The sequence below is a fragment of the Hibiscus syriacus genome, unplaced genomic scaffold (assembly GCF_006381635.1).
Source record: "Hibiscus syriacus cultivar Baekdansim isolate YM2019G1 unplaced genomic scaffold, ASM638163v2 tig00110946_pilon, whole genome shotgun sequence".
Taxonomy (NCBI): domain Eukaryota; kingdom Viridiplantae; phylum Streptophyta; class Magnoliopsida; order Malvales; family Malvaceae; genus Hibiscus; species Hibiscus syriacus.
In genome coordinates, this window is record NW_024062927.1 from 466,624 (window position 1) to 538,712 (window position 72,089).

The 72,089-nt window shown below is 35.2% G+C and overlaps 4 protein-coding genes and 1 long non-coding RNA gene across 6 annotated transcripts; 3 read left to right on the forward strand and 2 right to left on the reverse strand.

Annotated features, from left to right (window-relative positions):
- Positions 1-4,216: 4,216 nt before the first annotated feature.
- LOC120148083 lies at positions 4,217-14,322 on the forward strand. The gene is made up of 6 exons (XR_005518339.1): positions 4,217-4,360; positions 12,987-13,007; positions 13,525-13,620; positions 13,698-13,818; positions 13,931-14,065; positions 14,230-14,322. It is a non-coding gene; the product is annotated as an uncharacterized LOC120148083 (long non-coding RNA).
- A 6,354-nt stretch (positions 14,323-20,676) lies between these two features.
- Positions 20,677-46,914, forward strand: LOC120148082. Of its 2 annotated transcripts, XM_039161274.1 has the most exons (8): positions 20,677-20,738; positions 33,746-33,987; positions 34,070-34,216; positions 35,572-35,767; positions 44,898-45,023; positions 46,117-46,260; positions 46,507-46,569; positions 46,649-46,914. In XM_039161274.1, the coding sequence occupies exons 2-8, from the start codon at positions 33,872-33,874 to the stop codon at positions 46,829-46,831; spliced, it is 975 nt and encodes a 324-aa protein (XP_039017205.1). In that variant the 5' UTR covers positions 20,677-20,738; positions 33,746-33,871; the 3' UTR covers positions 46,832-46,914. The 2 variants fall into 2 exon arrangements, with proteins under 2 accessions (XP_039017205.1, XP_039017204.1); XM_039161273.1 differs by lacking the exon at positions 20,677-20,738 and having other exon boundaries at positions 33,660-33,987; positions 35,572-35,766; positions 44,897-45,023; positions 46,649-46,913.
- LOC120148053 lies at positions 27,550-32,747 on the forward strand. The gene is made up of 3 exons (XM_039161247.1): positions 27,550-27,593; positions 28,304-28,400; positions 32,397-32,747. Exons 1-3 carry the CDS (start codon positions 27,550-27,552, stop codon positions 32,745-32,747), a joined length of 492 nt encoding a protein of 163 aa, XP_039017178.1.
- A 3,512-nt stretch (positions 46,915-50,426) lies between the features above and the next one.
- On the reverse strand, positions 50,427-51,868 carry LOC120148065 (probable pectate lyase 18). The gene is made up of 3 exons (XM_039161256.1): positions 51,752-51,868; positions 50,933-51,673; positions 50,427-50,863 (listed from the first exon to the last, which is right to left on the reverse strand). The coding sequence occupies exons 1-3, from the start codon at positions 51,850-51,852 to the stop codon at positions 50,503-50,505; spliced, it is 1,203 nt and encodes a 400-aa protein (XP_039017187.1). The 5' UTR covers positions 51,853-51,868; the 3' UTR covers positions 50,427-50,502.
- A 3,396-nt stretch (positions 51,869-55,264) lies between these two features.
- LOC120148054 lies at positions 55,265-55,684 on the reverse strand. Its single transcript, XM_039161248.1, has one exon. The coding sequence runs from the start codon at positions 55,682-55,684 to the stop codon at positions 55,265-55,267; it is 420 nt and encodes a 139-aa protein (XP_039017179.1).
- Between the last annotated feature and the right edge of the window lie 16,405 nt (positions 55,685-72,089).

Consider the following 72,089-nt stretch of genomic DNA (forward strand, 5'->3'; position numbering starts at 1 on the left):
CATAGAATCAATTAATTTAATGTCTTTAAGTCTACCCAATAACTCTACCAACTGAACCACTTCCCAATCACAGAGATTCCTCCTCGTTTTAATATTCCACTTCCATCCATTAGAATCAAAGCTCCCAAAATCAGCAACATTGCCCCATTGTATTGGTGAAAGTGCAAAAATCCTAGGAAAAATAACTTTCAATTGAAAATCCCCTAACCAAGTATCATTCCAAAAGGAGATCGATTTGTCATTCCCTACATGTAATTTCGCATGGGCTCTAAGGCAACCTCCAATAAAATCATTTTTGATGAAGTTATTAACAATTTCCCTCCAAATCCAAGATTCCTTGTGAAAAAAGATTTTGGTAATATCCATGAAATTATAACTAACATCGTGTTTGCTACATATGAAACTCTTCCACATGGAATTTTTCTCATTAGCAAACTTCCACACCCACTTTCCCAACAAAGCTCTATTAGTAGATTTCAAGTCAGCAACTCCCAGACCTCCATAACTCAATGGTTTGCAAATCTTATGCCAACTTACCCAATGCATTTTTTCTTCTCAACCCCTCCACCCCATAAAAATACCGCCATGAAAGAATTTAACTTGTGACATATACTTGATGACATCTTGAACAAAGATAGATAGAAGACATGTAAGGATGATAATACTGACTTAATAAGCACCAATCTGCCTGCCATTGACAAAGAGGAAGCTTTTCATCCCGCTAATTTCTTATTGAAGTTGTCAATAACCGGCTCCCATAATTTCTTTTGCCCCTAACGAAAGGCCTAAATATACAGGCGGAAATGAACCAATAGTACATCCAATAGCCGAAGCCCAATCCTCCAGGATATTCTCCTCCACATTAATGCCAAAAAGTTTGCTTTTAGCTAAATTAAGATGAAGCCCCGGTCATTAAGCTAAAAATCCTCAAAACTCTTCTAACATTCTTAATCTGAGTAATGGAAGCTCCACAGAAAATAATTAAGTCATCTGCGAACTGAAGATATGACAAAGTGAAGTTGTTTTGGTTCTTGCCAAATGAAAACCCTTGAAATAGGCCAGTTTCCACAACTTTCATTAACATCATATGAAGTAATTAACCAACCATATTAAACAAAAGAAGAGAAAGATTGCATCCTTGTCTCAAGCCTTTAGCAATTGGAAACTCCTCTGTTGGTGACCCATTAACTAAAACTGAAATTGAAGCAGTGGAAATACACTGGGAAATCCAAGAACACCACCTGTCACCGAAACCCATGTCTTTCATTATCTTTAGAAGAATCTTCCAGTCCACTGTGTCATATGCTCTGCTGAAATCGAATTTAAAAACAACTCCTCTAAGCCCTTGTTTCCTCCAAAAGTTGATGCCTTCGTTAGCTAAACATGCGTAATCCAACAATTGCCTCCCCGGAATAAAAACAAACTGAGTTGGGCTTACAATATCATTAACACATGATGAAAGTCTCTTTGAAAGAACTTTTGAGAGAATCTTATATAAGCTCTTCGGACTGGGTTTGGGATGTGCAATTTCGAAGGAATTTAAATGACTGGGAATTAGAGTAGTGGGCTAATTTGATGGCTGTCATTTCCTCTATTTTATTATCAATGGAGATTTCTGATGAGATGATTTAGAAAGGTACTGGGATGGGGTATACACTGTAAATTCTGGTATGAAGTTATTTTCATCAGATTCTTTGGGTTCGGAGGACGTCCACTTTTGGAAGAAGATTATTTGGAGGGGTGACTTGTCGCCAAGAGTGGAGTCTTTTATGTGGCAGGTTGTTTATGGTAAGCTGGCTGTTAAGACAAAACTTGTTAAAAGAGGTGTTTAAGGTATTGAAGACGTGGTATATCCTCTTTGTAAGTTGGAGGACGAGTCTTCCTAACATTTGTTTTTCTCGTGTTCGGTGGTTTGGGTTATTTGGAACAAAATTTTGAATTTATGGAGGAAAAAGACTGTTTTTCATGATAATGCGGAAATCTTTCTTCTTGCTTGGGCTGCTTTGAAGACTAACTCTCCAATTTGGTCTTTAATTCCAGGGGTCGTCCTTTGGACAACTTGGAAAATAAGGAATCTAATTGTGTTTGAGGGGGAAGTTAGATATGGCTGAATATTTCTTTTTAGCAAGGTTTAGGCTTGCTTCTTGGTTCCTAGCAAAGCACAAAGAGGTTTCTATCCCTAAAGATTCTCTTATTTCAGATCCTTCTTTAGGGGACTCGTGTTCTTTTAATGCCAAACAGATTGTTTCTGTTTCTCCTTGGTTCCCTCCTCCTAAAGGTTTTGTAAAACTTAATGTTGACGCAGCTACTATTAGAGATTGAAAGAAAAGTGGGATAAGAGGAGTTTTAAAGGATTCCACAGGGTTGACCTTAGGCTTTTTCAAGGAAACTACTGGTCCGGGGCCTTCGACCTATATAGAATTAAAAGCTATTCAGAAGGGGTTGGTGTTCTATGCTGATTTTCGAGAGAGCTTCAAGGACCGTTTGATTATTGAAAGTGACAACAAGGTGGCAGTAGATTGGATTAAGGAGGTGGAATTATTTCCTGATGTTTATGCTTTTATGGTTAAAGATATTGTTCATAGGCTTGATGTATTACATGGTGTTGTTAAATGGGTAAATAGAACAACCAATTTAGAGGCTGACGCCTTAGCTAAAGAAGGATTTGGCTGATTTAGTGTTGTTCACTATGGGTGTTTATTGTATTTATGTTTTTCATGGGGGTGTTTAGTAGGTTGTATCTTATGTAATTTCTTTTGTTCAATAATATCGTAAGGCACTCTTTTCCTCCTTCCGCTGATTAAGGAGCTTCTCTACAAGCTTCTTTAATAAAGAAGGGGGTTTTTAACGAGGCCTGGAATTCTTATAAAAAATATATTCTCTGGATTACCTTTCTTAGGAATCAAGGTAATAAATGCATAATTTACCCCATGAACCTACTCCTTTCCTTTATAGAAATATGGAAAAAAAAACTCCATGATTTGCTCCTTCAAATTCATCCAGTATTTCTTGTAAAAGCCCATGGTAAAACCATTCGGGCCAGGAGCTTTAGAACTTACAGAGGAAGCAATTGCTTGCTAAACTTCTTGCTCCGAAAATTCTTCTTCAAGACAATCCCTTTGAACTACTGCCAGTTGCTTAAAATCAAAATGTAAGCCGACAACTTCCAAAGTTGATTTAGCGTTATATGCATTCTTGAAGAAGTTGAACACACTTGTTTTTATCTGTTCTGGATCTAAAATTACTCCCCCTTCAGACTTCAATGAATGAATGGTATTAATTCTGTTTCTCTTCAAAGTAGTAAGGTGAAAAAATCTTGTATTTCTATCTCCATCTTTAATCCATATAGTTTTGGACTTCTGAAACCAGATCCTCTCCTCAATTCTCAGCAGCCTCCATAACTCTTTTTTAAATTCAATCAGCCGATCCCACTCCCCTGAAGACAAACTTCCACCATGTGATTTTCTATCCAAATCATTGATTTTAAATTCCAGCAGTGAGATGGAATTTGCAAGCCCTCTGTGACTGCTTCCAGCCCAATTTTTGATTTTATTTTTGGCAGCCTGTAGCATCCTGAAAATTCCCCCTCTACTTTTCTTCTTTTTCTCCACTGCCATTGATTCTTTAACCAATTCATCAAATCCTTGTTCTTCTAAAAGAAAATTAAAGAACCTAAAAGGTTTAGGTCCCCAATTTATAGAAATATCCTCCAATAAAATTGGATTGTGGTCTGAAAGTGATTTCGGTAGAAGACATTGTACAATATTAGGAAAACTGTTAAGAAATCTAGCACAAATTAGGAACCGATCTAGTCTAACCCATATTGAAGATTCTCTATTGTTACACCATGTGAAAGTTCCTCCTGACAAAGGCAAATCAATAAGATTAGCTTGTTGCACAAATGATCTAAGGATATCGATGGAATTCCAGTTTTGTGATTTCCCTTGCTTTACATCTGTATCAAGATACGTATTGAAATCTCCCCCAATACATACTGGTAAATTCTAAGAAATTACATATTGCAGCAACTCCCCATAAAATTCTTCCTTTTCAGATTCGATAGAAGGCCCGTAAACATTAATAAAAACAAACTCCATTTGACCATTCATCAATTTCCCCACTAAGTCCAGAAACCTACTGTGAACATGCTGGCGTATGACTTGAACCACACTTTCATTCAACAGAGTTTAACACTATTTTAAAAAATAATTATGTTGTAGTTTTGGTATCATTTGACCTTGGAACTTCTTTTCTGTTCATTGTAGGATTTCATTTTCCGATCATGTTGCTGTTAGGCATTCTTTGGAGATCATCTCTGAATTGGCCATAAGAGACCCTTAGGCAATAGCAATGGCTTTAGGTGAGGTCTTTAAATTCTTAAAGATTTCAAGTATGAGAAGGAAATTAATGGTACAACTATTAAAGATTTTATAATGCTTTTTTATTGTATTACTATGTTTTATTGGTGTGATTGCTATTTATGCTATGGGTCCTTTGGGTTATATTTGGTATTGGTATTTGATGGCTGTTATCTCTGATTTTTCTATTTCTGTTGATGCTGTTGATGGACTGTTTTGGAAGGGGACTGGAGAAGGGGTTTTCACTGTTAAATCATGTGGCAATCTATATTATTCGGGTACTTCCGATTCGGATGAAGCTAAATTTTGGAAGTTTATTGTTTGGAGGGGCCTGTTGCCTCCAAGAGTAGAGACTTTTCTTTGGCAAGTTATCTTAAAGAAGTTGGTAGTGAAGACAGCACTGGTTAAGAGAGGTGTTCAGGGCATAGATGATACTTTGTGTTCTTTTTGTAATCTAGAAGAAGAGCCTTCATCTCATCTATTTTTTTCATGTTCGGTTGTTTGGCCAACATGGACTAAATTCATGGGCTATTGGAATTTTCAGTCTCTTTTTCATGAAGATGCTAAAATATTCCTATTAGCATGGAATGACTTGAAGACCAACTCTCTTATTTGGTCATTTATCCCTGGAGTAGTTTTATGGACAATTTGGAAGACCATGAATTTTATAGTGTTCGAAAGAGGAAAGCTTGATCGAGCAGAAATTTTCTTTCTAGCAAGGTGCAGGCTTGCTTCATGGTTTCTAGCTAAGGAAACTCAGATTTCTATCTCCAAGGATGATCTTATTGCTGACCCTTCCTTAGTGGATTCCTACTCGTCCCATTATAATCGGATTTCAACTAAGTTTCTTTGGTCCCTCATCCAAAGGGTTTTATTAAACTTAATGTGGATGCGGCTACTTCGAGTGATTGGAAGAGGAGTGGTTTAGGTGGTATTCTGAAAGACATGTCTGGTTCGATTCTTAGCTCTTTCAAAGAGCCTGCTGGTCCGGGGCCTCCAAATTTGATGGAATTGAAGGCTATCCTAATGGGTTTAGATTTTTATGAATCTATTCGTCATAGGTTTAAAGATAGATTGATTATTGAGAGTGATAGTAAGGTGGCAATTGGCTGGGTTAAGGATGTTGTTTCATGTCCTGTCGTTTATGTTCAAATTGTTAAAGACATTATTCAAAAGCTTAGTGTTTATGAAGGTCTTATTAGATGGGTTAGAAGGACATCCAATATAGAGGCGGATGCCCTAGCTAAGGCTGGTATTGGTTGATAATTATGTTCTGTTAATGGTTGTTTCTTTCTAGTTTTGTATCTCTTGAGGGAGATTAGTTTGTATTACTTTGTAATTATTTGAGGTTAATAAAATCCTAGGGCACTATTTTCCTCCTTTCGCTGATGAAGGAACTATTTTCAAGTTCCGTTGATCATGAAGGGGGGTTTTTAATGAGGCCTACTATTCCTATCAAAAAAAGGTTTTAAGTTTAGGTTGTTAATGACAATATAATTTAAGTTTCAAGTAGCTTTTTTGGTGATTGTGATGTGAAGAAATTCCAAGAGAAATTGTTATGATGGTGTGTTTGGGAATTATATCCGTCGGAGGGAGACTGAAACCTTTTAACCCATCAAAGGGAGAGTGAACTTTAGGACTTGTTAAAGAGAACCAAATCTATTGGGGTTTATGATATAAATTCTGCTTATGGTTTTATTTAGTCATATGCCCCTTTAGATAAAGACTAGTCTTATTGCATAAATAGAAGATGGAGAAGGAGCTTGTCCTGAATCTTGAAGAGAAATAAATCAATTGAAAAAAAATATAACAAAACTTAAATGAAAGAAATAAAAGGATAATCTAAAACTTAATTAAAGAACTCAAATTAATGACCTTTCCTAACATAGGTTGGGTCCTTAACATTATTCTCATCCTGGAGAAAGAGCTTGTCCTCAAGCTTGAAGTCATGATAAACTTGGTGAAAGCTCCCTTCCATTACTAATGATCAAAATTGGTGGGAGTCTTGAACCTTCCAACCAAGCCTTAAAGGCCTGAACAAATGAATAACAAAGATGGAACTCTAGAAAACTTAAGGTTCTAGAAATCCTCTAGTTTCCATTGTTAATTCTACAAAATATGAAGTAGTAGCTGTAAATGTTTTACAGCTTATTTGTACTAGGTTACGAATAAATTTTTAATCCTAGCCATAGATTTAAGCTCTAAAAGTAACTAATAATACTAGTCCTAGCCGTCTATCATTTGTTAATAACTGATAAATAAAATAACATGAATCACATGATAGTTATAATATAAACTTCCTGTATGCCGGTCATATATACATAAAAAGTAAACTTTAACTAGAAAGAAAATGCACTTAAAATATCTCCTATGATAAAGAATCAAATATCTGTACATAATCCTCTAATTTAGCCTATCAAATCCCAAGATTCTTGGAATAAGAGAGATTTCCACATGCTGCAATAATGAATTTGTGATTCTGATAATTTTTTTATAGAAGTTGGAGGTCTCATTAAAAACCCCGTTTGTAATTGACCCTTTCGAAAAGGAAAGGTTCAAACAGTGGAAGGAGGAAAAGAGTACCTCGTTTCATTAATAACAAAAAGATACATTAAAAAACCTTTACAAAACAGCCTGTTCTCATCCAATCCCTGCCTTAGCTAACTTATCGGCTTCCCAATTACAACTCCTAGGAATTAACTTCAGTATCCCCTGGACATAACATAAGACTCAATTTTGTTAATTAAATTTCTAAAAAACACTGGAGAGATACTGGGCAACTGAACCCAATCCGCTGCATTCTTGCAATCCGTTTCCAGAATTAATCTGCCCTTAGAAGCCCAAATAGATGAATAGAAAATGCCAACAACTTTTCTAATAGCCTTCAACTCTGCTAATGGGGGAGGACCTGGACCTAATCTCTCTGAAAACGTCTCTAGAACGAAACCATTAGGATTTTTGAGGATACCCCCAATGCCACCTATCAACCCATCCTTTCTAACAGCACCATCGACGTTAAATTTAAAAAAAATCAACAGGTGGTGTGAGCCATTTATGAACAGTCTTGCTTGTAGTCTGTAGACCCTTATAACCATCCGCTAAAGTGGGATCAGCTATTAGCGAGTCCACCGGAATCTGCACTTGATGAAACTTAGCCAGAAACCATTTGACTAACCTGACCTTGATGATGAAGAAAAGTGAAGATATGTCCAAAACCATATTTTTAAAAACAATAGAATTCTATAATTCCATATCGACCAAAGAACCACTGCTGGAACAAAATTCCAGATCATTGAATTAGCCACCAAATCAGACCAGGAACTAATAAGGGAGCAAATATCCCCAGGAAAAATTGTGCTAACGTTCCACAGATTGAGAACATTAGTCCAGACCTCGTGAGCCACTGGGCATACAATAAATAAATGTTCAACCGTTTCTGCACTTAACAAACACAACGGACAAAGCTCTCCATTAGCTAACTGGACCCCCTGTTTTTCAACTGAGATTTAACTGCCAATTTTTGGTGTGAAACTTGCCAAAGAAAGGATTCTATTCTAGGAAGAACCAAACCTGTCCAAACACAATTCTTCCAAAAAGGATTCACCACTTGGTCAATCCCTATAATCCTTCTACAAGAGCTCACAGTGAACATACCATCTCCCTTCCCTGTCCACGATAAAAAGTCGTCCACTTCCTCTGTTAGCTGAAAATTGTTCAATTTGATAATTAATTGCAGCCATTGCTCTAACTCCCAATCACATATGTTTCTTCTTGTACGAATATCCCAAATCCAGCCATTCGAGACATAATTACCAAACTCTCTAACCCTTTCCAATTTATTCGTGGACAATACAAAGATTCACGGAAACTGAAATTTCAGCGGAGTACAATCAGCCCATACATCATTCCAAAAACAAATAGATTTGCCATTCCCCACTTGGATTCTAGAATGAGATCTTAGCCTCTCACCAATTACATCATTCTTCAGGAAACTACTAACAATTCCCTTCCAAATCCAAGAGTCTTGTGAAGAATACACACTATTAACCGACATAGTCGAACTATCCAAATTGTGTTTACAACAAATAAAATTCTTCCACAAAGTGTCATTCTCATTAGCAAATTTCCAAATCCATTTCCCTAGCAGAGCCCGATTAGAGATATTTAAATCTAAGACCCATAAGCCTCCTTCATCTTTCGAACGACACACCGTTTTCCAATTCACCCAATGGATATGCTTCTTCTCTGAACCTTCTCCCCATAAAAAACTAGCCATCAACGAATTCAATTTCTGACTGACTTTACACGGCAATTTAAAAATAGATAAGAAAAAAATCGACAGAGATGATAAGACCAATTTCAGTAAGACCAACCTACCAGCCATGGATAAAGTCGAAGCTTTCCAACCTGCCAATTTATTGTTAAAACTGGTTCCCACAAAACCTCTGAATTCTTCTTTTCCCCTAACGGCAAACCTAGATATACTGTTGGGAATGAACCCACAGAGCACCCAATGGAGGATGCCCAATCTATTAGGGTAGCTTCTTCAATATTGATCCCATATAAATGATTTTCCGATAAATTTAGGTCTAGCCCAGCCATCAAACTAAACATACTCAAAATTCGTTTAACATTTCTGATTTGCACAATGGAAACAGTGCATAAATTTATTAAATCGTCTGCAAACTGAAGGTGTGACAACTGGCAAGAATAGGCAGACCCTCCAACTGTAAAGCCATTAAAAAGACCCATATTTACCGCTTTAGTCAACATTAAATTAAGTAACTCCCCAACCAAATTGAACAAGATTGGAGAAAGGCTGCAACCTTGTCTTAAGCCTTTAGACATCGGAATCTCCTTTGTGGGTGTACCATTCAACAAAACAGAAACCGACGTAGTAGAAAGGCAATACGAGATCCACAAACACCATCTTTCACCAAAACCCATCTCCTTCATGATTGTGAGTAGAATTGGCCATTCAATCATATCATATGCTTTGCGAAAATCTGCTTTAAAAACAACACCTTTCAGACCTTTTTTCCTCCAATAATCTATAATTTCATTAGTGATAAAAGCACAATCTAGCAACTGTCATCCAGGAATGAAGGCGAATTGCGAGGAGCTGACAATGCCTTCAACACACGATGTGAGTCTTTTGTATAAAACTTTAGACATGATTTTATACATGATTCCAACGAGACTAATCGGTCTATAATCTTCCAAACATATTGGATTTAGTTTCTTCGGAATTAAGATTATGAAAGAGTGATTGATACCATGCTCCCAATTCCTATTCTGATAAAAATCAGCAAAGAACTTCATCACCGAATCCTTCAGAAAATGCCAACACCTCTTCATAAATCCCATTGTTTGCCCATCCGGACCAGGCACCTTATTACTGTCTGAACTCGAGATCGCTTCCCAAACTTCTTGTTCTAAAAACTGCACCTCTATTCGCTCCCTTTGATCAATAGATAATTTGGAAAATCCAAGATTCAAATCTTCCACCTCCAAAGTTGTAACACAGTTGAAAGCCATTGTGAAAAAATATGTTACATGGTTTTTAATTTGATCGAATTCGAAATCTCCTGTCCATCAATTATCAAAGAAGAGATAGAGTTCAATTTTTTCCCTGCTCGAGGCACACAGATGAAAAAACCTCGTATTCTTGTCTCCCTCCTTAATCCATTTAGCCCTTGACTTTTGAAACCAAATCCTCTCATATATCCTGTACAACCTCCAAAGCTCACTCTTTAAGAGCGATAACTGCCTCCAATCTTAGGGCGAAAAACTATTGTTCTGTAAGTTTAACTCCATATCTATAATTTTGTTATCTAGCATCGAAGTAGAGTCTGAAATCATTGTATGCCTACTGCCCGACCAGATTTTAATCGCCTTTTTTGTACCTTGCAGAATACTAAAAATGCCTCTACGATTATTTTCCCTGTTAAAGTTAAAAATTGTAGAACTGACCAACTCTTCAAAACCCTCTTCCTCTAGTAAGTAATTGAAGAATCTGAAAGGTTTAAGGCCCCAACTCAAACGATTCTCTTGAAGCAAGACCGGATTATGATCCGAGAGAGACTTTGGAAGAAGACTTTGAACTATGTTCGGGAAAGAAATCAAAAAATCTCCATTAATAAGAAAACGATCCAATCTAACCCACGTTGGACACTCCCTATTGCTGCACCAAGTGTACCTTCCACCCACTAATGGAAGGTCCATTAATTCAGTTTGTTGAACAAAGTTCCTGAATAGCTCAATCGTGTGCCAATTTTGAAACGCCCCCAACTTCTCATCCGTCTGTAGATAGGCGTTAAACTCTCCTCCAATACACACTGGGACATTTAGGTCTACTACAAACTCCTTTAACACATTGAAAAAAGCCTCCTTATCCTCCTCAATAGAAGGGCCATACACATTCAAAACTGCACACTCCACCATTGACGATTTAAAAGAACCCACGATTACTATGAATCTGCTGAAAGAAAAAAATTGTTTAACGACAAACTCATCCTCATTCCACATGCACAATAATCCTCCAGCAGCACCCACTGATGGAGAAAAATTAAACCCTTTAAGCCAAGGCCCCCTATTCTTCTTCTTAAGGCAAGCTGAAACTGATCACGCTTGGTCTCCTGTAACAACAAGATAATTGGTATGCTCTTCTTTACAAGTCTGGCTACTGCACTGACTTTTTCTTGTCTACCTAGACCCCTAATATTCCATGATAACAAGCTTATATTCGACATAACAGAAACTAAAAACAGAAAACACAACCTAGCAGAACAAAGAATAAGCCTAAAACTTCTTCAACCCCCCTTCAACTCCAACTCCTCGATTTTATCCTCTAAAATCTGTTGTCCCCCTTTAAAGGAGATTCCCAACAAGTCACAAACCTCCCTAGTAGCTACAACTTCGATTCTAGATTCAACAGAAGCTTGAGAAGACTGAGAGGTCGCCCTGAATTGTTCCAAAGACTCTCTGACCATACTGTTGATCACCCTTCTATAAACTCTATCAAAAAAAACTTATAGACACTTCACCCACGGAGCTCGCACTTCTCGAAAGACATGGAGCAATTCTAAGCTTTCTATGGTTAGTTAAACATTTTGACCGAGACAAATTTTCTAAAGCTGGAAAATTCTCCTCAGCCAAAAATTTACCATCCAAAAAACTTCCTGAAGAAATTCCATCACGATTAACATTTCTTCTGTCTCTAACACTCATATTAGAGAAACTGCCCTCTTCAAAACTGACCATATTATTCTCCATAACCATCTTCAATTTCTTTGAATCGACCTTATTAGCAGCAGAAAAGTTATTCCTCTCTAAGCCCATATGTAACTGTGAACCCAAATCAAGAATCCCATGAGGACTCCTCTGACCATCCGAGAGCTCCTTAGCCATTTCGCCAACCTACTCCCCAATTCCCATTTTCTTCTCCCCTCCTGTAATCATTCTCGACTGCCTAAAAATGTCATCTTCCGCGACTAACAAGGAGTTGGCTTAAATATGATTTGGATTAAGTGAAGAAATACCTCCTGTCCTTTTAAAATTATAATCTGGCCCATAAGTGCAAGATGATTTAGTCGATGAAGAAGAGCCCATGTTATCCTCAGATTGGGTCTTATCATTCGGGTCAGCATTTCTCAAACCCAGACCCACGTGACACCCATTATCATTCTTTTGTCCTATCGACTTTGGATTAAAAGCAGGCCCAGAAAGAAAAATTTTCATAATTGGAGAAACAACTGCCCCATTATCATCTGAAATGACAATATTGTCTGAGACCATTATATCCCTCAATCCCAGACCCACGTGATCCTGCTTCTGATTTATATCTGACAACCCACAGTCACTAACTTCTTCAGTTGACTTACTCGATGAAACTTGTTCCCCACTAACTCCATTCACACCCCCATTTTGACTACTTTTCAGTAAAGATGCTACTTTTTGTCTGGACTCCTCTGAACCATCTCGATTATTAGCTGCTGCCAGATCTGAAAACTGCCCATCCCCCTCTACTGACAAGACAAAATCACTATTCAGATTATTTGAAATTTTTACTCCCATCTTCCCCCCATTATTTCTGGATTAGAAAACACAGACCCCAGGGATATCTTCACTTTGAAAGTTCTTCCATAAGAATCTATTTTGATCAATTCAGGGATGTCAAAAGGACTCTCAACCCTGAGCAATACTTTTGCCGACGAAAGATCTAATCTGCTCTTAGATTTGTCATTAAGACAAATATATTCTCCCCATCTCCCAGTAAGTTCTTGTAAGAATGCCTCATTCCAGCGCAGTAAAGGCAAGCCTAAAAACTAAATCTGACAAAAGGCCATTGGAACTCCTTCATCGTTCAAAACTGGAGCTAACCAATCGAAGCATAAGCACAACTCTTTTTTCTTATTTCTCCATGCAAATGATAGCTCATCTACTGTATTAAAAGTAATGTTGCAGGCCTTCCATGCAAAACCCCAACTCGATATCTCAACTGACACTCCTTCGAGATCCAAAGCTTCCTTTATCACAACCAGCTCCAAATAAGGTTTCATGGTTTAAGTGTTCTCATATGACTTGCAGCCTTTATGAGTGCCTAATACCTGTTTCATTTTTATGCAGGAAAGCTTGTTGCTCCAGGAGGTACTTCATTTCAATCATTCTTCTCCATATTGTCATTGTTTGTCTTTTCTCACTATAATGATTGTTTTGTCCTATGCTATTTTGAAAGTTCTGATATTTATGGATTTTCAGTCTATTCAGAGCAGCCAAAAGGGTAAACATTGGTTAAAATTATTGTGCCTAAAATAATTAGAAAAAAATTCATTCTTCTGGTCATAAGAAATAGTATTTGATAATGGCGTAAAATGACAATTGATAAAGTTATTTATGTCATGTAAAGTTTGTAGTAGGGATGTAAATGAGACGTTTTCGCAAGCTACTTGAGTTTGACTCAATTCTTTTTGAACTCGATTCGATATTTATGGAGCTGAGCTTGAGCAACTCAAGTTCTCGAGTTAGCTGAATTTGAGCATATTAATACTCAAGTTGAGCAGCTCACCACCTAGCCAAGCTTTTCATTTTTAATATATATATTTTTTAAAAATGTATTTTTTAAATTTCCTTGCTGTTGAATTTTTTTGGGTACTGCATGAATCAGGGGCACTGCTGGATGTTCTACATTTGCATGATGTGCTTGCTAGAGTTTCTCTAGCCATGTTGTGCCATACAATATCTACAGCTCGTTCTTTAGATGGTAAGTGCATTTGAATAGTCCTTTCTTGCATTTATTGAATGCCCTAGATGACTGGTTTCACAATCGTGTTTGGGTAGAGCGGCCTGACATTAAATCTCAGTTCAACTCTGTGCTCTATTAACTCCTGCTGGTCCCCAGTGAAAGAGTCTGTTTTGAGGCAATTCTCTGTATATTAGGTAAACGTGATAACACTGAAAAGTATGCTCTTGGTCTTATTTCTCTTCTGTAATCATAATTCTTTTGGATGGCTGTTGCTGCTGCTTAAATGCATCATTTTCACAAGTTCTGGTCTTTCATCTACATGCATTAGGGCAGAAGAGCGTGCTGCAGGGTGGTACCGTTTAACCAGGGAGATTCTGAAGTTACCAGAAGCACCATCAAATTCCAAAGACAAATCTCAAAAGACAAGGCGCCCACAACCCCTCATTGAACTTTTAATGAGAAGGTTTGTAAAGTTCTTTTCTCTTTCTGTCTATTTTATGGTTGAACCCAATATCATTATAGTGCTGGATTATTTTTAAAGATGTTGCTATTTGAATCACAAAATAGTCAGATATTGAACCCAGTTGTCATCCATGTTTCATGGTTTTCACATTCCATTTTAATCAGGTTGGAGAGTTCTTTCCGTAGTTTCTCTAAACCGGTACTCCATGCTGCTGCTAGAGTTGTCCAGGAGATGGGGAGAAGTAGAGCTGCTGCACATGTTGTAGACTTGCAAGATCTTGATGAAGGAGCTTATGTGAACAAGAATGACACTGTGGATTCATTTGATTCAGATATGAATGATAGCTCTCATCCTGAAGGTAATGAATGCTATTTATTCATTAATGTATTTGTTTTATTGGATATTTTATGGAATGATTAGGGTACTTAATATTGATTTTTGGTGTTCTTGATTATTTGCATTGGTAAATTGAATTTTCCTTTTGGATTACTGTAAAAACAATAATTTTTGTTTTGGTTGCATATAGGTTTCTTTAAAATTGGAGTTATACTTGAATTCTTTTTAGTTTTATTTGAATAGATCAAATATGCCTTATTTGGTGTACCCTGAGATTGGTTGGCTGAAATTGAATTTTGATCTCTAAATTGGAATCTATATTTGTAACTTGGGTTAGAGTCACTGAGAATTTGAGGAGCTCAAATCCGTGTAGTTATCTTTTTCTTACTCATTCTTACTCATTCTCATACATACTAGTAGTTATGATGAGCCTGCACTGAAAAGTCTAGCATCACTATTATTTGAATATTCACCCACAGTGATCACTTGCCTGGGAAGGTTCCTGTTTCAGCCCCAAAATGATGAGCATGCACTGAATTGTATGTCTTAGCAGAGATTTTTCCTTGATTTCTACATCTTCCTTGCTAATGACCCATGATGAACGAGTGGAACTGTCGAAGAGATTTCTAGACCTTAGACTCATTAGAGAGGATATTAATTTTTATGAGATTAATTTAATCTGATATCTTCCTAAAACTCTAGGATCACTGTTATTTGAATTTTTACCCACAATGATCACTTACCTGATAAGGTTCTTGTTGCGGTCCCAAAATATGGATCGAGTATCGACCGATCGATTCACCCGATGATTTGTAGGAAAATCGTAGGTCTTAGCAGAGCTTTTTCCTTGATTTCTACTTCTTCCTTGCCAATGACGTATGATGAACAAGTGGAACTCGTTGAAGGGAATTCTAGACCTTATACTCATTAGAGAGGATATTAAATTTTATAAGAATTAATTTAATCTTATATCTTCCTAAATAATAATTAAATAATTGACTCTAATAATAAAGTAATTTCCTCACATCACTCCCTTCCTGGTAAAAGAGTTTATACTCAAGCTTGAAGTTGAAATACTTGACAATGTAATCAACCTGGTGCAATCACAGATTCCTAAGTCGGGCATAGGGTAATGTAGGGTGTTTCCAATTGGATGTGTAGGATGAGTGTTTTTTAGGATAGAGGTTTTGTTTTGTGGAGAAGGTTGTAATTATGGTGGTTTTTACCCGAGATGTACTTTCTATTTTAGAAATAAAATTTGGGCCCTCTTTTCCTCCTTCCAATATCCATTAAGATACAGATGTAGCTTGACGGTTATCAAGGGGGTTTTAACGAGACATTTTTCCTATAAAAAAATGCCTGCCATGAAAGATTCCATTTGATAATACTATAATTGTGCCCCTCCAGTCGGGTGAAAATCAGCTAACCCTACTTCATCTATTTCGGCTTTCATCTGATTTGTAAAGAACTTATCACATTGGTGCCACCAAAGTAGGGGATTTTGTCCCATCAAAAGTCATGAAATCCAACATCGTATATTGCAGAACCACACCAGATTCTGTTGTCTCTGATTGATTTTCCTTTTTCTCTAGTTAACTCTCGCGTTTGTCAACACTACTGTTAATTCTTTCAATCCCTTTTTCATTATCAAAGTTCTGATTGGAAGTCTATAATTTTCTCATTTGCAACATGAACCGGTTTATCTTCAACTCTATTCATGCTTTTATTTTATATGAATATGATGGCTCTTTAAAAACCTCCCTCTTAGTAGTCCTTTGCCCTAAGGCAAGAACCAGCTAGCGGAAGGAGGAAAAGAGTACATCAATTTATTAATGATAAAGCACTTACATAAGACTTAAGAACAGTCCTACAAGATACATAAGACATAAAACACTCCTGTAACACCTTTCCTCTAAAAGATACAAACCAACTAAAACAACGTCTACAATCACCCAATTCCCTCATTCGCTACCTTGTCAGCCTCATAATTACAACTCCTAGGAATCCACCTGACAATAACCTGCTTTAGAGAAACAATTAGACAGAAAAACAGGGACAGAAATTTGATTATTGATCCAATCCACTGCTGGCTTTGAGTCACTTTCGATAATTAACCTACCCTTCGAAACCCATTCTGATGAAACAAAGATGTCAATGCCTTTTCTGATGGCTTTCAATTCTACTAGAATGGGGGTAGTAGGACCAATATTTTCTGAAAAAGAAATAAGTGTAACCCTATTCCAATCCCTGAGAATACCCCCTATTCCAGCCATCATCCCAACACAACAAACAATCACATCCACATTCATCTTAAAAAAGTCCATTGGAGGAGGATTCCAGCAGTACACAATGATGTTCAGAACCTTAGAAGCAGCATATTTGTCAGCCAAAGAAGGATCCCCAATTAAAGAATCTACCTGAATGGAGATTAGGGGGTACTTTGCCAAAAGCCATTTGGCTAATCTTAAACGAGCAGTGAAAAACAATAAAATTTTGTCCAACTTTCCTTTTTCAAAGATAATCGCGTTTCTTATCTTCCAAATTGACCAAAAGACAGCCCCTGGAATAAACTTCCATATAGCAGAATTAGGCCTCAAATTAGCCCATGAACTGAGCAGGTTGGGAGGGTCATGCGGTAGAGCTAGCCGAATACCCCAGTACCCTATAAGCTTAGTCCACAGATCCCAAGAAACATGACAAGAAATAAATAAGTGTTGAACTGATTCATCCCATTGATTACATAAAGGGCAGATAATGTTTTCCCCTATCTGAACCCATCTTCTCAACAATTCCACTCTCACAGCTAATTTTTGATGGGATAATTGCCAAAGGAAAGTCTCCACTCTAGGGGAACTAAACACAGCCATACACATTTATTCCATTGAAATGAATCATCAAGAGAAGAAGAAAGAGCTCTCCTACATGCTTTAACAAAAAACAACCCCTCACCCGAACCATCCCACAACAAACAATCCTCCAAAGGCTGACAAAGTTTAAAATCTTTCAGCCTATCCAGTAACTCTACCAACTGCTCAACCTCCCAATCATAAAGATTCCTCTTAGTCTTAATATTTCATTCACATCCATTCGAATCAAAACTCCCAAAATCAGCTACATTACCCACTTTATTTGAAGAAATGACAAAAATTCTAGGGAACAACATTTTCAAATGAAACTCCCCAAGCCACGAATCGCTCCAAAATGAAATAGATTTACCATTACCCATTTGAAGCTTTGCATGAGATCTAAGATAGCCTCCAATGGAATCATCCTTAATATAATTGTTCACAATTCCCCTCCATATCCAAGAGTCTTTTTGAGAGAGAACCTTTTTGATATCCATGGAATGGCAGCTCACATTGTGTTTGCCACATAAGAATTTTTTCCACAAAGAATTTTTATCATTAGCAAATTTCCAGACCCACTTACCCAGCAACGCTCGGTTTGTAAGTTTCAAATCAGCGACTCCTATGCCTCCACCACTCAACGGCCTGCAAATATTTTCCAACTCACCCAGTGCATTCTCTTCTTGTCAGCTCCCCCATAAAAAAATTTGACATCAAGGAATTTAACCTTTGACAAATAGTAAAAGGCATCTTAAAAATAGATAGGAAGAAGATAGGTAAGGATGATAATACCGACTTAATAAGAACCAGTCGACTAGCCATAGATAACGATGTAGCTTTCCAACCTGCCAATTTCTTATTAAAACTGTCAATAATCGAGTCCCACAGCTTCTCCGAGTTCCTTATCGTCCCTAAAGAAAGACCTAAATAAACCGAAGGAAATGTACCAATAGAACAACCAATATCCCTATCCCAATCTTTAAGGATATCACTCTCTACATTAATATCAAAAAGTTTACTTTTACCTAAATTGATATGGAGCCCTGTCATCAAGCTAAAAATCCTCAAAACTCTTCTAACATTCTTAATCTGAGAAATTGAAGCTTGGCAGAAAATAATTAAATCATTTGCAAACTGAAGATGGGACAAATTAAATGAATTATGATTCTTTCCAAAAGAAAACCCTTGAAAGAGACCGGAATCCACTGCTTTAGACAACATCATATGTAGAAGTTTCCCAACCACATTAAACAGCAAATGAGAAAGGCTACACCCTTGCCTTAAACCTTTAGCAATGGGAAACTCTTTTGTAGGAGACCCGTTCACTATAACCGATATTAAAGCTGTAGAAATACACTGTGTAATCCAAGAGCACCACCTCTTACCAAAAGCCATCTCTTTCATTAACCTTAGAAGAATTTGCCATTCCACTGTATCATATGCTCTGCTGAAATCCACTTTAAATACAACCCCTTTAAGCCCTTTTTTTTTATAGAAATAATAGGCCTCATTAAAAACCCCTTGAAGCCCTTGTTTCCTCCAAAAATCAATTCCTTCATTAGCTAGACAAGCACAATCTAGAAGTTGCCTCCCCGGTATAAAAGCAAACTGTATAGGGCTAATAATGTCATTGACACAAGATAACAGTCTCTTTGAAAGAACTTTAGAGAGTATTTTATATAGGCTTCCCACAAGACATAAATGTGATTTTTTGAATTATTGGGAGAAATATAATATTGGAGCCAAACTTTACAAGAAGCGCATTGATAATACTTTATGTGCGTATTATTATTTCCATTTCCACTTTTAGTGTCTCCTATCCTTGCACATTCAAGTTTATGTCTTTTATGCATTTGCTTGTGTGCTTGTAGGTAACTTTTACTCAACATTTGAAATTACAAGTAGCATTTATTTAAATGAGTTTTCAACCTCATTACATGTTCATTCTTAAAATATTTATAATATGGTTGGTAATAGAGCTAATGGGACACAAGTTTCCCTTATCCCCCCTCTCCAACCTCCATGGATTTCTTAAACAATCATATCCTCCTGGTCCTGCCAAAAATATTGTTTTTCCATATAAGTGGTTTTAATTTATTTTCATCTCAATGCACATAACCAGGGACAGATGCAAGAATTCATATTAGGGGGTTCGAACTTAAGAAGTTATGTTAAAAAATTTAGGGGTGCGAAATTATAAAATTCCAGGGGATGCAAAATTAAATAATCAATAGAAAATACAAAGAAAAAACTTAGAATATAAGGGAATTTAAAATTTCTAGGGGTGCAACCACACCCCCTGGGTCCATCCCTGCACATAACAATTTTTTTTATTTGCGTGTGTACTGTGAATTTTCTATGGAATGAAGAGATATTCCAAGAAGATAAAAAAGGAAATTTCGTATGAAGAGAGAACCTAAGTTCTGTACATATTTCTTACTTGAAAAGTAAAAAACCAGCCTGCTTTCCTGCTTATTTAGGCAGTGAATTTCAGAAGTAGAATTTAACTAGGTATCTTTTCCTTAACCTCCATCTCCTAAGAAAACTTATCTTCTAAAAAGATAGAACTTAATCCCAAGTAAATTAGAACTCAGTTTAAGATTAACAAAAACTATGTTTCTAATAGTTTTTTAAACCACAACAGCTTTCAACAAATACATCAGTTTACACTGTACTATATAACTACCATAATTTTTTTTTGATAAAATAAGGCCTCATTAAAAACCCCATTCTTATCCTACATGTTACAAACATAACATGAAGGACATTAGAAGGAGGAAAAGAGTGCCTCTAATTTTTATTAATTAGAACAATAATACACCTCCACACCTCAACAACTAACAACTTCTTACAAAACAGAAAACCATAAATCTGAAAACATAACACACCCTGATACTCCTTAAATAAGAACAACCAAGGCATAACACCTTAACCATTACACAAACCTAAAGATCAGCCTATACCAGCCACTAAGAGTAGACTTATGAAATCCATATGACAGATTGAGTTGTCATCTTCAAACATACTGATTGATTAAGTCATTGTTATTTTATTAGACTTGTCTTGTTGGAGCTGGTCCTGATAGGAAACACACAGCATTGGAAGTAATCACTATTATTCTAGATCTTCCACCCCCACAGCATGGATCAATGTCTGGATTTACATCAGTAGACAGGGTATCTGCATCTGATCCAAAGTCATCTCTAGCGTTACAGAGATTGGTCCAAGAAGCTGTAAGAATATTTTCTGTTAAATTAAAATTGCATTTGAGTCATTTCTATGCTAAAGTGAGCTGCTGTTAGGTGTGGTTCCTTGGGGAAAATGTTAACTATGCTGCTTCGGAATATGCTTGGGAGTCTGCTACGCCTCCTGATACCGCATTGATGATGTTAGATGCGGATAAAATGGTTATTGCTGCCAGCTCCTGTAATCCCACTCTAGTAGGTGCATTGACTCGCCTCTAGAGGTGTGCTTTCAGTGGTAGCTAGGAGGTATGAGTTTCAATTGATGTGTTTCTTACTTTCTTCTATGATTGCATCTTTATTTCCTCTAAACATATGATGCTTTGTGCTCCTTTTTATTGACATTTGCTTAGGTGTGTAATTAGATTTGGATGGTACCAAACTGTCACGGTTTAGGGGGCATATGCTAGTATTACCTCAAATGTACAAGATAAATTGCCATCGTTGACACTTTGTTATAAATATTTCCAGCCTTTGTTTTAAATATTTTAATTAATTAAATTTTATAATACTATACAATATTTTTTTATAGGAATAGGAGGCCTCATTAAAAACCTCCCTCTTAGTTGGCTCTTGTGAAAAAGGCAACTAGCGAAAGGAGGAAAAGAGTGCCTCATTTTATTAATAACCCATAATTACATAAGATACAACTTACATAATAAACTTCCCTAGATAAAATACATAACACTACAACAACAAAACAGAACACCTCAACCAATCCCCTCTTTTGCTAGCTTATCTGCATCCCAATTACAACTCCTTGGAATCCAATTAATAATAAAACCCCTAGCAGATACATAGGCCCCAATTTCCTCAACTAAAGAACTAAAAAACATTAGGGCATAAATAGGTATCAAGATCCAATCCACTGCTTTCCTGCAATCACTCTCAAGGATAAGTCTTCCCTTCGTTGCCCACTCCGATGAAAGAAATACATCAATTCCCTGCTTAATAGCTTTTAACTCAGCAAACATAGGAGGACCAGGTCACGCAGCCATAGAGAAAGAGGTTAAAATAGAGTAGTTAGAATCTTTCAAAACTCCTCCAATTCCTCCCTGCAGCCCATCCCCTCTCACCGCCCCATCAACATTGAATTTAAAGAAATCATGAGGGGGCGGAGACCAACAAATAACCTTCTTCTTCTTAGATAGCTTAGTAAGGATTTTGTTCACAAGCGATGGATCCCCTATTAATAAATCAACCTGAATATTAACAAGGGGGAATTTAGCTAAAAACCATTTAGCCAGCCTAAATCTGGTTAAAAAAACAGAGATGATCTATCAAAATTCCAGTTTTCAAATACCACCGAATTCCTCGCTTTCCATAGTGACCAGAAAACTACTCCAGGGACCAGATGGTATAGTACTCCCTAATATAAGACCAAGAACAAAGTAGTGAAGCAGGATCTTGGGGCAAAACTGTAGAAATATCCCAAAGCTTTATGAATCTATTCCACAGCTCCATTGCAACCGAACAAGATACAAAAAGATGTTGAATTGATTCCTCAAAATTATGACATAACGGGCACTGGAAATTTTCCAGATTAACTCCTCTCTTCTTAAGTTCCACTCTAACAACCACTTTCCTATGAGAAATCTGCCATAGGAAAGTTTCCACTCTAGGAGGTACAAAACTAGACCAAACCCACTTCTTCTACTGAAAAGTATCTCCATTTCTGCTTGAAAGAGCCATTCTGCATGACTTAACCGAGAACAAACCATCACCATTCCCCGACCACCCAAGGAAATCATCTACTAATTAAGTCAGGCGAATATTATTAATCAAAAGCATTAATGACATCCACTGATCCAATTCCCAGTCACATAAGTTCCTCCTTAACTGAATATTCCAAACCCAACCATTATTTTCAAAGCACCCAAAATCTACCACTTTTCCTTTTTTATTGATCGATAGAGTGAATATCCTAGGGAACTGACTCTTTAAGGAAGAGCCATTGACCCAAACATCATTCCAAAATTCAATTGATCTACCATTCCCCACTTGAATCTTCGAATTGGACCTCAAACACTCCCCTATCTGATCCTCTTTCTCATAATTATTCAAAATACCTCTCCAAATCCAAGAGTCTATAGGAGAAACGGCATTGCATATTGATAAGGATAAATTACTGACATTAAGCTTGCAACACAATAATTTTTTCCACTGAGCTTCTTTCTCGTTTGCATACTTCCAGACCCATTTCCCAAGCAATACTCTGTTAACCAGTCTCGGGTCCAATATTCCCAAGCCACCCTCGTCATAAGGTTGACACACCATATTCCAATTTATCCAATGGATCCGTTTCTTAGCTTGTCCTTCACCCTAAACCATTAATCTTACCTTCTAATTCTGAAATCCCTTCAGATATCCCACTCAAATTCCTATTAGGCCACCTCTTGATCTACTGTTTTGTTCCTCGAAGTAAAGAAAACAAACTCATTCTATCATTGTCCATTATAGGGTTAGACAAAGACTTTTCAACCAATCCAGTAAACACGTCTTCCTCTAACAGGTAATTGTAAAATCTAAAAGGCTTCGGTCCCCAATTGTTGCATTCTTCTGCTAACAAATCTTCCACCAACTAACTGAAGATCCATAAGATTAGTGTGTTGTACAAAGGATCTAAACAAATCCATGCAATGCCAATTTTAAGATACTCCACATTTCTCCTCGGTATCTAAATATGCATTAAAATCTCCCCCTATACAAACTGACTGATTTAGACCTTGAACAAAGCACAACAATTCCCTGAAAAACTCCTCTTTTTCCGCCTCTACTGATGGACCATATACATTTATGATAACACACTCAAAGTTAAGCAACTTGAACTTCCCTGACAACGCCATGAATCTGTTCTGGATATGTTCTGTTGTGACCTCAAAAATATTTTCATCCCACATAAATAACTGTCCACCAGTCGATCCCTCGGCAGGATTAAAGCTACCACCTTTCAAAAGATTAGCCCCTAACTTCCTCCATAGACCTGAATGGAAAACATTCAGCTTTGTCTCCTGTATTAAAAGAATAACCGGCTTATCTCTATTAACGAGTCTGGCCACTGCTCTGGTTTTTTCTCTTCTTCCTAAACCCCTAATGTTCCATGTTATTATTTTAATCTTTGACATTAAAAATAACTGTCATACATACCAACACAAACCAAAAACAATAATACTTCCCGGGAAGACCCCTTCATCTCCATCTTAAAAATCTCTTCCTCTAATAGATGCTGACCCCCTTTAAAAGTAATTCCCAATAAATCGCAGATCTCTCTAGTTGCAGCAGCCTCGTTCCTAGCTTTAACTGAAAGTTGAGAAGACTGAGATGACTCCCTATCTTGATCCACCGAATCCCTGACCATCCTTCTAACAACCCTACTATAGACTCTGTTATAAAAATTGACAGCCACTTCACTATCTGAGCACACACTCCCTGAGTGATGTGGAACTATTCTCAATATCCTCTGATTCATCTTCTTTTTGGGTAGGGAGTATCCTTTGATTCTTAGGACTTTTAGATTGAGAACTACATTTCACATGATTGATAACTGGAACTGGGTGATCCTCCTTTGCTAAAATTTGACCCACCCTCATCAGTTTTGAAGTACTTCCCTCGTGATTCTCATAATTCCTGATCCTTGCACTTGGAATTGATACACTTCCCTCATTTTGACTGCATTGCTTATCCTCCATAACCTTCTTCATCTTGTTTAGTCCATCTACTTGATCTTCTGACCTTATATCCCTTTCTGCATACTTATGGGTCTGAAAGCTACATACATGATCTCCATCCAGACTCATCTGGTCAGCAGACTGAACTATCTCCAATTCAACACCCTGTTCACTTGGAACCACTTCCATCTCCCCCTACATATTCTCCTTAATCACCCCAACCTCTCCCTCATCAACAAAATTCAAGGAATTTTCAGAACAGGGATTGGAATGTAGAATAAACCTTTTTCCAACCCATTTTATATTGTAAGCAGACCCATTAGGAATCAGTTTTTTAATTGGAGAACCAACTACCTCATTATCATCTGACTGACCAAAGTTAACCTGATCATTTGAACCCCTCAATCCCAGGCCCACATGACTTCCCATCTGGTTAGTCATATTTTCCAAGAAACCTGACAGCCCACAATTTGAATTTTCTGCTGTTGACATACCCGATGCGACTTATCCCCCACAAAATCCATTCACACCACTGTTATGCCCATTATTCAGCCAAGATATGACTTTGAATGTACCATCATCTGAGAACTCATCCCCATCTGCTTCCAAAGAAAGACATCTCCCAACCCCTTCCCTAGATAAGACATAACCACTGTTACATTTTTTTGAAATTTTCTCCACCATCTTCCTCCCCGCTTCTTCTGGTTTTTTCAGAACAGAACCAATCGTAACCGTCTCAGGAACATCATAAGGACTTTCCACCCTTAACAAAACTTTCGCCACCAACAAGTCGGATCTGGTCACTGGTTCCTTCTTAAAACAAATAAAATCACCCCACTTCCCAGAAAGTTTCTTCACGAATGACTCATTCCAACATAACAAAGGCAATCCATACAACTCTATTTGACAAAGAGCCATCGGAACTCCATCCTTGTTCAATAATGGTGCCAACCAGTCTAAGCACAAGAGTAACTCTTTCATCTTATTCATCCATACGTGAGAGAACTCCTCAACTGAATTGAATGTAATGATGCACGCATTCCATACGTACCCCCATCTCACAATCTGAACTTCCACCCCCTCCATCTCCAAAGCTTCCTTTAAGAAAACGAGTTTAAAAGAAGGTTTCATTATCCCTGTTAATGATCTCTTCACCCATTCTGAGTTGTCTGATAGAATATGCATCTCCCAAATATTCCTCACAGCAGGAGCATTCTTCTTAACACCCTCCAAGTTACATTCAGAAATTACTACATCCTTATATGATCTGTCGTCTCTCATACCTCTACCCAACTCAAACTTCCTTCTAGTATTTGAAATATCCCTTCCCCCTAACTTGATCTCCACCATTCTCTTCCCCTTATCCTCTTCCCTCCTCTTATTCTTCTGATACATAGCAACCCCAACAGAAATTCTCTTCCCATCAAACCACTTCCCATTCACAAACTGGATTACTTTCTTCCTACTTTCCTCCTCAGCAAATTGGACAAAAGCAAACGTCGAGGACTTGTAATTAGATTTATCTAAAAATCTTGGAATGAAAATTCTTAGAATCTGACCACAAGGACTAAAAAAATCCCTTAACACACGTCTAGAGACCCTTTTACTAAGATTATCAATGAACACAGTCCATTCCTCTACAGAAAAAATGGATTTTTTTGAATTTTCTCTAATTCTCTCTCTTCCTAGCGCGCTCATTCTCTCATACAAAATATTATTTAATGGAAACTAGCACTTTCTATACAATATTTTATCAAAGTTTTTATATTATATATATTTTTCCCTTTTGCTTCTCAATAATAAATATAAAAGAATGAGAGGTCAAATATTTTTATTTATTTATTTTTTTGATTAGAAGTGGAGGTCTCGTTAAAACACCCCTTCATGATTACTAAAACACCCAAAGGTGTTCCATAATCAGCGGAAGGAGGAAAAGAGTGCCTCAAATTTTATTACTAAAAGATTAGTACAAAGTATGTGAATGCAACCAAGATCACCCCCCATACAATAGAAAACTCAAACACAAAAAAAACAACCCATCCACCAACTCCCTATATTAGCCAATACCAGACTTTGCTAAACCATTTGCCTCTGCATTTGCTAGCCTAGCTACCCAACGAATAAAGCCCTCCAAGTTTCTTAACTTATCAGCAATTTCTTTAGAGATAGAAACATGCAAACTTGGACATTTATCCAAATTCTTAATCCACTCCACTGATGACTTACTATCACTCTCAATAATCAAACGTTTCTTATAACACCAACGAGAAGATTCAAATAAGATTAAGCTCTATTTAATGGCCTTTAATTCTATTAAAGGAGGAGGACCTGGACCAACAACTTCTTGAAAATAACCTAGCACCGTACCAGTCTCATCTCTTAGGATTCTGCCTAATCCACTTGTCTTTCAATCACCTTTGACAGCAGCATCCACATTCAACTTTAGAAAACCCATAGGGGGAGGGGACCAAGAAATCTGTTTAAAAATCTGGTTCTTTGGAACAAAACAAAGATCTCCAAGAGAGGGATCAATGATGAGGGAATCCTTTGAGATGGAAACATTGTTGAATTTAGCTGAGAACCAAAATGTTAATCTGAACCTTGCTGTGAAGAATAATTGAACCTGGTGAAACACACCCATTTCAAAGACAATGGTATTCCTACATTTCCAAATTGTCCATAAAACTACACCAGGAATAAAGGTTCAAATGGTCGAATGACAGACCAATTCTTCCCAAGCTGAGAGAAAGTTGTGTGCGTTTTCATGAATGACAGTTGAGATTTTCCACAAATCCAGAAACTTATTCCACAAACCCCACGTAGTTGAGCAAGTGAAGAATAAATGTGAGGAGGACTCCAATTCCAATTTGCATAAAGGACACAAAGAATTCACAATCCCCGGAACACCTCTCTTTAATAATTCAGGCTTTACGGCCAACTTTTGATAAACAACTTGCCACATGAAAGTATTCACCCTTGGAGGCACCAAACCCTTCCAAAGGTGACCCTTCTAAAAAGGATCTACTTCCGAACCAATGGAACACAATTTCAAACAGGAGCTGATAGAGTAAATACCCTCCCCATCTCCTCTCCAAATTAAACCATCTCTCGAGTTTTCCGAGAGACTTATTTTATTGATTGTTGTCAACAAATCAACCCATTGATCAAACTCCCAATTGCTCAAATTCCTTCTCATCTCAATATGCCAAAACCAACCTGAAATTTGAAATTCACCAAACGCCCTTAACTTTCCATTCTGATTAGTAGAGAGGGCAAAAAGTCTAGGGAAAATCTAACGCCCAAGTGTCATGCCAAAATCGAATGTTCTAACCATTACCCACTCTGACTCGAAGCATATTACAAAATTTGGAGCCCAAGGAATCATTTTTGAAATGATTATTCACCATCGATTTCCACAATCAGGAAGCCTGAGCAGGTAACCTATTATTGAGCAGCAGTAGACTCTGGTCTAGATTATATTTGCTACAAATCAACTTCCTCCACTCAGAATCCTTTTCATTTGCAAACTTCCAAGACCATTTCCCTAAAAGAGCTCTATTTATTAGGTTGAGATCTATCACTCCCAAACCACCATTGTCTCCACTCAGAATCCTTTTCATTTGCAAACTTCCAAGACCATTTCCCTAAAAGAGCTCTATTCATTAGGTTGAGATCCATCACTCCCAAATTACCATTGTCTTTAAATTTGCACACTGTCAACTAATTTACCCAATGTACCTTATTCTTCTTTGCTCCTCCTCATAAGAACCTTGCCATAATGGAGTTGTGTTTCCTATTTACGTCTCATTTCCCCCAACTAATGTTTCCTACCAAACTTAAGTAAAACTCATCATTTTTCCTTGCATATCATCTCACAACAATATTAGCCTTATCTCATAATTTGAGCTAAGAAAAAAAAAGTGATTTGGTATTCGTCTTTTTAAAAAGAAAAAATGCTTTCTTGACAAGGAAATGGATTTTCTTTCAGAGAGTTTTGGTGAACGAAAAATTCTCTTATTCAATCAATCAAATACAATCTAATATATAATAAGATAATCCCACACAGTTAGGACTTTTAACAAACTAGCAAAACAACTAAATAGGACTCTTATTTACATAGAACTTGAACAAATATGTGGTCTGAAGTGGTGATGTCTTCTCGAATTCTATAAATCTGTTAGTTGAACAGATTCCTTGGTCCCCTCCTCCCAAAGGATTTCTAAAGCTGAATGTGGATGTAGCCGTAAGTGGTGATTGGAAGATGTAGAAATCAGAGTAATTCTCTGTAATTTCTTATTCTTTTCAATATGACAGATTACATATTTATATACAAAATATCTCTCTAAAGTAGGAAACTCTAAGAAAGGAAAAATAATAATCCTAGGATATGATCCCTTAAAATAAGGGATTATAGAAATCATATCTCTATATGAATGGTAACAAATCATATCTCTATAGGAATGGTAACAAATCATCTCTATAATTCCTACACTCCCCCTCAAGCTGGAGAATATACATTGTATAATCCCAGCTTGAATAGGAATTTATTGAAAACAGGCTTTGGCAAAGCCTTAGTAAAAATGTCTGCAACTTGTTCTTCTGAAGGAATGTATGAAAGTGTGGCTGTCTTTTTGTTAACTTGATTAGCAATAAAATGTCTATCAATCTCAATATGCTTTGTCCAATCATGTTGAATTGGGTTCTTGGCAATTTGAATAGCAGATTGATTATCACACAAAACTTCAAAGTGATCCTCTTAATTAGTGAAAAGTTCTTTCAGTAGTTTAAGTAGCCAAATTCCTTCGCATATTCCCAATGCTAGTGCTCTAAATTCAGCTTCAGCACTACTTCTTGAAACGACAGATTGTTTCTTACTTCTCCAAGTTGTAAGGTTTCCCCAAACAAAGGTGCAGTAGCCACTAGTGGATCTCCTTTCAGTAAGGTCTCCGGCCCAACTAGAATCTATAAAGATCTTAACAGTTCTGTCTTGTGTCTTCTTAAACATTAAACTGTGTCCTGGAGTTTTCTTCAAGTACTTGAGAATTCTATTTGCTGTTGACATATGCTCTTCAGTAGGATTAGTCATGTGTTGACTTATCACATTTACAGGAAATGCTATATCTGGCCTTGTCAAGGATAAATAAATTAGTTTCCTAACTAATCTTTGAAATTTCTCTTTGTCTACCAAGGACCCATCTTCTTTGTTAAATTTCAAGCTTGCCTTTATTGGTGTATCAATCGGCTTACAACCAAGAAAACCAGTTTCTTTGAGTAAATCAAGTATATATTTTCTTTGGTTGATCACAAGTCCTTCTTTTGACCTTGCCACCTCCATTCCTAGGAAATACCTTAGCTTTCCCAAGTCATTGGTTTCGAATTCTTTATTTAACAACTTCTTCAAATTGCAAATCTCTTCTTTATCATCTCCGGTAAGAATTATGTCGTCCACGTCCACAATAAGGATAGCTTTCTTATTTGTAGAAGTTACCTTGATGAAAAGAGTGTGATCGGCGAGGGATTGCTTGTAGTCGTTTTTTAGGATGACTTTAGTGAACCTCTTGAATGGGTGATTATTTTAACCCGTATAGAGACTTGTTGAGCTTGCACACCTTGTTACTTCCTTCAACAGACTTTAAGCCATGTGGCAACTTCATATAGACTTCTTCTTCTAGCTTGCCATTAAGAAAAGCATTTTTTACATCAAGTTGGTGTAATTTCCAATCGCAATTTACAGTCAAACTTAGGAGTACTCGAACAGTATTCAGCTTCGCCACAGGTGCAAAAGTTTATGTGAAATCTATTCCATATGTTTGTGTAAAGCCTCTGGCCACTAGTCTTGCTTTGTATCGTTGGATGATACCATTTGAGTTATACTTTACAGTAAAGATCCATTTATAGCCAACAACCTTTTTTCCTTGAGGAAGGTCCGTAATAGTCCAAGTAGCATTTTTCTCCAGTGCATAAATTTCCTCTTCAACAGCCCTTCTCCATTTTGAATCCTTTAGAGCTTCAGCTATGCTTGTGGGAACCTGTTCTTTATCCAAGTTTGTTGTAAATGCTTGAAAAGACGGCATCAATGAATTATAACCAGCAAATTTTTCAATAGGATGCTTGGTGCACTGTCTAACCCCTTTTCTAATAGCAATAGGGAAGTCATATAGAGTAGGGGAAGTGAACTTACTGACTTTTTCTTCTATTTCGGTAGCTGGACCCAAATCCAATTCTCGGCAAGCATCAGATTGCAAAACAACCTCAGGAATATGTTTTCTTTTCCTTGTATAGAAACGGAGTTATTTGATTAGTGTTGTTTGTGGAATATTTTGAATGGGAGTAGGTGTATTTTCAGGAAGGGTATTTAAAGTGGGTATGGGTGAAGTAGTGATATGTACTACCGGTGGATCAATGGGAGTAGTTACAGGTGACAAATCTGTAGGTAAGGATAAAATTGGTGGCAATTTCGAAGGTTGAGAATGAAGAGTAGGAGGAGATACCTAATGTGGCTGAAAATCCTTCCATGTCTCCCCTTGAATTTCAGCCTGAGTGAAATAGGGATCCTGCTCATAAAATGTTATATCCATAGTGGTAAAAAATCGTTTTGAAGGAGGATGATAACATTTATAACCCTTCTTAAGTGAAGAATACCCAACCAGTACACACTTTAATGATTTAGGATCTAACTTGGACTTATTAGGAGCAATGTTTTGGATAAAAACAGTACAACCAAATATTTTAAGTGGAAGAATGGAGGAGATAGGTTTAAAATGGGGAAAGTATTGCAAAAATATAAATTGAGGTGTTTGAAATTGTAAAACCTTACTAGGCATTCGATTGATTAAATATGTTGCAGTTAATAAGGCTTCCCCCCCCCACAAATATTTTGGAACATTAGTGGTAAATAAAAGAGAACGAGTAACTTCAAGGAGGTGTCTATTTTTTCTTTCGGAAATACCGTTTTGTTGTGGGGTGTCAACACAAGAACAAATATGAACTATGCCCTATTCCCTGAAAAACGCACCCAAAGACTTATCAAAAAATTCACTGCCATTATCAGATTTAAAGAGCTGAATTTTAGACCCAAATTGAGTGAGAACCATGTTATAAAATTGGGTAAAAACACCTGCAGTTTCAGATTTATCTTTTAGCAAATAAGTCCAAGTTATCCTACTGTGATCATCAATGAAAGTGATAAACCACTTACAATTATCAGCATTCTTCACCCGAGAAGGACCCCAAATATCACTGTGGATCAAAGAAAAAGGGTGAGAAGGCTTATATGTAGAAGGAGAATAAGTTGATTTAGTATGTTTGGCAAGAGAGCAAACTTTGCAAGAAAAAGAATTTGGCCTTTTATGAAAGAATAGAGCAGGAAAAACTTTTGCAAGATAGTGAAAACTAGGATGACCTAAACGATAGTGCCATAACATAACATTATTAACTTTTTTAAAGCGGTGAAAGATTTCGAGATTTCGGTTTTAGTAGAGGCAGGAAGAATGTAGAGACCATTCTGCAAGCTGGCCTTACCAATCATCTTCTTCGAGTTCAGTGCCTGCAAAGTACAATCAATATCATTAAAAATTGCATAGCAGTGCAAGTCGGTGGAAAGTTTACTAACGAAAATGAGATTGCAAGCCAGATTTGGTACGAAGATGACATTTTTAAGTGCAATATGGTCATTGAGAATAACAGTTCCATGTCCTTCTATTTTGCACAAAGAACCATCAGCCGTTTTGACAGCTTTACCAAAGTTTGGAAAAAAATTGCAAAACAAATCCTTATTACCAGTCATATGATCCGTAGCACCAGAATCGATGATCCAATTAGGGGATGACTGGGAGGAGAAAAAAACTGTAGCATGAGGTTTACCTTCTGGTTCTTTCATGACCAGATTACTTTCTGATTGAGCAGCAGAACCAGAAAAATTTTCTGGATTTGAAGTGATCTCCGGAGTAGGAGAAGAAGTTGTGGACATCATCTAGGTTGGAAAGAAACCGTAACCTAAGCTGATACCATGTAGAAATAAGAGTAATTCTCTGTAATTTCTTATTCTTTTCAATATGACAGATTACATATTTATATACAAAATATCTCTCTAAAGTAGGAAACTCTAAGAAAGGAAAAATAATAATCCTAGGATATGATCCCTTAAAATAAGGGATTATAGAAATCATATCTCTATATGAATGATAACAAATCATATCTCTATAGAAATGGTAACAAATCATCTCTATAATTCCTACAGAAGACTAGTGGACTAGGCGAGATTTTGAGAGATGAAGCTGGTTCGGTGCTTGGTTCTTTCCAAGATGCTGCTGGTCCGGGTCCTCCTACCTTGATGGAGTTGAAGGCAATCAAGCAGGGTTTAATCTTCTTTGATTCCTTTCGATGGTGCTTTAAGGAACGTTTAATTATTGAAAGTGATAGTAAGTTGTTTGTGGAATGGATAAAGAATCTGGATAAATGTCCAGGGGTGTTTGTTACTATTGTTAAGGATATTATTAATAGGTTAAGGGTTTTGGAGGGTCTTATTCGTTGGGTAGCTAGGACAGCAAATATAGAGGCTGATGGTTTAGCTAAATCTGGTATTGGCTAAGTTAGGGAGTTTCAGCTTGGGTGGTTCTTTTTTTTGTTTTTTGGGCTTTCAGTTGTAAGGGGGTTGTTATTGGATGTAGTCTACTCTTTGTAATACTTTTTTATCAATAATATTTGAGGTACTCTTTTCCTCCTTCCGCTGATTAAGGAATTCCAATAGGCGCTCCTTTAATCATGAAGGGGGTTTTTAACGAGGCCTCCTCCTCTTATAAAAAAAATGTGGTCCGAAGTAGAACTGTAGAAATAGCAATGCCTAATAGGATAAGGAACCCAAACTTAACTTCCTAGAACACATTAGAATGATAATATACAAATATGACCCTCAACCATAAAATTTGCAATTAAACCCTAACAGAAATAGAACTTTAAATATATCAATTCCTCGATTAGTTTCTTTGTCATGCAGGACACTAGCTTGTATGATATCTGTCTGATCATTTTTCTTGTTTCTGTTAGATGCTTTAACATGCACGTTAAAGCTCAGCATGTTTCTGCCTCAATCTTCAATGTTATTGGTGCTTTGCCTTGTGATTATGATTTGATGAACTGAAGACGAGTGTGTCCAAATATTTCTACGTTTTTCTCTATATTTGGAGGGCATGCCCCCATTCCGGTCTCCAACTGTGTTGGACAGGTGTCTGGTATAGGTCCAAAATATGTCCTGCTCATATCAGTATGCTGCAAACCTTTTTTCTGTTGAAACAATGATTTTCATTTTATTGTTGGAAAAATTGCTGTAGAAAATAGAAGTTCTAGGCATGTGGCACAGTAAAACTATTTGGTTAAGCTTGTTCCATTAAACACGTACACATTTGAATAAATGTGAGCATTATTTTTGTTTGATATGATCCTTGAATAAGTTCTCGGTGTTTGTTGGCAATGGCCTATGCGTGCTATATATTATCATATTCAAATTTATTTCACATTTCAACGTGCTAGAGTGATGTTGCTCTAATTTATGTGTTTCTGTATTCTTCTTATTTTGTATGGACATATTAGGTTCGCATTATTGCTGCTCAAGCTCTTACAACGGTAGCAATCCGGTCTGGTGAGCCATTTAGGCTACAAATATATGAGTTTTTACATGCCTTAGCACAGGGTGGTGTGCAGTCTCAGTTATCTGAAATGCATCTAAGTAATGGAGAAGATCAAGGAGCCAGTATTACAGGACTTGGAGTTCTAATAACTCCTATGATCAAAATTCTTGATGAAATGTATAGTGCACAAGATGACCTAATCAAGTATGAGTTTAGAACTGTCCTACTTGATTGTAACTTTTTTTTGGTTTTGAATGATTAAAAAGTTCTTGTTGTCCATAATCAGGGAAATACGAAACCATGATAATGCAAATAAAGAATGGAAAGATGAAGAGCTTAAAAAATTATATGAAACCCATGAGAGGTTGTTGGATCTTGTTTCATTGTTTTGTTATGTTCCACGAGCAAAGTATCTCCCTTTGGGGCCAATAAGGTAAACCTTGTTACACCCTTTTGTAGTGTGATAGAAAAAGGAAAAAGAAACAAATCTCATGTTTAAAAATGTTATAGTCTACATAAATAAACCCAAGAAGAGGGAAATGCTAAAAGATGTAATGAAAGAAAATTTTGATTATTGAATTTAGGAGAGTTTAAATAAACTAAGTTGCTAGCTTCTGATAGGACTTTTCTGCTAAAGATAAAATTTTATCTAGAGACTGAGATTATAAAGACTTCTAAGGTCTTGTTATCTTGAAAGACTCCTACACAAAAAAGACTTCTACTTCTGACAGTTTCCCACTAGCTGGTGAGTGAATATTTGCCATTCCCAAACTTGTTTAGAATTTCTTGAAAGTCCTTGCTTGTTAGTCCCTTCGTGAGTACATCTGCCAACTGATTCTTGGTACAGATGAATGGAGTACAATTAGACCACTGTCCAGTTTTTCCTTAATGAAATGTCTATCAACTTCAATGTGCTTTGTTCAATAATGCTCAATAAGATTGTGAGCAGTATTGATAGTTGATTAATTATCACAATTGAACCAGTAAGGTTTGGCGACATTCACTGGGTGAAAATTTTCCCGATCAGGAACAAGACCTAAGCTGTTATCACGCCATAATCTAGGGAAATAAACTGAAGAAGAGGGAAAGAATAAAAGAGGTTGTGAAAGAGAAATTTGATTATTGAATTTAACATATTACAATGGTTTAAATAAATTGAGTTGCTGACTTCTAATAGGACATTTCTGCTAAAGATCAAATTCTATCTAATGGTGGAGAGTGATAGTAGTAAAGCTGTGGATTGGATCAATTGGCCGAGTTTTTCTCCTATGATTTTCAGCTCACTAGTCAAGGAAATTAGTGCATTGGTAGAAGATAAGAGTGTTGTTGTAAAACATGTTAGTAGAATTGTAATTGTAAAGCGGATGAATTAGCTGAGATAGGAATTGGGTGAATTTCTGGTTTTAGGATCCTATAGGTTATTCTGTTCTATTGGTTTTATGCTTTATGTATTGGTTATAATGTAATGGTTTGTTCGGCATAAATAAAATTATGAGGCACTCTTTTTCTCCTTCCAATGACCGTCGAGATAACTCAGGGTTCTTTACGGTCATGAAGGAGATTTTTAACGAGGCGTCCCTCTCTTATAAAAAAAAATAGAGATTACAAATACTCATGAGGCTTGTCCTTTCTTATCATAAAAGACTCCTAAACAGATGAGACTTCTACACCGCTGATTCTGACAAAAACATCATGAAATGCACTCCATGTGCTTCTGTTTGATTTGTGGTATTTCATTCTATTTTAAAGTCACAAGTTTCTCATTTTTTTACCTTGTATCTTTTGAAGTGCAAAGCTTATCGACGTATATCGCACACGGCATAATATTAGTGCATCAACTGGTTTGAGTGATCCAGCTGTTGCCACTGGAATTTCTGATCTTGTTTATGAATCCAAACCGGCTGCTACTGAATCTGATACGCTCGATGATGATCTAGTAAATGCTTGGGCAGCCAACCTTGGTGACGTCCCGGCAGTGAACAGGCTAAGAAATTATGTTTTGCCTGAATTTTGATTCAATTGATGCTTCTGTTTAACGATTATAGTTCTGGAATCAAATACCTAGTCTCTATGTGTGTTGTTTTACGGGGTTTGGGGGCGCGATACAATACAAAAGATGGGTTCTTGGAAATAAATAACTAACAGACACACACACACACATAAAGGGTGTGTTTGGTTTAGTAGAAAGTGGAACGAATATAAATTTTTAGTGGTAGGAAAGGAAAGTGAGAGTAAAGAAAATCGGAAAGCTGTTCATTTTCCAACATAATGCATAGAAACAAATTATTCCAAATTGAAATGATAATAGAAGAGTAAATGAGAAAGATAAATATGTGCGCATATTTTCCAAATTATGCATTTTTTTAATTTTCATCTTTTTTTCCTCTCATTTTTCAACTCCACCAAGCAATTAATGAATAGAAAAGTAATTTTCTTTTGATTTTTCCACATTTCCTTCCACACACACCGTTGTAAAGAGAAAGAAATTCTATCTTTTTACTTTTCTCCTCCAATTTTATCTTTTTAATTTTCTTTCCTTTGTACCAAGCAAAGCCTAAAGGATTAGTGCAGTATCCATAGTTCAATTGAGCGTGGAAAGCTTGGCATACTCATTAGCTGTTATTTTGCGAATAAGTTCATTTATTTAATACCAACTTGAGAAACTTTTAATTAATTAAGTTTGACTGATGCTGTTAACGGATATAGCTTCTGTTGGTTTGCCAATAATACTTCAGCAGTAAACATTTCCAAATGGAAGAATACTAGTGTTGTAGAACCAATGAACCGTAAAAAAAATAAGATAGCTATTAAAATTGAATATAAATTACTGTAGATGCTAGGACTACAGCTCTTTAGTTTTAGCCCGTGGTTACCTGTAATCCTGGTCTAAGATAGCTATTAAAATTAAATATAAATTACTGTAGATGCTAGGACTACAGCTCTTTAGTTTTAGCCCTTGGTTACCTGTAATCCTGATCTAACTTTGAATCTCTGAATGCATTGACTGGTTACTTAATAGTCACCCAAGCACTTTAATTAAAAAGGTAAGTTCACTCATTCTCGTTCTGGTTTGAAGTTTTTCCGTTTAGCACCTGACAGTTTGTCACGTGGAGTTTTGCTGCTTAAGGCCTTGTATTTTCCTTTTCCTCCCACATTTGGCGTCCTTGGTATGTTATGTGACCCAAAAGAGTTCTAAAACTAGCCTTTATGGTGAACCTAGAATAGACATTTTTAATTTCTCTACTTTCTTAATTCTGTTGGATGAAATTAGTAATATGATCGCTTTTGTAAATAGAACTGAACCAAAGAGTGCTAGCATCAAGAAAAAGAAAAAGGCTTTTATGTAGGGAAACTTGAAACCTTACGTGTATTTAAGTGTGTAATTTACCCTAATTAGAGTTCAAAACTTAACTATTTACCATAGGTTACAAAATAACAACTATAAATGTTAGCTGATTGTGCACCGTTACTCTAATTGATTTTTGATAGAGGGCATACTTAGTGTTGTACGTTAACTATTTTCATGCATGTGAGCAGTCTGATAATCTGCAAGACAAATTGTTGCGGAAATGACTTTCATATCTACAGAGAATTAATGCATTGAGCTCCCAAACATTTTTTTTGGTAGAAATTGGATAGGCCTCGTTAAAAACCCCCTTCTTAACCTCCATGTTACAACAATAACATGAAAGACATAGGAAGGAGAAAAAGAGTGCCTAAAAATTCATTAATACCAGAATAATACATAGTCATCCTAAGAAGTTTTGTTACAACATAAAACTTAAAAACCAAACACATAACATAAATAACCAACTCAAAAGTTGTGCAACCAATTCAATACTCTAATAATCATCCTATTCCTTCTTTAGCTAGTTTATCCGCTTCACAATTAGCATATCTCAAAATATGCCTAACAATTACCCCTCTACTCTCCACTAAGGCAGCAATGTCTTTCACCAAAGACTGGAACATAGGAGTACAAACACCCAGATTTTTAATCCATTTCAGTGCATTAAGGGAATCTGATTCTAGGATGACCCTTGGAAATGAAACCAAAGCTTTCTCCTCAATATACATCAGCCCTCTTTTTATAGCCAATAGCTTTGCAAGAATAGGAGGTCCCACCCCAATCCTTTCGGAAAACGAACCCTGCTGCAACCCTTAAGCATCCCTTAACAATCTACCAATGCCTCCTTTATCCCACTCCTTAGACATCGCACCATCAACATTTAATTTAATGAAACCTAAAGGAGGAGCAGTCCAACACGAGGAAGAAATAGAATCCTTCTTCCTTCTTACCCCCAAATCAGCTAATTTAATATCACCCACAAGAGAATCAAAATTAATCTGCACATCATTGAATCTCGCGACAAACCATGATGCAATTCTAAAATCCTTCTTCCTTCTTACCCCCAAATCAGCTAATTTAATATCACCCACAAGAGAATCAAAATTAATCTGCACATCATTGAATCTCGCGACAAACCATGATGCAATTCTAAAACAAACAAGGAAGAACAATAACGGGCCATCCACCATTCATTTCCCAAAAATAATATCATTTCTACACTTCCAAACAGTCCAAAGCACCGCCCTAGGGATGAACTTCCAAATGGTGGATTTCGGGATTAAATCATTCCAAACGATTATGAAATCCAACAAAGTCTGAGGTGGCACAAAAGATACATTCCAAGATGAAAAGAATCTATACCACAGGCCTCTAACGACCTCACAGTGTACAAATAGGTGAGAAACCGACTCCACACACTTTCCACACAAAGGACATAACGAGTCTTCAATCCCTGTAACTCCTCGCTTTATCAATTCCTCTCTAACTACCACTCTCTGATGAGAAGCCTGCAAAACAAAAGTTTCGACCCGAGGAGGAGCAACCTCTGTCCATATAATGTTGTCCCAAGTACCATCATCTTCCTCATTACCAGCCCAATCAAAATAGCACTTCACACAAGATTTAGCTGAAAAACAACCCTCCCTATTCCCTGTCCAGACCCAGCAGTCTTCTTGCAAAGATGATAAAGAGGTAGAATTCAACAAGGACATAAGCTGCATCCACTGTTCCACCTCCCAGTCCACCAAATTCCTCCTTAATTTAATATCCCAGCAACACCCTGATGAAGAATTTTCCATGAACTTTGCAACTTTGCCCCCTTTATTCATTGATAGAGCAAAGATCCTTGGGAACCTAAGTTTTAAAGGAAACGAACCCAACCAAGAATCATGTCAAAATTGCATTGTCTCTCCATTCCCCATCTTCAAACACAAATTCTTCCTTACACATTCCCCAAAATCATCATTAGAAAAGAAATTATTAATTATTCCTTTCCAAATCCAAGATGCCTGATTAGACAAAGAATTCGTAATTAAGCATGTATTAAAGTCTAAATTATACACGCAACACACAACTTTTTTCCACCACGAATTCTTCTCAGTTGCAAATTTTCATACCCATTTACCCAAAAGAGCTCTATTTAGAATAGCCAAATTCGGAATTCCCGAACCCCCAACCTCTTCGGCTTGCATACTAACTTCCAATTCAACCAATGAATATTCCTCTTATCTGTCGAGCCACCCCAAAGGAAGGCATCCATTATGGAATTCAATCTCTTAACCACACCAATTGGAATTCTAAAAAGGGAGAGAAAATAAGTCGGAAGAGAACACAAAACTGACTTCACCAAAACTGCCCTACCAGCTAGAGATAAGGAATTAGCCTTCCAACCAGCCAATTTAGAATAAAAGATCTGGACAATTGGCTCCCACAATACTGTAGAATTTCTCTTAGATCCCAACGGTAATCCTAAATATTATGCTGGAAAAAATCCCACTGTGCAGCCAATTTCCACTGCCTAGCCTGTTAACTCACCTAGATCCACATTAATACGAAAGATTTTACTCTTATATAAATTCAATTGCAAACCTGTCATCAATTCAAAAATTAACAACACCCTTCTGACATTCTTCAAGTCTCGAACAGTGGCCTTGCTAAAGATAATGAGGTCATCCACAAATTGCAAATGTGATAGCATAAACAACCTCACTTGATTTCCTAACTCAAAGCCCGAAAACAGCCCTATCTCCATTGTTTTAGCCAACATCAAATGAAGCAACTCTCCAACCAAATTAAACAACATAGGAGATAATGAACAGCCTTGTCGTATACCACTTGTTGTTTTAAATTTTTCTGTCGGGGTCCCATTAACGAGAACTGAAATTGTGGCTGTTGACACGCATTGATTAATCCACGAAGACCACTTATACCCAAACCCCATTTTGCACATTATTTTCGTCAATATATTCCAATCCACGGAATCATAAGCTCTTTTAAAATCTACTTTAAATACGACCCCCTTCAACCCCTTTTTCCTCCAATAATCGATACCCTCATTTGCAATAAACGAGCAGTCCATAATCTATCTTCCCGGTATAAACGCAAATTGTGAGGAGCTAATAATTTCATTTATACAAAGGCTTAACCTTCTAGCTAGAACCTTAGATAGAATTTTAAATAATCCTCCAACAAGGCTAATTGGACTAAAATCTTGTAGCTCCTCCAGATTAACCCTCTTTAGAATGAGAGAGATAAAAGAATGGTTCACCTCCGAGTCCCATACCTTCCCTTAGTGAAATTATCTAAAAAGCACCACCAAGTCTTCTTTCAAATTTCCCCAAAATTTCTTGAAAAACCCTAAATTCAAACCATCTGGGCCTGGTGCTTTATTGTTGTCCGAATGCGCAATTGTTTCCCAGATTTCTTCTTCAAAAAATGTATTTTTAAGAGCCCTGTTTTGATCTAATAAAAGTTTTAAAACTCCAAATCCAATTCTTCCACAACCAAGGTATCGTTTTGGTTGAACACCCCTTGGAAGAAATCCTTCACTGATTTTTTAATTAAAATAGGATCTGAAATAACATCACTGTTAATATTTAGAGACTTGATCCTATTCATCCTTCCTCTCACTCCTGCAATTTGGTGGAAAAATCTTGTGTTCTTATCTCCTTCCAAACCCCACTTCATTCTTGATTTTTGCAACCAAATCGATTCTTCTTTCTTGTACAAATCCCATAATTCTTTCTTCGCTTCCACTAAAACCTTCATAGTAACCAATGAACTACCTTGTTGTAAATCCAATTACATCGCCTGAATTTCATTCTCAAGGCTGTTAATCTTTGCAGGAATCTGAAGATCTTTTATTAGACCATCTTTTGACCGCCCCTTGACTCCCATCAACAGATTAGAAATGTTATTATTTTCTACCTGTTTTCGAAAATTCTGCAATTCCTCCTCCATCATCTCGATAAAAACAACCTCTTCCATTACATAATTAAACAGCCTGAATGGTTTGTGACCCCAATTAATTTCACAATTTTCTAGCAGAATCATATTATGGTCCGAAACAGACCTCGGCTGCAAGGTTTGAATAATATTGGGAAACAATGATAGGAACCTCTGATTAACCAAAAAATGATCCAATCTGATATACGTAGGTTCGTCCCTGTTATTGCACCAAGTATAACGACCTCCTAACAACGTTAAATCAACCACATTTGCTTTAGACACAAAATCGTTGAATAATCCCAATGAAACCGAATTTACAGCACCACCTACTTTCTCCTCATGTGCCAGCACTGCATTAAAATCCCCTCCTAAACAGACCGGGCCATTCACAGTCTCCACAAAAACCAAAATCTCTCTAAAAACTGCTCCTTTTCTGACTCCACGCTTGAACCATATACATTTACAAAACAACATGCCTCTGAATCCCCATCAAAAGAACCCATAATTTTCGTGAATTCTGCTGTGTAAATTCTTGATGCACTACAAACTCTTTCTCATTCCATAATGTTATTATTTCTCCAGCAGATCCTTCAACTGGAGAAACTAACGAACCAGTTAACAATTTTCCTCCCATTTTCCTTAGCAAAGAATTCCTCACAACTTCCAATTTCGACTCTTGTACAAATAAAATTAAAGGTTTCTTCTCATCAATAAACTTCCTAACAGCTCTAACTTTTACCCTCCTAACCAAACCCCTAACATTTCAAGACATTATTTTCCAATTAATCATCTTTCTCAATCAACAACCTTATTTGGCTTATCCCCTTAACTTCCCCCATTCAACTCTCTCCCCTTTACTGAGGAAACTGCCTTTTTCATGAATGATTTCTTCCCCCCTCTGAATGTAACTCTCATTAACTTACTCACATTCCAGCACTCTAATGCCTCTACCTCTCCCTCAATCTCATCTTGACATACATGATATGAAGTTGTACCAACACAACTCTTCACTCCCCCCCGTCTCGATCTCAAATACACACGATTACATAATCCTCTTTCTGATTTACTGACGGAAACATTCGGGATGAGTGGACAGTGCCTGACTGAACAGCAGGCTGAAACTGCTCTGCTATATTATTTGATGCTGAAATATGAGAAACAATACATGTTCTAATACCCTCTTTATCCAACCCATTATTTCCCATGGTTTGCAGACCTGTTTGCAACCCATTATCTCGGTCAACCTTGTCAAGCTCTATTAAATCACCTCTACCTTCATTTGAATTTCTTGGCTCATTCTGCTGGGTGGGGACAGCTCTTACAGCTGTAAATCCCTCACATAAGTCAACAAAAGACATATTTTTTGAATCTTTGTTCAAATTCAAACGCTCAAAATCTGAGCTTTTTCGTAGTGGGGAATCGTGTACCCATGCCTCCACCCTTTCTTGGGAATCTGACAATTTTTGAAATCCCACTTGTTCTGCATGTCTCGATTAAATAGTTTCCTGGCTCTAATCCGAAGAATTCTCTTTCCATGGATCTTCTTCAGAAACATCATCTTCAACCAAGTCTGTTAATTCTGAGAAAAAATCCTCAGAACATTCAACCTTTATTTTGGTACAGAACTTCCTTCCATACGTATTAATAATAACATATTCTAGAATATCAAATGGACTTTGGACCCTGGGCAGCATCTGAGCCACTCTACAGTCCACTATTTGAACAGTTTCTTCCTTAATCTTCACTAGCTTGCCCCATCGGGATGCCAAATTGGTAAATAAATGAACTGACCAATAGTTTAGAGGCACTCCTATCATGGAGATCGCACAATACGCTAAGTGAATAATCCCATAATCCGAAACAGGTTCCAGTCTTTCAAACCAGAAAGACAAAGCTTCCCACCTCTCTTCCAGCGCATTTTCCATCTCCGACGGAAAAACTACCAGGCAAACCCCACCTTATCACCTTAGCTTTGAAACCATCATTCCAAATGGCCTTCTGCACGAACTCCACTTCAAAAAGTGCCTTGTGAATCCCTGTCAGGGATGATTTCAGCCAAACCCTTTCCTCCACCGGCATAAAAAATTCCAAAGGCTTTCTAACCTCCTTAAAGTTACTATGATTGTTCTGTTTAACACCCTCTTGATCTTTGTTCACCCCTACTAGCATTTCTTTATACGTCCTTCCATCAAGAAACCTTTTTAACAGATTCGTCTTCCCCACCACTTCCACTGAAGATGGATGCCTTCCTTCCTTCACCCCTCCTCCATCAGCACTATCAGCACCCTCCCTTCTAACACCTACCCGACTCTTGGACCCAAATACCTTCTCATATTTCGCTACTGCCACTGTTATTCTCCTCCCATCCAACATAACATTGTTCATCTTATCTACTGCATTGTGCAGATCCTCCTTACTTACAAAATGAACAAATGCAAAAGTACACACTTTATATTTCGGTCTCTTATTAATAAAAGGAATAAACACCTTAATAACTTTGCCATGATGACTAAAACATTTCCATAATGCAGTTCGATGCACTCTCCTACTAAGATTATCAACGAACGCTGACCATGGACCTCCTCCTTGGACTGCACTAACTTCGCCTACAGAAAACTTGCCTTTTGAAATCTCACTCACTCTCTCTCTCACTAACTCTCTCTCTCATGTTTTCTCTATTACTCCAGCTCCCAAACATGATAGAAAGCTATTTGCTTTTACAGCCTGGAAGCTCTATCATACTTTGCAGCCGCACCATGTTTTTTTGTTGTTTTTGACCCTACCATAAAGCTTGCATACTTATTATTATTATTATTGTTACTAGGCCTGTAAATGAACTGAACGTTCAGCGAACCGTTCATGAACCGTGCGGCGGAAAGTTAGTTTATGTTCGTTTATTTATTAAATGAACGAACATGAACAAGTTTTTGCGTTCGTTTAATTAAATGAACGAACACGAACAAAGGGCTCGTTCGTTCATTTACGTTTGTGAACGTTCGATTATATGTTTGTTTATGTTCGTTCGTTTATGTTCGTTCATTTATGTTCGAACAGAGGGCAAGTTGAATATGTTACGAAGATTATTGAAGTTGTTTGGATTTCAAGAAGATTGTTTTGTTGAACAAATTAACTTTAAGACTTTATTATGTTCATGTAGCTTATTTATGATTTATGTATGTTTTTGTCGTATTCGAACAAATTAACTCTAAAGTTGCAGGTTATATTAATGAATTTTAAGTTGTTATTCTTGTTGTTTACTTTTTTTACATTCATTTGTTGTGTTCGAATAAGTTTGTTTTTTGTGTTTGTGTTGTTCGTTTATGTTCGTTTATTATGTTTGTTTATGTTCGTTTATTATGTTCGTTTATGTTCGTTCGTTTGTGTTCGTTTATGTTCGTGTTCGTTTATTTATTAATGAACATGAACAAAAAAGAATAAGTTATATTCCTTAATGAACGAACATGAACAAAAAAAATTGTTTGTTTATGTTCGTGTTCGTTTATTTATTAAATGAATGAACATGAACATACTTCCGTTCGTGTGCGCTCGGTTCGTTTACAGGCCTAATTGTTACCGATAAAATGTAAGGAATCTTTACCCTTTTTTATATTGTATAAAACACACACTAAACTGTCTCACACTGGTTTGAGGATGACCTCACTCCAAAGGTTATCCTTGATTGAGAAAGAAGTTCTGAGTTAGTTTCAAAGAGTTTCAACAATTACAAGATTACATCTATGCACCTTACCTTTTTCTTTTCTAAGTTGTGATTACTAATGTTCCAAGTGATGTTCATCTTGTCTCTACGTCATGCTAGGTCAATGAATTTCTTGCCGGTGCTGGAACTGACGCACCAGATGTTGATGAGAACATTGTCTCTAGACCTTCCGTTACTTATGATGACATGTGGGCCAAGACACTTTTGGAGAGTACAGAAATGGAGGTATGGTTTCTTCCAAATCCCTCACATGTTGATTGATATAGATTGATAGAATCAAAATTTGACAGGACTAGACAAGACCTGTTTGGGACCAAATTCTGACCATTTTGGACTGACTGCAAATGTCAGACACTCCTGAACCAGAGAGGGAAAAAAATTCTAAACAAGAAATGACTATAACCTGAAAAGGTCCATACCCATGCAACTTGAACTTGTATTGACCCAAAACTCAAGACTGAACCAACTTAAAACCCATAAAACTTGAATGCCTCTTATTGAATTCTTATTGTTGTAAACTTTTAGTCGGTATGGAAATTAATTGATCTAAATTTATGAAGTTATTCTTCAACCCAAGACGTTTTCTCTTCATTAATTCTAAGTAGTGAACTTTGCAAAATGTTAAAGTTGAAACTATTATCAATTAATTCTAAATATCATGATGTTTAATTTGTTATAATTTTTAAGCACTAATGTTTAAATTTGCTCATTTAATAGTATTCTTCTTAAGTTAGTATTTGCTTTTATTTTTTGGCCAACAAGTTAGTATTTGCTTTATAAACCGAGTTTTGTACTAATAATAATCTCCATTATTCAATGACCCAATGTTTTTTTTAATGAAAAAGTTGAATAAAAAAATTCTTGAAAATTTGAAATAATTATTAAAAATGATGAATAAAAAGAGAATAAGAACACACAAAAATACCAAGAGTGAGTGTATAGACAAAACTATGGTACTATTATATTAATATAAATATCTATATCCTTATTTTAAATTTCAATTCTGTTCTATCATGTTTTGTCTTGAAATTTTTAGATAATTGATGATATATATTTTACATTGATTATGAAAAAAATTAATATTAATGCAATGAACTTATTGAAATGGTTATAACTTATATCAATGTTAAACTCAAAAACTGGCAGCTTGAACCCAATAGAGTCCAAATTTGACCCCGTTCGGAATTGCACTCGAGGGAGACTGTTTGACCTAAATCCACCTGATTACTGCCTCCATGTATAGACTAAGAGTTTGAAACTATGTGCATTTTGGCTATCTGAGATATTGACCATTTCGATGGTATTTTGTGAATTGCAGGAAGATGATGTCAGGTCATCAGGATCTTCTTCTCCCGAGTCAACAGGATCAGTTGAAACTTCCATATCATCTCACTTTGGTGGAATGAACTATCCTTCATTGTTCAGTTCCCGACCAACTACTTATGGGGGTTCACAACCATCGGTATATAAAATGCAATCTATATTCTTGGTTAATAAGTGGTTCTTCTGATATACTTATCTAAGTTTCTATTCATTCATTCATACTAGTTTCTCAGAAGGAATGGGTTACCTATTAACATTAAGCAGCATACTTCTAGGTTCATTTATTTTCATGGATTCTTGGAAACATTGTCTATTGATTATAAACTGATGCTTCCCTCTGCCATGGACTTTTTTAATTTTGGCCGGGTTCAACTTCCTCTAGCAGGAGAGATCAGGTGGAAGTAGGTTTAACAATCCTTCATCTATGTATGAGGGCTATGGTTCTCCAGTAAGTATTCTTTGCCCTGTGCAATCTATTCTTGTATCGCAGATTTATGTTTTAGTTCTGATTCATCAGACATTCTCAGATTAGGGAAGAACCTCCACCGTATACATCACCTGAACGGTATGATTCATTTGAAAACTCCTTAGCTGGCCACGGGTCCCGCAGTTTTGAATCCCGGGATGATGATCGCGGGTCTTCTGGAAACCCACAATTCGGGACTGCATTGTATGATTTTACTGCTGGCGGAGATGATGAGGTAAGTTGACTCTGCTAGTCAGGATTGTCTTTGAAATTTGAAGACGGTTCATTGTTCATAACATATTTGCTAGCTTGCCTTTGTTTTTTATTCACCGCTGGTATTGATTTTTGCAAATCATAAAGAAAGTAGAATGTTAATAAAATAATAAATATTGATGGATGGTTTTATGTAAGTACTATAAAAGAAGGTTGCAAAATTGAGTTATGATCATGCTTAATTTAATTAGTATGAATTCAATTATTGTTTGTGTGTATACTTGAAATACGGTCGTCCTTTCCGTCTGAAATTCTTAGTTTTGCCTCTGATCCTAATGTATAAAAAGATATATATTTTAGTTTAAATACTCCCATGTCCAACACTTGTATTCAGTATTCTGTATTCATACCAGTCTCTTTGTGGTAAGTGAATCAGACTATTTTGTGTAGTGTGTGTAACGAACACTCGATACTTTGTTGCAGGTGAAGAAAAACGGCCTGGAAGGGATGGTAAAATGCCTGGATTGGTTCTTGTTCTTTATGTCAGTCAAAGTTAGGGTACGTCTTCATGGAACCTTCCCTCTTTCGGCTTGGCTCAGTACAGCTAGGACAATTATATTTTCCTCCATTTGGTAATATTTACGTTTATAAAAAAAATTCCCATAGACATGACAGAAAATTATGTTTTTTTTTTCTTTTTTTTTTTGGTTTCATGAACTGTGGAAGCATTCAGTTGCGACTTTTGTTGTGCTTGATATGGTTTTAGAGATAGCATTAATGTTTGCACGTTTGAGTTTGAATTTGTGAACATGGAGATAGAGCTCCAGGGGATGGATTTCAATACGAGTGTATAAATTTTAATAAAATTTCATGTTTGTTACACATTCAAATTTTATATTATATGATTATTGAATTGAAAATAGATACTAGGGGTGTTCATTTTTCGGTTTTAACCGAATTAATCGACAGAACCGAATTAGTTCGGTCGGGGAACGGTTAATAATTTTTTTATAATTTGGTTAACGATTAATGCTGTTCGAAATCGATTAATTAACCAAATTAACCGAAATTAAATTTTAAATATTATGTATAATATATGAGCGTAGCCCAAACCATTTAGAAATTAATTAATAATTTAATATTCAATATTTTTAAACCTAATCAATATTAATTAATTAAAAAAATCCATATAAAATTTTTATTTTATAATTATATTATTTAAATTAATTATAAATTGTTTTTTAATTAAAAAATATTCAAATTTTATATAAATTAGAAAAATTTTAAAAATTTCAGTTAATTCAAAAATTAACTAAATTAACCGAAATTTATTCGATTCTGTTAATATTTTCAAAAAAAGTCTGGTTCGATTAATGGTTAAAGAAAATTTTTTTGATTAATTTGATTAATGATAATTCGGTTCGGTCGATCATTGTTTTAATCGAATGAACACTCCTAATAGATACTTCAAATTTAGAATAAATAAACAAATAAAAGTAGTCCTCTTTTTCCTAAAAAATTCCAATAGCCGAAAAGGTTGGATATGTCTATCTTATTAATTTTTTCGGAAAACGTTTTCCCATTTTTTAGTATTTAATTGGTGAAAAACTTATTTAACAATGTAATTACTTTTTTTTGGTCGATGGAATTTCATTTGTATTTTTTAAAAAGAGAAAATAACTTCAGTGATCGAAAATGCCTTGTAATATACGATTTTACTTAATTTTTTCGGATTTGCAAAAATAACCAACAAATTCGTAACGCGAACTCCTGTTTCATAACACAGTTTCCAAATTCGCAACTCGAACATGAAAATTTTTGCAACACGAATTACCGATATAGGTAAACACAGCTATTCGCAACGCGAATTTGGAATTCGCAACTCAAACATGGAAATTTTCGCAACGCTAATTACCGATATAGGTAAACACAACTATTCGCAACGTGAATTTCACAAATCGAATTCGCCAATTTCACAACTCAATTACCGATAGGTAAAAACAGTAGAAAAAATCTAGTAAAAAATTCGAATTCGACAATTTGAAAACTGAGTTGCGAATTTGGCAAATTCGTGTTGCGAAATGTAAAATCTCGCCTCTTCAAGAAAAAAGGGATGCTGCTAAGTCCACGTATGAATCACTTAGCTAAACCTACGCCTGTAAATGAATTGAACAAACACGAACGAGGGTATGTTCATGTTCGTTTGTTCGTTTAACTTTAACCAAACAAACGAACTGTCAAAATTATTTTTTCTTTAAGAGGTGAGATTTTACATTTCGCAACACGAATTTATCAAATTCGCAACTCAGTTTTAAAATTCGCATTGCGAAAATTTCCATGTTTGAGTTGCGAATAGTTGTATTACCTATATCGGTAATTAGAGTTACGAAAACGAAATTCGCATTGCGAAATTTCCATGTTCGAGTTGTGAATTCCAAATTCACATTGCGAATAGTCATGTTTACCTATATCGGTAATTAGCGTTGCGAAAATTTCTATGTTCGAGTTGCGAATTTGGAAACTGTGTTGCGAAATAAGAGTTCGTATTGCGAATTTGTTGTTTATTTTTGTAAATCCAAAAAATTGATTAAAATCGTATATTTTAAGACATTTTCGGACACTGAAATTATATTCTCTTTTAAAAAATGATTTACGGTTTGATTTTTGTAAATTATTTTTGAACTTTTCAACATGAATATTTAGAATAATATTATATATTTAAAATATTAATACTAAATCATGAATACTACTCGTATACATAATACATTAAATACAATCTCAAGTGACTATATTATCAATGTATGTTATGTCATCGACGTGGACAAACTAATATGAATGTGGCATGGCACTCTGGCTCGATCCTAAAAGTCGACCCCTTTGGTTCTCGTGATAGAGGACCATTCAGAGGACGTGTTAGCCCCATGTCTAGTCAACATAGTAGTGGACCAAAATAAACTGTCTAAAAGCTAGGAGTATCGCAGAACTAATTTACCCAAAACATATTAAAAGGCAGCGGGTCATATCAAATATAAATTATAACTTAAATTATTAGTTATAAAAATAAAATGAATAATAAATGGGATTAAGGGACAAAAGAAATTAACAACAAAATATACACGTGTCTTAATCATGACTTAATTCTAAATTGATACTTATGATAGGTTAAGGATTGACAAAATATTCTTAAGAAGTAATTCAAAATGTAGGTTAAAATTTAAAGATTTTCAGGTCAATTAACTATAAAATTATAATCTAAACCCGTTTATGCTAATAAATTATAAAATTTATTTTATTGTTATGGATAATGTATTCGAAGTGAAATAAATTTGATTTAATGAATTTTTAGTTATCTAACAAATAATGTGTTATTTAACTAGAATTCAAATGCTGATATTTATATTAAAATAATTATTTTTAGCATTATTTGTAACTACAGTTTTGCGTTGGTGAACTTTCCTACTCAAATCAATTCAAAACTACTTGGAATTGTTGATTTCCATTGTCTTTTGTGTCGACATTGTCTAGTGTCCTTTTCTCATGGTTCTCCCAAGGGATTTATGGGAGAAAGAAAGAGATAAAAGATACAAGAAAGTCTTTGATGTTATAAGAGCATCAAGCTGAGGTTATTAAAAAAAACTACAAACTCAGTGATCGTATTCGATATATTTCGGCCTTAAATTTTAGTACCCGTAATCTCTTTCGTCAACAATAAGAGTTTTTCTTACAATTGAGAGCACCGGCATCGGTCGTTATCGTAGCGACATGTGATGATGGCCTAGCACCCAAGCTAGAGGCCTGGGCGTAACTCGATGACACAATGGCACCCGACGGTGTGAAAAACGCGCCATTCATCATTAGGTCGTCTTTTGATCTCCAATTCCATCGCTTCCATTCGCTCTTCGGTGCATCTTCATGCTTGGTCACCTCTTTGCTGAATATGTTATTTGGTGCAGTAAATCTATTCCCCTGGCTATTGATGGTTGGATTAGCACTCCCTCCTATAGCATACATTTTCCAATGGGTGTAATCATTGTTCACCACATGGAAATAACCATGTCTACACCTGAAAATGCGAACTATACAATTATAACCTATTCGGGTTCGAGTAAATATACGACTAGTTTTATGTTACCTTGGCATTCTTTGGACAAGCCCTTCACCAAAGTGGTTAAAAGCTATAGTGACTTGCATGTTCTTGTCTCGAGTGTAGAAATCACTGTGCCCTAACAACATGACTTTATCATGGTGACTCATGTAGTTATTTGATATGGTGATGGCAGTGGACCCGTAAATGGCATCAATCAGTCCATCCTTGCAGTTTGATAAAGAGTTATGATCCACCCAAATATGACTACCGCCAAATATGGAAATCCCGTCACCGTCTGATGTGGTCCGCCAACCGTAGTGTCGAGGGGAGTCCCTCACCATAGCATTCCCTCCTTGTTTACAATCATGAATGTTCAATCCATGGATAATAATGTTGGTGACAAACTGGATGGTAATGCACGGACCCCCGGCGATGTGAACATCGGCACCTCGTCCATCGATTGTCTTGAAAGAGTTCATGATGAGTTCTTCTTTCAATTTTATGGTCATATCACGAGCGAAAATGATCCACAACGGTTCGTCTTGGATCACAGCGTGTCTTAAAGTTTCGGGTTTAGGGTTTACAGGATCATCATCGCTGGAATCGGTGACAATGTATAGTTTACCATCTCTTCCACCGATGGCATTCTTTCCGAACCCAATTGCACAATTGGCTAGCCTTCGTCGATTCTTCCACCAGTGAGAGTCACATCTCCAGCAGTCATCTATAGGGTTTCCAGTGCCACAAGAGGCATGCCTAAGGCTCCTCCTAGAGACATTAATGGCCCTGCCAAAAAGAAAACAACAATATAGCATATGTTACCTTCGTCATTGCGATAAATACAACACGAAACCAGTTATTTACCTGTAAAGATCTTGAACTATGAGCTCAGGGTCTTTAACTAGGGATGGGGAAATGAAAGGAAGAGAGGTGAAGAAGAAAAGAGAAAGTAAAGGAATTGCCATTTTCTTTTTGTCGGGAGAGGTGAATTTGAGAGAGGAAAGGGCGACTTATAAAAAGACTAAATGCATACTTCAATGTCTTGTGCGACCAATCAACTTCCTGATTTCACGTTCCATGGGATTCCACAGTTGGGTAGTTATTGGCCGTTAAGTAACGCCCTCAACAAAGCTGCCCCAAAACAGCAAAAAGAGTTACCCCTAAAGTCTTGCTATCCTCTAGTGGTAGGGGAACCAAAGCCCAAAAACAAAAGGACACACTAATGTTTTTTTTATTGTTTTGATAAATCTAAGGCAAGTATAAGGTAGTATATATTCAAAGACTCTCAACCATTTGACGAATAATGATTATATCTCTGCATATGCGGTACTCGAACCCAAGATATCAAGTGATAACAACAATATGTAACCATAAACATTTAGATCCTAGGCGAATGTCAAATATAAGTATATATTTAACATGGATATATATTCAAAATATAAAGAAAGAAGTTACCACTAGAGACAAATGAAAGACATGGTGGTATTACAGTGGAAGCTTCATACCATGTCAAGGACTTTCCCTCTAATCCAATACAACTTTCATTCTATCCTAAGGATGAACCCTAAACAATTCTAGCCATTGGTTTCAACTTTGTTTCTCAAATCTCAATGTCCAAAATCAGTATAGCAAGACACAATCAATGTTTCAACAAATATTTTACCATCTATGTAGGGTGAGTATTTGATCAAATCTTGTAAAACAATCAAATTGATAAGTCATATTTTATTATTCAAATTATTTAAAAGTTTAGTTTTATAAAATTCAAGTCAAGTCGAGCTAACTTTTTTAAATTGATGTTTAAATTTAATTAGAATAATAATATGGTACAAATTTATTCCAATTTAATTGGTTTTCTCTAACCCTATAATATATATATATATATATATATATATATATATATATTTCATCATATTCTTTTTTATATGTGTAAGTAAATTTTGTAATATTACTTAATAAATCAAATATCATCTAAAATTATAAGATACATTTATAATGTTGTTTCTTAAAGAGAGATTTTAAAGACAACATCGATGAGAGTATAAAGGAGTCATAAAATTGATAGGAAGGAATAATTTGTAAAATTTACAATCAAAGGATCAAATTGAATAAAATAAAAAGTTAAAGACTATATAAAAAAACAAGAACTTTGTTGTTAAAAATAATAATTTAAGTTACATGGATATTTTATACTTTGAGGAGAGTGCAATTCAATAATAATAATAATAATAATAATAATAAATTGAATTAAAAAAATAAAAAAAAACATATAAAGTTGAAGGATTAAATTAAAAAATATTTTCAAAAAAAGAATTAGAACTATGTATCCTAAAATGGTTTAAGCGCAAACAGTTTAAATTTGATAAAAAAATTAACTACAAACGAAAGAAAAAAATAAGAAAATTAGGGAATAAGTAACAAAACAATCAAATTACTTAACTAAAGATAAAAAAAAGTCTATTTTGAAATTCAGATTTTCAAATCGATAAAATCTAAACTCAACTTGAACTCGAAGACCAACTCACTAATTTGAATTGATTTAAATAACTCGAAATTAAAAAAAAAATCACTTTTTCCAAGTTCGATCGAGTTTTACCCTACCCTAATCCACACTGTTAACCTGGGTCTATGAAGAACAACTTACAAATTCTAAAACAACTTTGACTGATCAATATTACTGTTGATCGCTGCTTCTACTCGGCTTTTCATGGTATTCATCACTTCTCCGTGACCGGTCCATTCTTTCCATCTGATCTAAAGATATTCTAAGCTTTTTCTAAGGATATTCTTTCCAATGAATACCTAAACATCCTTGCCATAGCAACACTTCATTTGAAAATTGAAAACTCGACAACAGAATATCAGTGACACAGAATATATGTAAAACAACGTGTGATCGGTACAAAGAGTGGACATCTACTCCAGAGCCTTGAATTGCAAAAATGATCAGACAATGACAACATTCGAGAACAGTTTTGCCTCTTATACTCTCGTTGCTGTTTCCTAGTGAATGTCTAGACATCCTCGCAACAGCAACATACAGCAGCAGAATACCGGTGACATAAAGTACATGTGTAAATCTATGCGAGTGAGATCTGTATAAAGTATGAACATCAACTCAAGAGCCTTGCATTACAGAAAACATCAGACAACAACAACATTTGAGAACAGTTTTGCCTCCTGTACTCTCGTTGCTGTTTCCTAGTGAACGTCTGGACATCCTTGTCATAGCAACACACAACAGAATATCAGTGACATAGAGTACATATGTAAATATAAGCGAGTGAGATATGTATAAAGCATGAACATCAACTCAAGACCCTCGTACTATGAAAAATATCGGAAAACAACAACATTTGAGATGATGATTCCGCAGATATACAAACTGAACTAAATACAATGTTTGAGATCAACAAGAAAAATATCAGAAAACAACAATAGTTGAGACTGACTTTGCAAGTTATTAACATTTGGCTCTTTTCCTATGAACATCTGAACATTCAGTTCATTCAAAAGTTCATAATTTGACAATTACCAGTGTCTCTGTCACAAAGAACACATGCAAATCAAAGCAACTGAGGTTCGTATAAACAATTGACATCAACTCGAGCCCCTCAAATTATGAAAAAAAATATCAGAAAACACTAACATCTGAGAATGGTTTTGCCTTGTATAAACTTCTTGCTCTTTCCTAGAGAACAACTAAACATCCTTTCCATAACACCAGACATTTCTTCCAAAAGTCGATGATTCAACAACAGAATACCAGTGTCATACAGAATGTATGAAAACCAAAGTGGGTGAGATCCATATCATGAATGGACATCAGCTCAAGACACTCGAGAAAACAACAATAAATGAGAATTATTTTGCTTCATATACTCTTCTTGCTCTTTTCCAGTGAACATTTAAACATCCTTACCAAAGCAACACTTCATTCAAAAATCGATAATTGACAACAGAATATTATTGTCACAATGAATATATGTAAATCAACGTGAGTGAGAACCGTATAAAGAATTGAAATCAACTCAAGACCCTCATACAACTAAAAGCATCAGAAAACAACATCTGAGAATGACTTTGCCTTGTATAAACTTCTTGCACTTTCCCAGTGAATATCTAAACATCTTTACCATAGCAACACTCATTTCATTCAAAAGTTGATAATTTAGACAACCAAGTAAACTCCCAACACAAGAAAACAAGCAAAGCTCATGTTAATTTTGTGTTTTAATCCAGCTAATTAACGCCAAAAGATATCAAATTCATTAAATCAAGATTTGTCCATCAACAAATTCCAAAATCTTTTAAGAAAAAAAATCAAAGGAAATAATACAACTTCCCCCATGAAATTCTCGCCATCATAGAGAAAGCCTATGTCTTTCTTCTCAGACGCTTCCTCAGCTTCTTGTACTTGTGCTTGTTCATCTTCTTCTTCCTCTTTTTCTTCACACTATCAGCCCAAAGTTTTCCAGCATCATCTTCGGTCTCTGTTGTCCCCTCCTCTATCTCCATTGCCATTAATGGGTCAAACCCAGTTGAGCCGATGGGATTCAATAAATACCCAAATGGGAAATTGGGGTAAAACTTCAAAGGTTGAGTAAAGTTGCAATCTTTTAGGATTTTGGGATTGAGGAAAAAACTTGGTTCATTAAGGGAATCTGGTTTGGTTAATGAAACGTGGTGGGGAATAAGCGAAGGAGTGAGTGTAGGGAGTTGTTGTGGGGATTTCAAAGTGACGATGAGCCTTTGAGTGGATTTGTTTTTGAAGAGTTTATGCATGAGATTTGCCATTTTCGGGTCGAAGAATGGTGAATGAAGTGAGCTTCAAGCTGGAATAAAAAAGGGGTTAAGGATGCATAAGTTAGCTTGTTGATGTCTGGTTCGATGCTGTGCTGAAAAAGGGTTTTGATGAGGAAGGCGCTTCAGATTTTCTGGGGTCCAAGGTTGTATCAAACTCAAAACTGTTTTTAAAATATGCCCATGGGGCTAATGCAACCCTTAAATTTTTATTATGGGTCCGCCTTTGAATTATATACCGTGTGTCATAAATTGAATGAATAAAAATAAATTATTTTAATAAATTGAATAAATAGAAAATAAATTAAATCAATAACTGTTGAGTAAGATTTAAACTCAAGACGTGAGGAGAGGAAGCAAACTCTCCAACCACTAGGCTACACCATTCAAATAATAAACCTATCACGACATAATATATAGTTAATGGCAATAAAAAAAGTAAAATGACCTAATAAGAATTCTAATATGAAATAATTGAATAATATGATAATATGATATATATACACAAATATTATAATTAATTAATATGTGAATATATTTTATTTATATTTTAAATCATTTTAATGAAAATTAAATTAAAAATAATTTTAATATATTATAATTAAAATATAACGAAGAGTTTTATTGACTTAGAATTTTCCTGATAGTTGAGGGTTTATAGTAGTAACCATTTTAACTTATGCATTGACATGTTTATATCTCGGTTAGAGTAAAATTTTTATATTTTATTATATATTCATTATATATTTGAAGAAAATTTTAGTGGGAATTTGATTTTATTGAATTAATCTATTTTAAATAGAGTTGTTAAATAATATTAGAATTTGATCGACGTTATAATATTTTAAAATATAAGATTTGATACTTTTCATGTTGAATAATGTTTCGATATAACAAATTTAAAGGAAAAATATTTTTGGACTTGAATTGAATTTATTCAAAGTTTTAAAAAGGTTTCAAAAATAATTCAAAGTCCATTAAATTCGGATTTGAGCAAAAATGCTAAAGGGTGTCAAAGTGCATCCATGCACCCCTGTAGTAGTGCATCCATGCACTCCATTTCGAATGCAATTAGTGCATCGATGCACCCTGCTGTGCATCCATGCACCAATGCTGCAACGACTAGTTTATTTGAATTTAATGAAGGGGTATTGATGCACCTTGATAGTGCACCGATGCACCATGTTATGGGCAGCCTTTTTGAGTAGAAAAATCATTCCCAAATGGCTCCAAAACATCCCCAACGGTTATATACGACATCAAACACATTCCAATCTATAAATACAAGCTAAGGACACTTGAAGAAGTAAGAGAACAACTATCCAAGCAATCAAACACAAGAGAAGAGTTTTTCATTCTTATTTCATATTTCTCTTGTAAATATTTTGTTATTGTGAGCTTAATTCTTGTAAACACCTACCTTAGAGAGGTTTTCTTGTTTACATTTCTTATCTTTTTGTAAAGGGGAAAGGTTCTAGTTTAGCCCAGAAAAACTAGGGAGTTGTAAGGTTATCTCTTTGTCCTCAAAAGAAAGAACAAATTAGTGAATTTATTGGAAAATCCTTGGTGAGGAGCTAAGGTAGTAGACGTAGACTTTGGTTGAGAAAGTCGAACCACTATAAATCGGTGTACAATTCTCTAATTTCAATCTCCTTACTCCCTAAACACAAAACCATTCCGGTTGTCGATTCGAGCTTACGAAAATCCCAACAATTGGCATCAGAGCCTAACTCGTTAAGAAGGTTTAACCATCTTGAGACGATACTCGAAGAAGCTCTACCACAATTTTCGACGCAACCGACAAAGAAATGACTTTTTACTCCGGTGCTTATTATCTTGAAGAATATCCTATTATGGATTCACAATAGTTCAACAAGTCACCCTTCTTAAATGGAGAAAATTATGCACATTGGAAGAATAAGATGATATACTTTATTCAATCCTACAATCTAGGAGCTTGGAACTCAATCATGGACGGTTGCTCCTCTCCACCCGGTAAGTACAACGATTGGAGTAGAGAAGAGCAGAAAAATTTTCAGCTTAATTCTAAGGCTATACATATTCTATTATGTGCTTTAGGCTCAAATGAATATGGAAGAATCTCATCTTGTTCCAGTTCCAAAGAGATTTGGGATAAGCTCCAAGTCACTCATGAAGGAACCGACGAAGTGAGGGAATCAAAGAAAAGTTTTCTCAACCATAGCTACGAGAACTTCAAGATGAAACCCGATGAAGACATCAAAGCTATGACGGATAGATTTTTCGTGATTGTCAACAGTCTCAAGGGATATGGAGAAGTAATCTCAAATGAGAAGCTTGTGAAGAAGATGATCTACTCTCTTCCAAATAAGTAGCAATCAAAGAAGACGACCATTATCGAAGCAAGAAACCTAAAGTCTCTCACTCTCGACGAGCTAATTGGTTCCCTTCTCACTCAGGAGATGATGGTGAAGGAAGATTAAGAGAAGAAAAATAAGAAGAATAAGAAGAAGGATGAGGTAGGCATTGCCTTCAAATCCACCAATGAAAGCTATCAAGATTCAAGTGATGAGGCGGATGAAGACGATGATGAACAAGAAGAAGAGATGATCAAGCTCTTAAAGGAACTCAAGAGATTCATGATTTCCAAGGAAGTGAAACATGAATCAACCAAGAAGAAGAGTCCCCCGGTGTGCTTCAATTGTCAAAGAAAGGGACATGTCAAGTATGAATGTCCTCTTCTAAAGAAAAAGGGATCGACCAAGAAGAATGCATTTGTTGCATCTTGGAGTGATGAAGATGATTCCAATGATGAAGATGAAGTAGTCAACTTATGCCTTATGACCACTCAAGAAGAAGTTGAGGTATCTTCTAACTCAAATGAATTTAATTCATTTATTTTTGATGAGTTACAAGATGCTTATAATAGCTTGTATTTGGGATTTGAGACCATGAATTCCAAATATACTAAATTAATTTCAAAACTCAAAATTAAAGATAATTTGATTTTGAAAGCAAAAGTTGATTTTGAAAATCAAAATGAAATTTTGAAAAATAATTTAGAGCTTTCAAAAATCAAAATAAATGATTTAGAAAAAGAAAATTTTGAGTTAGGAGTTAAGCTTGAAAGCTTAATAAAAGAAAAAGAATTAATTTCTAAAAACAAACTATTATGTTTAAATATGGCAAAATGCTCACATTGCCATTATCATGGCCATATGGAACATACTTTTCCTTTGAAGAAAGGAAAACGTTTTAAAATTAGACAAGTATGGGTTCCGAAAGGAACAAGGGGCATTAAAACTAACGTTCAAGGATCCAAAGCAATTTGGATACCAAAATCTACTTAAATGTCTCTTGTAGGTGTGTGGGAGCAATGATGATATTCAAGATGCTCTAGCCACACATGAAAAGGAATGGGTAACCTCTAAGCTTAATGTTTTTAATTTTAGTTATTTGGTTGCTCATAGGATTTATGCATGCATGAGTTTTGATTTTAAATGATTATGCATTGTTTTTAATCTCATGTATGTTAAAAAATTGGCTATGATGAACATTTTAAATTTTTAATGATTTTTTTTTTAATTTTTAGTTCATCATAATAAAATTTTGGTCAAAATTGGTTTTAATGCAAATGATATCTCTCTAACAATTGATATCAATTTTTCAAAAACTTTGATTTTACAAATTTTAAATTTTTGACTTAAATTTAAATGTTTATGCATGTGATTTAAATGAAAATGATATCTCTCTAACAATTGATATCAAAATTTTCAAATGCATAACATTTTTGGAAAACTTTATGCATATGTACTTAATTTCAATAATTAATATTGCATAAAGTATTTTAGACTTGGATATATTGAATTTCATGTACTACTAACATGTTTGTTATTCATTGTCGAAATTCAATTTTGTTTAAGTGTCAAGTTCTTAAAGCTAAATTTTGTTTGGAATGCATTTATTGAGGGGGAGCTTTGATTTTTCAAATATGTTTTAAAATGTCAAATTTACTACTTACTCTCCAAAGTTATTTTGAACTTCAAAGATTGAATTATTTTTTATATAACAAAAAGTGAGAGAAGTTTGGTTTGAAAAATTCAATTTCTTAATGAAAATGGGGAGCTTAACATTTTCATATATTTTCAAACAATTGGTAACAATTGGTATCTTTTTCATTAAACATTTTATTAAGGGGGAGTTTTGCCAAAAACAATTTTTCAAATGCTTTGTTATATCAAAAAGGGGAAGATTGTTGAATTATGTTTCGATATAACAAATTTAAAGGCAAAATGTTTTTGGACTTGAATTGAATTATTCAAAGTTTTAAAAAGGTTTCAAAAATAATTCAAAGTCCATTAAATTCGGATTTGAGCAAAAATGCTAAAGGGTGTTAAAGTGCATCCATGCACCCTTGCAGTCCATCCATGCACCTGCCACTAGTGCATCCATGCACCTGCCACTAGTGCATCGATGCACCATGTAGTGCATCCATGCACTCCATTTCGAATGCAATTAGTGCATCGATGCACCTTGTTGTGCATCCATGCACCAAGGCTGCAACGACTAGTTTATTTGAATTTAATGAAGGGGTATCGATGCACCATGTTATGAGCATCCTTTTTTAGTAGAAAAATCATCCCCAAACGGCTCCAAAACATCCCTAACGGTTATATACGACATCAAACATATTCCAAGCTATAAATACAAGCTAAGGACACTTGAAGAAGTAAGAGAACAACTATCCAAGCAATCAAACACAAGAAAAGAGTTTTTCATTCTTATTTCATCTTTCTCTTGTAAATATTTTGTTCTTGTGAGCTTAATTCTTGTAAACACCTACCTTAGGGAGGTTTTCTTGTTTACATTTCTTATCCTTTTGTAAAGGGGAAATGTTTTAGTTTAGCCCGGAAAAACTAGGGAGTTGTAAGGTTATCTCTTTGTCCTCAAAAGAAAGAACAAATTAGTGAATTTATTGGAAAATCCTTGGTGAGGAGCTAAGGTAGTGGACGTAGACTTTGGTTGAGAAAGTCGAACCACTATAAATCACTGTGCAATTCTCTATATCAATCTCCTTACTCCATAAACACAAAACTGTTCCGACCCATATTTGCAAACGGTTCCGGTTGTCGATTCGAGCTTACGAAAATCCCAACATTTCAGTTCAATAAAATTAGAATAATGAAAACAAATTATTAATTTAAAATATGTAAAATGATACATTTCAATTATAACATATTAAATTCACTTTTATTTTAATTTTTACATTAAATAAAATTTTAAATATAAATAAAATATATTCATTTATTAATAAATTATAATATTTGTATATATATATTTTATATTTTCATACTATTCAATTATTTCATGTTTGAGTCCTTATAAGGTCATTTATTACCATTAACTATATTATAAATTATATAGATTATGTTCTATATACTAAACAAATTTAGTGGTACAATTTAATAGTTAAGGCACTCAATTTTTTGGCTTGCGTCTCATGTTCAAACCCCACCAGTTGTGGTTTTTGATTTAATTTATTTTCCATTCATTCAATCACACAGTGACATATGTCAACATTGGATTGATGATTAAATTTATTGAATTAAATAAAAGTTAGGACTAAATTAATAGAATGTGTCAGCAATGAGGACTAAATGTGTAATTATACAAATTTTATTAATTTCCACGTCATATCCTCGTTTAATATTTGACTACATGTGGCTTAATTGACAAGATTTAAATAGTTATGTGACCCGACTGACAAAATTGAAAAATCAGTGGTTAAAGTAAAAAGGGTAAATAGTTAGGTGATAAATGGTATAGTTTATCCTAAAAATGTTTTATAAATATTGTATTTTAATTAAATTACATTTAAATTTTTAAGTAATTTATAATTATACATTTAATACTTTATAATTTAATGTTTTATAAATTAGTTTAATGGTACTCATCATTAACGGTGTTCATCCGTTCTCGTCGAACGTGACAACATCATCCATTATATATTGAATATAATTTTAGTGGACTCAACCCTATTTTGGATCTTAAATTTTGATTTCCTTGATATAATTGGTGTCATTTTCGGCGATTTTCTCCAAAAATCACCGGTGATCGGTATATATATCGATCTAACACCGGTCAGATTATATTTCTCGATCTAACACCCGTAGCAGTAAAGCGCGCCCCCTGAACCACGCTATATGCTGATTTGGCGCCACGTGGAGTGTAGCGCGCCCCCTGTACCGCGCTATACGCTGACTGGGTTACACGTGGGGTATAGCGTGCCCCCTACTCCGCGCTATACGCCATGTAGGGGTATAGCGCAGATCAGGGGCCGCTCTATATGCCGTACCAAAATTATATTTAACGTGGTCCCTGATCTACGCTATATAATAATTACATATAACGCGGTGCAGGTACCGCACCTTATATGTTTATAAATACCTCGCATCTCTTATCTCTTATAAATTAATACAACAATTCCGTCAACAAGTAATAATTCTGGCAATCTTCTTATATTTGATTTAGAAGTTCGTGCGATTTTTCGTTATAAGGTAATTTTGTTATAATTTTTTAATTATACTTATTGTTTATTATCATTATTTGAAAAAATATTATACTAATTATTTTTAATTAATTTTTATGTTTGTAAAATTAAAAAGTGTGAACATACGTCGAAATAGTTTTGCGGTGCAAGTAATAATATAAAATTATATTATTTAAATTATTTACGTTCATGTGTAAAAAAAATTTTGTGTTATATTTTCGTTCATATATAATTATTTAATCAGGTTTGTTTAAGTTATTTTTTTGCAGATATAATATTGTCGCACTTTTAAACTCAAAGAATGACGCGACTTTCAGCTATTGTTTATTATAATGGTGAAATTCGAGAAGATGAAACCGGCGTTGTTTTCGTATTAAATGAGCATTTTAAAATATCATTCAAGAGAAACATAACTCTTGAGGAGCTGATAACGAAGATTTTGAAGAAGATTAATGTTGGAAGTAACAGAAGAATGTCGTCATTGCAGTACATATTTCCAACATCATTGTTGTCATTAACTTATACAGCGTTTGAACTTTCGAACAATGATGATGTTCAAATGATGGTTGAAGCTCAAAGTAATTATTCAGACGCCGCTATTGAGATGTATGCATATTTTGTTCAAGTGTGTGCTGTTCGAGGTCAATCTTTAAGCTCACACTATGGGCTGGCTGAACAAGTTGATCAAGTTGACAGCCCGACTACAGTAATGTGTAATGATTTTAATGCCATAATGGGGAGACATTCATCCTCAACTCCTTACGATATGTACCGAGGTGGGTCCACAAACAATTCGTATGGCAACACCGCGTCCAGTTCAAGGGAAAGGCATTCATCTGCAAATTTCTTTGACTATATGGAGATGCCATCGATGCAACCATCTGTGCAGTTTCCATTTGACACGATGGCTTCAAGCTCCAGAGGGAGGCATTCGACTGCGAGCTTTTTCGATCTTAATGTCGATATGCCTTCCAGTTCAAGGGGAAGGCGTGCAAGTAGTAGGTTCTTCGACCTAAATGTGGAGAGCATGGAGGAACCATCTTCTCCACCAGAAGAACCGCTTCGTGAGCCTGGTGCGGATGGTGCTGAGACTGGACTATTCATTCACCTAGAATCACGCAATTCAACTCCGATGATGATGAAGTTCCAGGAAATGTGGCACAAACTGAACCTCCTGCACACATGTATGAAGCTGATTATGGTGCAATGTACGGGCCAGAATTTGCGGATATGTCTCATCTCGGTGACTATGGATATTACTCATCAATAAATAATGGTGAGTTATATTTAGGCATGGAGTTTTCAAGCAAATAAGAAGCGGTGATGGCTATAAAAAATACTTAAATAAATTAAATACATAATATTAAAAATATTATAAAATATACCTTAAAAAGATAGAGTATTTGAGAGAATTTGAGAGAATTTGGTATGATAAAAGTAATTGAGGATAGGGGTATTTATAGGGAGGATGGGGACGTGAAGGGTTGGGTATTTAGAGGTATAGCGCCCCCCTGCACCGCGCTATACCCCACGTGTCAGATACCCAGGTATAGCGCGGATCAGGGGGCGCGCTATACCCACGTGGCGCCAGATCACCGTATATCGCGGGGCATGGGACGCGCTATACCCACGTAGCGCCAAATCAGCATATAGTGCGGTTCAGGGGCGCGCTTTACTGCTACGGGTGTTAGATCGGGAAATATAATCTGACCGGTGTTAGATCGATAAATATACCGATCACCGGTGATTTATTGGGAAAATTGCCGTCATTTTTTGTATCTATTATATTTGATAAATAAAAAAATTAAGATCTAAAATAAGACTCGTGTATATTACTATGATGAAAACTCTGTCCCATCAAATTTTTTATATTATAGGAAGAAACCTCAAAAAGTAATTAATACTTTGTAATGTTAATTCAACCAAAAATATGTTTAAGAATAATAATAAACGAACTCATTAAGTGAATTTAATGATTAGTTATACTCCTTAGAGGTATTGAGTTCGAACAATTACGTTTGTAGGGTATATGTACATTATTAATAGTTAAAAAAATTCAAACAAATACTAAATTAAAAAGAATAATAGTAAACCACAAGAGACAATTAAAGATATACATTTAGATTGAATAAAATAAATACTAAATTAAATTTTTTTTATATACCAAAGAAAGCAAATTTAGGTACCAAAATATATATTTATCCTTATAAAAATAAACCCAAAAGAACCCATAAAATGGATGAAAGTGAGAGAGGGGATTATCTCAGGAAAGGCGGGTTAATATACGGCTAATATACGGCAGTATCGGATACATTAAAATGTATTTAATAAATTCGGTTTAGCGGTACCTATTATGTTGACAACTAATAATGTTTTAGGTAGAAAATATGAAAAACTATTAAAAAATTTGGTAACCGGTAAACTTTGGTTATCGGTAAGTATCTATCCTTTTTATAAAAGTGTCCATACTTTTAACATATCAAGTAAATTTTACCGGTTTTGTCATAATGAATCTGGTTTTGTCATATTTTTACCTGTTATATTGTAAAGTATCTATCCTTTTTATAAAAGTGTTCATACTTATTTCACTGTGAAAATATATTTATTATTATCTTTGGTTAATATTGTTAAATTTAAATTCTAAATAATATTTTATAAAATATCAAAACAATCAAATAATTTTTTGTGTAAATGAAATTATTAAATTAATATTGTAGGTGGAAAACATGAAACACTATTAAAAAAAATTGAAACATAAATTACATAACTTTAAAAAAAATATATATCATTTTTATAAAAGTGTCCATACTTATTTCACTGTGGAAAACATATTTATTATTATCTTTGGTTAATATTGTTAAATTTAAATTCTAAATAATATTTTATAAAATATCAAATAATCAATAATTTTTTGTGTAAATGAAATTATAAATTAATATTGTAGGTGGAAAACATGAAACACTATTAAAAAAAATTGAAACATAAATTACATAACTTAAAAAAGTATATCATTTTTATAAAAGTGTCCATACTTATTTCACTGTGGAAAACATATTTATTATTATCTTTGGTTAATATTGTTAAATTTAAATTCTAAATAATATTTTATAAAATATCAAATAATCAAATATTTTTTTGTGTAAATGAAATTATTAAATTAATATTGTAGGTGGAAAACATGAAACACTATTAAAAAAAATTGAAACATAAATTACATAACTTTAAAAAAGTATATATCATTTTTATAAAAGTGTCCATACTTATTTCACTGTGGAAAACATATTTATTATTATCTTTGGTTAATATTGTTAAATTTAAATTCTAAATAATATTTTATAAAATATCAATAATCAAATAATTTTGTGTAAATGAAATTATTAAATTAATATTGTAGGTGGAAAACATGAACACTATTAAAAAAATTGAAACATAAATTACATAACTTTAAAAAAAGTATATATCATTTTTATAAAAGTGTCCATACGTATAAAAGTATGTCTAAGTCATGAAGAAATATTAAAACGATATACTAGGTAAAAATATGATAAAACCGGTAACAAAATGATAAAACCGGTAAAACGTTACCGGATATATTGAAAGTGTCGATACTTTATATAAGGATCGACACTTTGTGAATTTAAAATAGAAGCAGTTTTAGCGCTTATAATGTGTCGATACTTTAAAAAAAATATCGATCCACAACGATATAACATGTAAAAATATGATAAAACCGGTATCAAAATGATAAAACCGGTAAAATGATACCGGATATATTGAAAGTGTCGATACTTTCGTAAGTACGTGTAATAAATTATCGACACTTTCAAAGAAATAGGTAATTATCCTTTCGAAAGTATCGACCCTGACATAAAGTATCGACACTTTGTATTTATCGATTAAATATAAATAACATATCCGATCAAAATATAAGCTAAATCTCCTCTGAAAATAGATAGAACGGACGAGTTTTTGAAAGCGAAGCGTAATTGTTGCTGCATTTCAGAAGGCGTTTCTAAAGCGAAGTTTGTTTGTTTGTTGCTGCAGTCGAATCGAAAAGTATGTTGTCGAAACCCTAATTTTTTATTATTACAGTAATCGCGATAGGGTTTTTATGTGTTGTTTGGGGTTTTGTAGTAAAGAAGCATTTGGGAACGATTGCAGGTAGAAAGTGATATTCAAGGAAAAATATAAATGTCGATACTTTTATTAAATATTATAGGTAGAAAATGATATTATAGGTTTATAAAATGTGCCGACACATTTTGGTGTGGCCATTCAAATTCTTTTGAAGAAAACCGTTTTACCACAAGAGTAGTTATCTATATTTGTATATTGAATAAAGTGTATGTAACAAAATAATTTGATTTGCGTAAACTGATATATGAAGGAAAATGGAGTCAATGGGTTGGAAAATTGTTGGTGGAGCAGATGACTTTGAAATTGAGCCGAGACTCGAAAGCAACCCAAGGGTGGATATATGTACTTCTAGTAAGTATCAATGTCTTTTTGTTATTATTGTTGAAATGGTAATTGGATTAAAGTATCGATAAACTTTAAATTGATTACAAATTTTAAATGTTGACAGTATGGCCGAATGCAAAAGGATGAAGGAAGATGACACACAGAGCGGTTCGGTATGTAAAATGAAATTGACATTGAGTAGTATTTAGTGTTAATGTATTGATTAAGAAACATTTATGTTTTATATTAGGTGACAAAAGATGTGAGGTCCAAATGGAATTCAATGAGTGATGCTGAAAAGGAACCTTACATCACACAGTCAAGGAATGCTAGTAAAGAATACAAAGAACGGAGGAAAGCACATGAAAATAAGGTATTCATTAAACTTATAAATACGTTGATACAAAATATATAAGAACTATAACATTATATATTGTTAAAAAATATAGGAAGTGTCGACAAGATACAGTATTAAAAGGGTGAATTTATTAATTAAACACCTTAAGGAGAAGGGTCAGTTGAATGTGCTGGGAGAAATAGGTTTTGGATCGTTGGTAGGAGTAAGGGATCGACCTATTCGGAGGGAATTGTGTCGATCCTTGATGGCGCAATTTGATGTCAGGCAATGTATTGCTAAATATGGTGATTTTTCATTTCCTCTCGGGATCCCATGTGCTGCAGCCGTATTGGGGGTAGAAAATGAAGGCAAAAGTGTTGTAGAAGTCTGTCAGAGTAAAGACTGGAAAACACTTGCCTCCAAATATGGTTTGAAGCATAAGGTGACATATGCTGAAATTGAAGAGGAAATAAAAAGTGGATCTTACGTTGGGGATGAGCTGAAGGCCAGAGTTCTATTATACCTTGTCGGTATCTTTCTTTGTCCAACGGGTAATACGTCAACGAACAAAGAACATATGAAGCTCATTTCTGATGAAGGCTTGAAGGGTGAATTCAATTGGGCTGAATATATCCATTCGAGATTGATTGAATCAATAATCACCTTTAAAAAGGGCAGCCAGAGATACCTCAAAGGGTGCATAGCAATCTTAGAGGTAAATGAGTTGAAGAACTTTTTTGTGTTTTTATATAAAAATATAAATTTTATTATAAATGCAGGTTGCACTGTTCGATTTTTGGTCGGGCTGTGAGGCAGTGCCGGCTTATGAAAGAACCGGAGTGGCACGCATCCGTGCATGGGGGAAGGAAGAGGTGGTTAGAGTGATGGTGAAGTTGAAGTTGGATAGAGCGAAGAACCAAGAAAGGGTAATAAATGTAATTAAATAATATTAAGAATATAATCAATGTCTTAATATTGTAATTTAATTTTGAAGGTTATTGGCAAGGATGTAGAGGAGGCAGTGGAGGCAGAGGAGAAGAAAGGAGGGATGGTTGTATTGGGTGATGACGGTGAGTGGGACGACGGTGAGGGAAAACGTAGTAACTTCGACATTTTGATGTCTGAATTGGCTGATATAAAAAAAATCCAATTTGAAATCATGCAAAGACAATCAAGAGTCGAAGAGAAACTTGAGAGAGTCGAAGATACACTTGAGAGGCATAAGGGGGTAGTGGAAGGAAAAATAGATGAGTGGTGAAAGAAGTAGAGGTGTTGGGGTGAAGTGGTGAAAGAAGTTGGGGTGTTAAGGGGTGATATTAAGATGGTGACGGGTGAAAATTTGAGGGAGTGGTGAAGGAGGTTGTGGAATTGAGGAGTGAACTTACGGGGGTTAAGGGGGTGGTTGATAAATACTTGGATGAATGAGATCAATTGAAGGGTGAAATAAAAGAGATGAAGAGCTATGTAGAAAAAAAATACGATGAACTGAAAAAATATGAAGAAGAAAAGAGGGAGGAGGAAGAAGAAGAGATGGAAGAAGTGAGGAGGAAGGAAGTCAATGTCATTTATACACCGGAGAGTGTTATAGCAGCAGATTTGGATTCGGAATGTCCTGCACCCCAGAAGAAGAAGCAGAAGGTAAGTTGAATAAAAGAAAACTTAATTTGATTTTTATTATGTTGTTGTGACAAAAATTTGTATACAAAATTGTAGGTTGAAAAGCGGATATTCCAAGCGGAATTGATGACATCGAAGCTGCAATTTGTGATTATTTATGGAATAGCGAGTTAGAATCGGAGTAAGTGAAATATATTGTTTTGTGAGTGATATTTAAATATTTCATGACAACATATTAATCCTCATGATTCATACAGATATTCTGTAATCTCAATGGGAAATCAATTCGCTACTGTATACGACGTTGCAACGTTGAAGCCTACGGAATGGGTTGGCGGTGTGGTAAGTAGAAAGTAGAAAATGTTAAAACTTATTGAATATGTTCTGATTGTGTAATTAATTTTGTTAAGTTATCGATTTGCTCGCCTGGACAATATGCTACGATTCTCAAAAGTCACTCCGGAGGATTGGCTACCTTCCATACCTCTTAGCGGTGAGTTAAATTAATAAATGTTGAAAAGTAGTGTTATAGACGGTAAATTAATAATGTTTGTTGCGTAATTACAGCAACAGGCGTTGGATGCCAACAACAAAGAAAGTGTTGAGAGTATTTCTACCTTCTGGGGTCTCATATTGGATAACTATGTGAAATTCACCGACTGTGAGAAGGTAAGACACCATACCAATTGCAAATGATGTTTTCGGATATAGAATGTTGAATTTTGTCAAATTGGGTGTGAAATTTGTTGCAGATCATGATCACAATAAACTACCATAATTCACATTGGTATTTGTTGGTGTTGGATATGGTAGATCGTGTTGCAACAATATATGATAGTATGTTTACAACTGAAGCATCTAAATAGAGAGTGAAGGATGCTAAGAGATTGGTATGTATGTATGTATGAAAGGACATTATGTAAATTATATTGCATAATTTTTTTGGTGCATAACTTCTTCTATTTTAATGCAGATTAAAATATTAGATTCTTATAATAAGAAACGCATTTGGGTTGAATCCTGTGGATCTCTAGGAAAGTATCCCTTGAAAAATTTCAAATTTGTGGAGCATAAGAAGAATAAGCAATTGAATGGGTATGAGATGTTATCACAAATAGAAAACTTAATTTATGCATTATTCATCATAATTGACATGTGTGGTTTTCAAATTTTGTAACAGACATGATTGCGGAATGTATGTGATGATGTGGATGGAATCGATCGGTTCTACAGGGGCAACTGGTGATTTTGTAAGTGGATAGAAAAATTCGTTTGTGGTAAAATTGTTAAATGTTGTAGATTGAATGCTGTAGTTGACAATACTTAACGTTCTGACAATTTGAATATAGGTTGTTGGAGACTGGGATCGATCGCGAATATTAAACGATCTCGTAAGCCACAATCAAAATGAACGAAGACAGGAGATAACAAAAGCTGCCATATTACATAAGAATAACAAAAGGATGCAATGATGTAAATGTAGGGTTAATTTTGTATAAGATTTATAATTTTGTATACGATTTATATTTTTGTATGTGAATATAATTATGAATGAGATGAGAAAAGTTAGCAGTATGTTGTTGTACATGTTTCTTATACACATTAAGGGTCATGTTGATACTTTGAAGTAAAAGGCAAATTTACAATATGGCCAACAGGGTGCAACCATAAAGTGTCGATCCATATATAAAGAGTGTCGATCCCAAAAACATCGAAAACCAAAAGTATAATGTAATATGTAATTTTTCAATCTAACCGGTACAAGTATACCGGTTTTATGAGAGAATATGTCTAAATAATGTGTCGACACTATTTTAGTTTGTGTCGATATTTTGTTCCAGAATGAATGGAAAACAGGGTGCAACCATAAAGTGTCGATCCATATATAAAAGTGTCGATCCCAAAAACATCGAACCCAAAAGTATAATGTAATATGTAATTTTTCAATCTAACCGGTACAAGTATACCGGTTTTATGAGAGAATATGTCTAAATAATATGTCGACACTTTTTAGTTTGTGTCGATAGTTTTGTTCCAGAATGAATGGAAAACAGGGTGCAACCATAAAGTGTCGATCCATATATAAAAAGTGTCGATCCCAAAAACATCGAACCCAAAAGTATAATGTAATATGTAATTTTTCAATCTAACCGGTACAAGTATACCGGTTTTATGAGAGAATATGTCTAAATAATGTGTCGACACTATTTTAGTTTGTGTCGATATTTTTGTTCCAGAATGAATGGAAAACAGGGTGCAACCATAAATTGTCGATCCATATATAAAAAGTGTCGATCCTAAAAACATCGAACCCAAAAGTATAATGTAATATGTAATTTTTCAATCTAACCGGTACAAATATACCGGTTTTATGAGAGAATATATCTAAATAATGTGTCGACACTATTTTAGTTTGTGTCGATATTTTTGTTCCAGAATGAATGGAAAACAGGGTGCAACTATAAAGTGTCGATCCATATATAAAAAGTGTCGATCCCAAAAACATCGAACCCAAAGTATATGTAATATGTAATTTTTCAATCTAACCGGTACAAGTATACCGTTTTATGAGAGAATATGTCTAAATAATGTGTCGACACTTTTTAGTTTGTGTCGATAGTTTTGGTCCAGAATGAATGGAAAACAGGGTGCACCCATAAAGTGTCGATCCATATATAAAAAGTGTCGATCCCAAAAACATCGAACCCAAAAGTATAATGTAATATGTAATTTTTCAATCTAACCGGTACAAGTATACCGGTTTTATGAGAGAATATGTCTAAATAATGTGTCGACACGTTTTAGTTTGTGTTGATACTAATTTAAATATCAAGTGTTTTTCCACCGTTCACTATATATAGTACTCTTAATCGAGAAACCCTAAACATAAAGGCAAGCAGGCATAAGATAACTCTTCCTCTTTCTTCTTCATAAGTGACGATCAGATATTCAGGTAAATTTATCGATATTTTATGGGTTTGATTGATTTCTATATTGGAGTTTTTTTCCTGAATGTGTTTGTGTTCCATTGTAATAGCATCCAACCAAAATGGCTCAAAAACGTCAGCGTCAGAAGCGAGGTCTTTCTCAATGCTCTTCTCAACCCAGTTCTTCTCAACCACAACCTCCTTCTGTAACAAACGATTCTTCTGAGGAAATCAGGTCCTTCGAAACTCTGAACTTTAGATCCGATATGGAGAAACAAAGATGGCAGACGAGTTTTAAAGTAAGAAAGATTCGTCCCGAACGTGTCATTGACCTGGGTTTCTTGTTTGATGATAAATATGCATTTAGTTTTAAATCCACATTTATATCTTGGGGTTGGCTTGAATTCCTTGGTGTAGAACCAAGATATTATCCCAACCTAGTTAGAGTCTTCTACAACAATGCTTCCTTACAGCACGAGCCTAATAAGACTAATATAATAGGAATTAATACACATGTCATGGGGAAGG

Excerpts from the sequence above, each read along its gene's own strand:
- LOC120148054 (XM_039161248.1), bottom strand. The coding sequence starts at position 55,684 with ATGGCAAATCTCATGCATAAACTCTTCAAAAACAAATCCACTCAAAGG.
- LOC120148053 (XM_039161247.1), top strand. The coding sequence starts at position 27,550 with ATGATTATTCACCATCGATTTCCACAATCAGGAAGCCTGAGCAG. Across the intron at positions 27,594-28,303 it reads CAATCAGGAAGCCTGAGCAG|TGGTGATGTCTTCTCGAATT; the intron begins GTAACCTATTAT and ends TGTGGTCTGAAG. Across the intron at positions 28,401-32,396 it reads AGCTGAATGTGGATGTAGCC|AAGACTAGTGGACTAGGCGA; the intron begins GTAAGTGGTGAT and ends TAATTCCTACAG.
- LOC120148065 (XM_039161256.1), bottom strand. The coding sequence starts at position 51,852 with ATGGCAATTCCTTTACTTTCTCTTTTCTTCTTCACCTCTCTTCCTTTC. Across the intron at positions 51,674-51,751 it reads ATAGTTCAAGATCTTTACAG|GGCCATTAATGTCTCTAGGA; the intron begins GTAAATAACTGG and ends TCTTTTTGGCAG. Across the intron at positions 50,864-50,932 it reads CTTGTCCAAAGAATGCCAAG|GTGTAGACATGGTTATTTCC; the intron begins GTAACATAAAAC and ends TCGCATTTTCAG.
- LOC120148082 (XM_039161274.1), top strand. The coding sequence starts at position 33,872 with ATGCATCTAAGTAATGGAGAAGATCAAGGAGCCAGTATTACAGGACTT. Across the intron at positions 33,988-34,069 it reads GCACAAGATGACCTAATCAA|GGAAATACGAAACCATGATA; the intron begins GTATGAGTTTAG and ends GTCCATAATCAG. Across the intron at positions 45,024-46,116 it reads TGGAGAGTACAGAAATGGAG|GAAGATGATGTCAGGTCATC; the intron begins GTATGGTTTCTT and ends TGTGAATTGCAG.